The 72,089-nt window shown below is 41.0% G+C and overlaps 5 protein-coding genes across 5 annotated transcripts in view; all 5 read right to left on the bottom strand.

The window, feature by feature from the left end:
• The window catches only part of LOC121684571 (putative gustatory receptor clone PTE03), a 1,431-nt gene extending 467 nt beyond the window's left edge, over positions 1–964 (bottom strand). Inside the window, exons 1-2 of the mRNA XM_042064632.1 lie at positions 775–964; positions 1–639 (exon numbers count right to left, since the gene is read on the bottom strand). The exon at positions 1–639 is cut by the window's left edge and continues 467 nt beyond it. Of these exons, the coding sequence (XP_041920566.1) occupies positions 1–639; positions 775–778 (643 nt within the window). The 5' untranslated portion in view covers positions 779–964. The remainder of the gene's footprint in view (positions 640–774) is intronic.
• Positions 965–21,340: 20,376 nt separating this feature from the next.
• On the bottom strand, positions 21,341–24,317 carry LOC121683718. Its single transcript, XM_042063476.1, has 2 exons — positions 24,175–24,317; positions 21,341–23,248 (listed from the first exon to the last, which is right to left on the bottom strand). The coding sequence occupies exon 2, from the start codon at positions 22,994–22,996 to the stop codon at positions 21,377–21,379; it is 1,620 nt and encodes a 539-aa protein (XP_041919410.1). The 5' UTR covers positions 22,997–23,248; positions 24,175–24,317; the 3' UTR covers positions 21,341–21,376.
• Positions 24,318–34,808: 10,491 nt separating this feature from the next.
• On the bottom strand, positions 34,809–35,741 carry LOC121683721 (olfactory receptor 52N2-like). Its single transcript, XM_042063478.1, has one exon. It carries the CDS (start codon positions 35,739–35,741, stop codon positions 34,809–34,811), a length of 933 nt encoding a protein of 310 aa, XP_041919412.1.
• A 7,567-nt stretch (positions 35,742–43,308) lies between these two features.
• On the bottom strand, positions 43,309–44,241 carry LOC121683723 (putative gustatory receptor clone PTE03). The gene has a single exon (XM_042063480.1). The coding sequence runs from the start codon at positions 44,239–44,241 to the stop codon at positions 43,309–43,311; it is 933 nt and encodes a 310-aa protein (XP_041919414.1).
• Positions 44,242–56,907: 12,666 nt separating this feature from the next.
• On the bottom strand, positions 56,908–57,837 carry LOC121684606 (olfactory receptor 52N2-like). The gene has a single exon (XM_042064665.1). The coding sequence runs from the start codon at positions 57,835–57,837 to the stop codon at positions 56,908–56,910; it is 930 nt and encodes a 309-aa protein (XP_041920599.1).
• Positions 57,838–72,089: the final 14,252 nt, after the last annotated feature.

The raw sequence follows: 72,089 nt of genomic DNA, 5'->3' as shown, positions 1-72,089 counted from the left end.
AGGAGGAAAATAACACCACAGTGTAAAACAGTCCATAGATATTATTAATAGACACATCTTCACAAGATAACTTGAACAAGGAGGCATTGTCACAATAAAAATTTGGAATAAGTGATCTACAGCGAGACAGCCTGGTTGTGAGACCCACTAATACACCGACTAATACAATGACAAAACTCCAGGCAGACACAGTCAAGACTGCAACTGCCTTAGCTGTCATTATTGAATTGTATCGCAATGGATTGCATATAGCCACATACCTATCAATAGCCATTATGATCAGTATGGTGTGTGATGCTGAGGCAAAAGTATGAGTAAAAAATATCTGTGAAACACACGCATTATAAGAAATTAACCTGTTTTTAGCAACCATGTCAAATAACAGTTGAGGTAGTATAACAGTGTTACCAAGGATATCATTAACTGTTAGGTTGCAAAATAGCAGGTACATGGGTTGGTGTAAGCTTTTCTCTCTAATGATGATAACAAGAACGCCAAAATTGGTTATCAGCAGTGCAATATAAGCAAATAGCAGTGTGTAAAATACAGCATCTGCAAATGATTCATAGTGTCCTAATTCTTCCAGCACAAGAATGTCACTGACGTAGGACCTGTTTTCCATCCTTGTTCCCTGACCAACTGTGGATACAGAATCAGATCCAGACATTGATCTCTTTCTCTTTCTCAGTTATTTTTATGTGCACAGATTTATATGATATGCTGAAAATGTTATTTCATTTGGATAGCATTAGGAGTGGGAAACTCATATCTTACCCATAGCGACAATAGATGGCAATCCCAACTTCTCTCACCTGTGTTGCCAAACTATTTATACCCTATTTTCTTTGTCAGCCCCCCAACACACACACACATACACACAAAACAAAGATCCACTGAGAGATTGCAGGAGGAGGAGGAGGCAAGACAAACACAAGTCTCAAGCTGTCTTTGTAGGCCAGCATCATGCACTGATAGTTAAAAATTAAAAAGCAAAAAATTAGGTGTTTTCACCACAATATCTCTGGCTGACATGGTCAAAACTGCACGAAATTGAAAGTGTAGGATCATTATGACACCCTCCGAATGCATGCCAAGTTTTGTGAACTTTCGTTCATGGGGGGCCTTGCAATAAAATAATTTATGTGTACATTTAGTGACCGTACACCAACAAGGATTCCCGGGACACTGAAAGACCGGGGTACACGAAACTTGGTGGGCATGTAACCCCACATGGATAGCCTCCAGGGGTCATGTTAACCCATTCCATGTGCACACATGTGCATAAACAGATACACACGTACACACATTTACAGTAATCATACGTATGACACATACTCACACAGTAGACATATGTACGCATGCATGCACATGCACAAACACACATACGCAGGTAAACACACAAGCACGCACATACACACACACACACACACCCACACACATAAACATAAACTTGTACACGCACACAATTCAAGAATTTTTCCCGTCATCTACTTCCTGAATTTTTGGTCAACGATACCTGGGACACCGAACCACCGGGGCACATGAAATTTGGTGGGTATGTAGCCCCACTAGACTTTTACGGAAAAATGTCGTTTCGTCCCCGGGGGCCACCACCATACACCATGCCCGCCCCCCCGTGCTGGGCCCCCCGAACCGCAAAAAAAAACAGTTTTTCCTAAATAACTACCTGAACCGTGGCACTGAGGATGAAGAATCTTTTATGGTATGTTGGTCTCAAGGGCCCCCCCCGGTAAAAAATGAAAATGCAATATTATTCTGCTTTAATCGCCCCTATCTTCAGTTAAGATGTTCAGAACTGCACCAAATTTTATGTGTATGATTGACCTGGCATTCTCTGGGGGTATGCCAAGTTTCGTAGAATTTCATCCATGGGGGGGTCTAAAAAAATTAGGTTATGTGTACATTTAGTGACTGTACACTCATTGGCCTGTAGATGGCGGTGCACACATATACACATGCACACACACACAGGCACCCACATACTATCTGTATTAGAACGGCCGATGCATAATTACAAATTCAGTAGGATTAAAAGAAAGCCAAAATAAATATTCATCTTCATCATCATGGCTGCATTTTCAGTATTGGCGATAAGTAGTCGTTTGTCCACTAGATGGCGCATCGTTGCAGTGAGACGTAATTTTGTTGGAAGTTAAAAGTGGGTTGGAAAAACAATGGACGCTTCCTACAAGGACTGTAACTACAAAATCATTCTGTGCAATGGAAGATTTACCAACGTTACACCGGTCTGATTCAGTTTTGCCTATACATGCGTGAGACTGAGATGCCTGTTTATTTTGTTTTAAGTGCGTGCAGGGTGTGAGAGGGGAATCGATGTGCTTTGATTCCAGCTTGGTAGTTGTAGTCTGTGAAATTAAAAAGCACGTGTGTGTGAAGTATCCAAACAATGACACCTTCATTTCATTATGGCTGCTTTAGCAACACACCTTAAGCTACTGTGTAGTGGGTCCCATTTAGAAATGGCAACTTCATTCGCGCTTTCCTTGACTCATGGAGCTGCGTGAATGTTATTACAACTTTTTGCCACGATATGGCAGTTTAAGTCCGCTTGATACTGTAAGGCGTAAGCCATTGGTTTCCAAAGGAGATTTTATTTGTGTCGCCAGCATAGCCTATTGACAATTTATGTTGTAAATAGGCCTACCTTATAATCCTACCTGTAGCTTAGGAAAGCTAACAGCTTTCTATTAGGATCTAGTTTGTTAGTTACAGTTTTGTCATAACTCCCTGATGCATTTTTGCATTTAGAATAGCCAGAGCGTGTATATCTCAATCAGAAAATTAAACAATATCGGGTGCCTATGGACTAGGATGGGTGAACCCAGCCTGATCTGCCCGCTATTTTTATTTTTTGATTTCTTAAAAGATTGAGCTTGGTCTGATGAAAGCCAGACTAGCCATGGACCTCAGTTACACAATGCAAGGGAACATGAATCAGCCTATATTTGCACGAACAATAATGGACAAAAGCTCTTCAACTTTGGCCTGTTAAAATGTGTATGAACAGTCTAGCGACGCATTTCATCAAGGCCCATTTGGACATGTCAGTTATTTGCACCACTGGTTAGATGTAAAACAGCATTTCGTTTCTGTTACTTAATTTGTGCATTAACAATAACGTTTCAGACTATATTTGTGCATTGACAATAAAGTATTACATGAACTAAAGATGACTAAAATCTTATGTAGAAGAAGAAACATTCACAAAAAATCCATCCATCCAAAAATGACCTTTGTTTTTGATAGCTGTTGAAAACGGCATGGAACTGACAGAGATGTTTTTGTTTATAAATACATAAAAATAAATAAATAAATAAATAAATAACATTATGCTGATACCTTTTGCTTTTCCCAAATACAATGTAGCCTACAGGTGTAAGTGACCTTTCATCAATCCAGTTGCAATGGATGAACTGTGATGAACTGCCCTACTTGTGATTGTTTAGAGATTTTAAAGGTTTTATAACAATGCTACATCTTCTTTGGCTATTCTACAATCTATTCACCTTTTCAGCACCAGTAGGCTACTTCCTGTGCAGCCGCACACACACACTCAGGCATGCCAAACAAGCATACACAAAAGTTTCAAGAGTGGGGGATGGAGTAAAATATGGAGACAAATTGAAGTGTGATTTATTTTCGCGGAACGGATGTACAGGACTGAGCGGCGGTTATATTTTGTATGCGGTACATCTAGTTACTGACAATTTACAGGCCTCCAAAACATTCAGCTAAAGTTTTTCTTGAAGAGCTAGGTGAACTGCTATCAGTTGTTTGCATAGAGTTTGACTGTCTTATTATATCAGGGGATCTAAACTTGCATGTGGATAATCCTGAAAACAATGATGCCAAGGAATTCATTGCACTAATCGATACATTCTCCCTAACACAGCATGTACAGGGGCCAACACACTCTCTCGGCCATACCATCGACCTTGTTATTACAAAGGGTCTCGATGTCTCTACAGCTGTTAAAGACCTGGCCTTATCTGATAATTTCTGCGTGTTCTTTGATGTGTCTATGTCCCCACACACTCAAAACACAGCTATGATGGTAAAAAGGAGAATCATAAATGATCAGACAAGTGCTCTCTTTGAGCAAGCACTTTCACTAAAGTCAAGTCAACTGTCAGACTCTGAAGACTTATTTGATCACTTTAATGCAAAAATGGCAAACATTATGGATGACATTGCTCCATTACAATTCAAGAAAGTTAAGGACAAACAGAAAGCACCATGGAGGCAAAATCCAGCAGTTAAACTTCTAAAAAGAGAGTGTAGGAAGACTGAAAGAAAATGGCGTAAATACAAACTTCAGATCCACTATGAAATCCATAAAGAGATGCTCCACACATATAACTCTGAAATATGCAAAGCAAGACAGTCTTTCTTTTCTAACATTATCAATAGAAGTTCAAATAACACTCATATTCTATTTTCAACTGTTGATAAGTTAACAAATCCCCCCTCACAATTAGCGCCTGAACTTCTCTCAACTAATAAATGCAATGAGTTTTCATCTTTTTTTAAAGGTAAAATTGACAAAATCAGACTCAACATATCTGCTTACAAATAATTACAAATTCAACAACCTGAACTTCCAGCAACAAACAGAGGGAAACTAAACTTGATGTCAGAGTTCAGCTTGATAGACTACGAAACACTTGAAAAAACGGTACAGAATCTCAGCTCTTCCACATGTGTCTTAGACACTCTGCCTACCAATTTCTTCAAAACTGTTTTTCACCTCATAGCGGCGGATGTCCTTCAAATTGTAAATGTATCACTGCTGTCTGGCACTTTTCCTAAGTCACTGAAAACAGCTGTTGTAAAGCCACTTCTCAAGAAAAATAACCTGGATGCCTCCATGCTAAACAATTACAGGCCCATATCCAATCTACCTTTTATTGGCAAAATTATTGAAAAAGTAGTCTTTAATCAATTAACCACCTTCCTAACATCAAATGGGTATTTTGATTACTTTCAGTCTGGTTTTCGGGCAAATCACAGCAATGAAACAGCTCTCATTAAAGTTTCCAATGACATACGCCTCAACACAGATTCAGGTAAAACATCAGTCCTAGTGCTACTGGACCTTAGTGCAGCATTTGACACTGTTGATCACAATATTTTACTACACAGACTAGAACACTGGGTTGGATTTACAGGCATAGTTATCAGCTGGCTAAAATCATATCTACAAGAAAGGAGCTTCTTTGTTGCTATCGGAAACTGTACCTCAACACCAACGTCCTTGACCTGTGGTGTTCCCCAGGGGTCGATCTTGGGGCCTCTATTATTCAACCTCTATACAGTGTTGGCCAAAAGTATTGGCACCCATGCTAAAGTTGACTGAAAAGAGGAATATAAAATCATCTTTTGGAAATTGATCCTAATGCCTTAAGTGAAAAATGAGGAAATATCTAACCTTTAAGGACACCAATTTTCTCAGTGAATGAATAATGTATCATAAATAAATAAATGTTCTTCCTTAAAATACAGGGGTCATAAGTATTGGCACCTCTATGTTAAATTCCCATAGAGACAGGCAGATTTGTATTTTTAAAGGCCAGTTATTTCATGGATCCAGAATACTGTGCATCCTGATAAAGTTACCCTGGCCTTTGGAATTAAAATAGCCCCACATCATCACATACCCTTCACCATACCTAGAGATTGGCAAGGGTGTTATTTCAGTTAGCCTATTAGCTGGTTTGATTTGCATTGAGCTGAATGAGCATCAAACCAGCTAATAGGCTAACTGAATATGGGAATTTAACATAGGGGTGCCAATACTTATGACCCCTGTATTTTAAGGAAGAACATTTATTTATTTATGATACATTATTCATTCACTAAGAAAAGTGGTGTCCTTAAAGGTTAGATATTTCCTCATTTTTCACTTAAGGCATTAAGATCAATTTCCAAAAGATGATTTTATATTCCTCTTTTCAGTCAACTTTAGCATGGGTGCCTTGGACAAATCATTCAAAATAATTTGATTTCATATCATAGCTATGCAGATGACACACAAATGTACTTAGCTCTATCACCAAACGACTATGGTCCTCTTGAATCTATGTGTCAGTGTATAGAACAAATCAACACCTGGATGTCTCAAAATTTTCTTCAGCTGAACAAAGAAAAAACTGAAGTAATTAGATTTGGTAAAAAGGAGGAAAGACTTAGGGTTGCCACTCTCCTTGACACAAAAGGGTTGAAGGCAAAGGATACTGTTAAAAATCTTGGTGTATTAATTGACAGTGATCTAAATTTCAACAGCCACATGAAAGCGATAACTAAATCAGCTTTTTAAAGACTATTAAACAGCTTCAGGTGATACAAAATGCAGCAGCTAGGATTCTAACAAAAACTAAAAGAACTGACCACATTACTCCAATTCTTAAGTCCTTGCACTGGCTTCCAGTAAGTCACAGAATTGACTTTAAAGCACTATTGCTTGTTTATAAATCAGTAAATGGAGCAGGACCTAAATACTTTCAGTATTTCAGTATAGACATGCTTCAGCAGTACACACCTTCTCGACCTCTCAGGTCCCAGGTGAAAAACCTGCAAGTAAAACCTACAATTAGAACTAAACATGGTGAAGCAGCTTTTAGCTGATGCGGCTCAGCTGTGGAACCAACTTTCGGATGACATCAAAAAGGCCCCAACTGTAGCCAGTTTTAAATCTAGACTTAAGACCAAACTGTTCTCAGATGCTTTCTGCTAACTGTGCCGAGTTACAAATTCTGAATCTGCCTTGATAATTATTCTACCTTGTCTTTTATTACTTTTTTTACTACTTTTGCCTTTGTTTTTGCTTACAAATTATTCTTTATTTTTAAATGATTTTACCTTGTGTTTTATGTTTTCTTTTTATTATGATCTTTACCTTTTAACTATTCTTTGACTATATTGCCCTTCTATGCTTTTATTTGTTATTATTGTTTGGTTTTGTTTATGTAAAGCACATTGAATGACCTCTGTGTATGAAATACGCAATATAAATAAACTTGACTTGACTTGACTTGACTTGATATTCCATCCACTTCCAGGAAAACAAAACAATGTTCTTTTGAGCAGGAGTCAGCTGAAGCTCTTCCTGACTGCTATATTACACAATGGAAAAGTCCTCAAATGACCATACACCAAAGAGTAATTCCTGATGGTGAGAGGGCTCTTTAAGATGCTACCATGAAGCATTTCCTGTGGGTCTTGATCCGTACAGCATGCAGCAAATCAAATCAACAATTTCCAGGATGGACAGGTTTGATCACAATGACATGATGAACTCCTGAAAGTCTGACAACAATTGATTATTACCCTGTTATTCCAAGCCCAATTACAGACTACAAGACAGTAAAAGAATGCCTTCGATATGCTGAGGAGGCCACAGCGGAAGTCCAACAACAGCATGAAAGCATATCCACTAATTTGGAATGATCAATCTAGGTATGACAAACATCATATTGATTGGTACATTTCATCTGGTTTGTGCATATCTGAAGATGGTTGGCAAGAAAATGGATGGATCAGGTCTCTCCGATATCTTGTTGGAAGCTGGGCTGATTGCATCAGGTTCTCTTCAAGGTGTCCTTACTGGTAAACATTATGACAGATCACTCCACTGTCATAAGACTGTATTGGAATGTCTTGAGAGACTTCTCCTATCACAATACCTCACAAGTAATCGAGAGAAAGAAGTATTCTCTCAATTACCAGAGGGATCAAAGGGCATACTAGATGAACTGCTGAAAGCCCCTTCTAAAGAAGCCTTAGATGCAACAAGGAATGATGCTCCACTGCAGAAGTACATTGAGGGATATCAACCGTTTCGAGAGAGTGTAAAAGCTGGACATCTAGGGAAGACAGGACAGCTGTGGACATCTTACATGGACCACATCTGGTTGGTACTCTCTCTCATCCATGCAGTGAAACATAATGATTTTCTCCTTTATGCTCAGTGTTTGTACCTTATGGCAGACCTGTTTTTCAGCTTTGGAGGTCAGAATTATACCAGATATCTCTCCTACTTCTCCATCTTCATTGCGAACATTGAAGTGTCACATCCTGGAGCCACAGAGTTGTTGAAAAGAGGGGCTATAAGCGTTGCACGTTCCTTCATTCCAGGTAACCGATGCACCGATAAAACTATGGAGGAGACCTTCATGCAACATGCTAAATCTCATGGGGGTGCTGGTGGAAATGCTTTTAGTGTGTCAGGAATTCTGACAAATTATGATGCTTACCAACGTTGGGTACGAACAACCCATGCTAGATGGGAAGCACTGACAACTTGTTTATTCTTTCTTCTGGTGCTGCAGTATCTGCTGAAGTCCAAAGAGATGTTTTGAGAGATGAACAGGCAGGTAAGGTTGCCAAGAATGTTTTTATTGCAACACGCCTGGAAAAAGGGTGTGACTTCTTTGAGCCTATCAAGCGCCTTGGCCTTAAAACCTTCGCAAACATGAACAAAGTTACAACAACCACAAACAAAGTAATACAGTATCAGCATCAAGGGAACATTGCTTTCCAGTTGTTCATGAAGTCCCAGCAGCAAGGTCTACAATTGGACATGAGGGAACTCCTCACGTACCCCTCGACTCCTGTGCCGTACAGTTAGGGTTGCCAACCGTTCCGTATAATATGGATTCGTCCCGTATCCGAAGCTTGAAAGAGGTGTTCCGTATTGAACTCTTACGGAACGCACTTTGTTCCATATTTATGAGAAACTGCTCACTGCGCACACACACTACTATGAAAAACACACACAAAAAACTAAAAACCTCTACCATAAACGACACTTTACTGTTTCTCAAAGCAGTCAGTGGCCAGCAGGTCCCTGTTAGTCTGTGTCAAGATCACTCGCACATCGCACCCAAAGGTTCTAGAATGCCGCTGTTCCGCATTGTAATAGGTTGTTTCATGAATTGTTTATCATGTATTGTGGCAACGCTGTCAAAAACAGGCGCGAGATTTACGAGAAAAATGTAACAATGGCCACGTCCAAAACTCCGGTAACCAAAAGGCGTATGCAGCGATATCGTATCGAATGGGAAACGGAATTCCCTTGGGCAGAAGGCATGAGGGAGAATGAGTACAAGGCAAATTGCACCATCTGCCGTCGGCTCTTCTCTATTTCACATGGTGGCGTGTGTGACCTGAAACAACACGCAGCAGGTAACAATCACCAGAAGAGCGAGAGGCAGAGGAGGGCACAGGGGGATGGAGCTCTGTCAAGGTTCCTTATCCGCCCTACCTCACCAGAGGCTGACTTGGTATGTGCAATACAATTATAATTTTCAGTTAGATTAAGTAAGAGTATGCCATAGGCCTAGAAGTTTTGTCATCATTAGTTAATTTTACTTCTACATAAAAACTAATACCTACTAAGGACACAATGGTATTTATTTGTCACATACACAAAGATACACATCTGTAAGCATGTAGTGAAATTATGTTGGTTGCACAACTTTACTGTGCATTGCTGGATATGGGGAGAATGATTATGACTATGAGGCAGAATAATTATATTAAGAAATAAATATAATGGGGAGGGGGTTTATGTACATGGGCTATTTAAAGTCCAGTAATATCTGTTAAGTTCATGTGTGCGAGTTCAGTGAGTATAGTGAATAAATAGATACAAACAGTGGCATTGTTTTTTTTTACATGACACATATATGATAATAAATATGGTGTGAATAAATAGTAAATAAATAAATACACACAGTGACATTTAGTCTTTTTTCTTAACAGGTGACTGCTGCAGAACTAACTCATGTGTATCACACTGTGAAACACAACCTGAGTTATAACAGCTCGGACTGCGCTCTCAAGTTGACCCAACAGACATTATGTGATTCCAACATAGCAAAGAAAATGTCCTGTGGGAGGACAAAAGCAGAGGCCTTAGTAACTGACGTCCTTTTCCCTAAGGCAATTGAGGAGGTCATCTGCAAATTAAGTGCTCCATGTCCATGCTATTTCTCACTGCAAACAGATGCATCAAACAAGGGGAACCGGAAAATGTTTCCTCTGGCTGTGCAGTATTTCTCTCCTGAGAGCGGGGTCACAAATAAATTAATTGATTTTCTTGAAAACCTGCAAATATGATGATGGAGGAAAAATGCTTTTTCCCCAGGACAAGGTCCCCCTGACCAGGCCCATAGTTGTTGCCAGCTTGGTGAAGGCCTCTTTCAGTGGCCCGAAGAGGGACACATCGAGGGGCTGAAGGGCATGGGTCGTGTGGCTTGGCAGGCACACCACCTCCACACCATTGCCCCGACAGAGGTCCACCACATTTGGGTCTCGTGCTGATCACAAGTGAGCAGGAGTGGACGATCTGCCGGAGCATGCTGCAGGAAATGGCCGATCCATCTCACAAACAGGGGCCCATCCATGTACCTCTCTCGGTGATGGCGTACAGGGCGTTGGGGGGGCCATCTAGTGCGTAGCTGTTGCTAGGCAGGCATTGGGCATACATAATTAGTGGGGGGATGCTCACGCCTGCCGCGCTAGCACAGCAGTGTACGCTGATGTGCTCCCTTGTTGTCACCGTTTGTCTCCAGACATGCTTCTGTCCCCTCTGCGCATACACCTTCTCCCTACTTTTCTGTTTGTCCCCAAAACCTGTTTCATCGCAGTTGAATACCAGATGGGGACGATCAAGCCAGCTATTGGCTGCGATCATGGGCTCCAGGATGTTAAAGAGTGCCTCCACCCGAGGCACCATCACTCCAAAGACCCTCTGCCGGTCTAGGGAGTCGGGGGTCCTGGCCGACAGCTCCGGGTGGCGCTCCCGGAAACGGCACCCCCACATGCGGCTCAGCCCATGTTCAAAGTTGACTCTTGTCTGGCGTCCCGAGGCCTTGACAATCCCAGTGGCCATCATCGTTGCCACGGCCCTGGTCACCGGGGAAGCCGTGCCTGCCCATCCTAATGATGTAGGCTACTAATGAAGCCTCTTCCTCCGGAAGGAGGACACGGCTGGGGTGGGGCTGGTAGGCGTAGCGGCCTCGCCGATGGTCCTGGAGAGTGTTGTGGGGGATGCTGTAGCGGGCCCCCACCGTTCTCAGGCTCCCCCCTTCCTCCAGGGCCGCCTTCATGTCCTTCGGACCATTTTTATATGATTTGTTTTGTTTTGGCATTTTCTGAAAACACACACACACACACAAAATACTTTGAGTTTTCTGTTTTGTATGATTTTTAAAGAATAAATGGTTCATTCATTCACCTGTTTCATTAGTTCTTTGAGATCACTGGGTTGAAGCAAAATGTTTACATTTTTCTTGCATGGCTTACATTATAACTATTAATAAAATGTGTTCATTAGCTAGTTCCTTGAGATCACTGGGTTGAAGCCAAATGTTTACATTGGTCCTGGGTGGCTTACAATAATGTAGGGGGCGGGGGGAGGCTATTAAAAAGTGTCTGGCCTTCCAGTAGTCTATATTTACTTAATGATATAAAGGCCTTAGTCCTGGATCAGTCTAAAAGAAGAATATTCATTTTGATTACTTATTGGGTAAGGCTATTTGCACCCCTGGTACAATTAGCAGTGTATGCTATTCGTACCCTGGTGCAATAAGAAGTGAATTCTATTCGTACCCCGGTGCACACAGCAATGTGTCCTATTAGTACCCCGTCTGGTACTAATATCAATGTATGCTATTCGTACCCTGGTGCAGCACACAGCAATGTGTGCTATTAGTACCCTGTCTGGTACAAATATCAATGTATGCTATTCGTACCCCGGTGCACACAGCAATGTGTTCTATTAGTACCTTGTCTGGTACAAATATCAGTGTATGCTATTTGCACCCCACATTTAATCTTGCATATTGATCACACAATGTAATAATATATATATATATATATATATTTTTTTTTTTTAAAAACAAGCAACATGTTTTTTTGTTGTTACATAACAGAGTGTGAATAACAGAGTGCTCAGCTGTGTAATAGACACTCTGAATAAGGTATGCTGTTTGCATCAATGTACAGTTAGAAGTGGATGCTATTTGTACCCTGGTGTTTATAGTACTGCATGCTATTTACACCCTGGTGCATGAACTAGCTAATTGTTGCAATCAAAACTTCCGTTTGAGAACCGATTTCTTGTTCAAATTGCGCGCCTTTTCTCCAGAGACATTGGTACACATGCACACTCACTCTGCCAAAACACATCACACAGGATCCGAACCCCGGTCTCCCGCATGCCAGCTCTTGCCTGTGACCACTGCACTATCTGCTTCCACAAAGAGTGGAGGTTTGCAGGTAAAATTATAGTTTATAGGCCTGAACGTCATATTCACGAAATTTCTGTTAGCCAACAAACTGACATTTGTATGTGTTCACTGAACAAAGATTATGAAAATAAAACACAACTTTTCCATCTCAAGTTTAATTTGAACAGATATTAGTGCTGAAACCGTTCAGAATTCTTCACTTTCTGCTGATGAAAAAACGAATGTCGGCCATGTTTTTTGGGCACGTGAGCAACATGTTTTTGTTGTTATGTAACAGGGTGTGAATAGCCCAGTTGTGTGGCCAAGGCTATTCGTACCAGGGGTACGAATAGACACTCCGTTACTTATTTTGCAAAGAAATGCATACTTTTATTTTGGAAGAATGAATTATCCCCATCTTTTACGAATTTTGTGGACCAATTATCTTCTTTCTTGCCTTTAGAGAAAATGACTTTGGAGAAATATAACAAAGGCTATCTTTTTGATGATCTCTGGCGCCCTATAATTTCAGGTTTGATCAATTTGAACAGGTAGATTTTAAGCCTTGACATGACATCGGTATTCACTTTTTTTTTTTGTTGGTTATTAAATATATGTACATATTGAGATTTTTTTTTTTTCATGAACTAGCCCTATTTTTTATTTTCTTAATGTGTATGTATGTATGTATGTGTGTGCACGTGTATATATGCGCACACACACACACACACATATATATATATATATATATATATGTGTGTGTGTGTATATGTGTGTGTGTGTATGTATGTGTGTAGGTATGTGTGTATGTATAGATATATGAATATATTTTCTGTTCTACATCATTTCTTTTTTTTATATTTAGTATTATTAGTAGTATTATTTCTAATTCTAAATGTATAGGAGCATCCCTGTGAGGGAGGGGGAGGGGGGGGGGGTGGTTGGAGGTATGCGGGAAAAATCTTCGAAAAGGACTTGTAAGCTACATGAACAAAAGATAAAAAAATATATGTTTGCATGTTTGAATGTTCTGTGAAATAAAAAGATAAAAAGAAAAAAAAAACTGTCTGGCGCTGTTCATTCAAGTGTTCAAAAACATTCTAGCGCATGCCAAAGTGTAGTTTCTTCTGCTTAAGCTGCTACCTTACTTACCTCGTTTATTGACACCCTGCCTCATCGTGCATCTTCATGCCAACATTTGTGCATCTCTTGTGGACCATCAATATGCTCTTGATTGTGAGCCGCATTCCGTTTTGGCATGGTGGTGGTTTACGCCCAGATCTGAAGAGAGGGGTATAATTTTTATATGCATTTATATAATACGTTTATCAAGAAATGCTATTAGCAAATGTCAGGTTAGTGTGTGCTTCACCTGTTTGTTTGTTTATTTCATTTACTGAAGCTTGGTTGTTCACTTGACATATGTCAAAATAATAATGTAATCCGGCCCTTGAGGCTATTTTTAATTGCGACAAACAACGATACTGATTAAAATAGACGATAGATCCAAGTACGGTGACAAATCTCATTTGTACTCTGCTCCACTATTTGCTAGACATACAGAGCTTGATTCAAACCCAAAATCGCTCCGCAAAGTTTTCAGGAAATACTTGTATTACACACGAGAAACACAAAGACGTGCATTTGTAATGACGCGGAAGCGATGCAGGCCATAGTTTTGCACAAATTGAAGCAGAAATAGGCCTACACCAAATGTTGAAAAACGTTCACATGTGATGAAGTCTTAGGTAGGCCATGTTATTCACCTATTCTGATTCTGAAGGAGAATATTTGCCTTTTGGAGATTATGATCGATCGTCTATTGACAGTGATAGTCACGGTGCGTCTGTGAATGGAGGTGCGTCTTTGCGTGTATACGACGGTGTCCACTAAGCATACCATGCTTGTTTCGACCCTCTGCCCAACATAGCTTGGAGGTTGCAGTGGTAATCGTGATGATAGTGTCCGTAATGGACGTGGTACAGACAGCAGGGCTAGTAGAAATAGGGCTCTAAAGAACTACAGTCACCCGCAATATGATGCGAACTTCTGGGTACTCAGATTACCCGCGATAGGAACTGATTTGACCAGGATACTTTATTGTAGGCCTTGTGGTTTAGTAATAGTTTACTATTGTTGGTATACATCTTAGGTGTTAGTTTACTATTATTGGTATACATCTTAGCTGTTTTCCTGTTGATTTGTTATGTGGGTAATATGACAAAAAAGAAAGTAAACCTGCTCAAATATGTTCATCCAGTATTTACTGAAAGGTGCATCATTTGAGGTGCTTGCCATCCAGTGGCAAATTAGATGGGTGAATTTACCCCCTTCATAAACTTTTGTTTATACTCAAAGATTTTTACATTTACAGTAGGACTTTATCTCTGACCACTTTCAAGCCATGGCCTTTTGGAATTTTGATATAAAAATCCATTGGTGTTGCTTTCTTAACCCCGACGCCTAGTTTGCCAGGTTTAAAAAGTTATGAGAGGAAAATATTTTTATTTAGTGTGAAGACACACATGTGCCTACCTGTTTTTATGCTTTTTTGTTTGTTTTTTATAATTTGTATTAATATTTATTTTAACATTATTTTATTTATAAGCTAAGGTTGCTAGCACAGGTGTCTGAAAATAGATAACAAGACTTGCACTTTCTGTTTGTAGTTTTGTGTTTGAAAATACGGTATTTAAAAAAAAAACATTGCATTTTAGGAAATAGCCGTTCTTTTTTTGAATTATTCTTTAACACTGACGTGGCCCTCCAAACAGACGACATTGGCAGAAGTGGCCCCCAGCTCATTTGAGTTTGAGACCCCTGACTTAGCCTTTTCTTATTGACTGACCTGAACTGCCAGCCTGCCACCCAGCTTTAGTCGGGGTTCACCCTTTATTACGACATCCCGTTATTACGACAACCCTCTATTACGATAAAGGTTGGATAAACTCAATTTACTACACAATAATGTAGGTGTTACAGGTCCCAAATATGGGACTGTAGTAACAAAGATAAATATCCCATTAATGACCTGAAAGACAGGTGAAATAAAAGGAGATTTAGACACAGCAGCTTTCCATGTTTTCTCCCAAATCGCATCTGATTTATTTATTCAGAATAAATCACAAAATATCTGTGCATTAATTGTTTTGTTCAAGTTCCAGTGTGGTGTACAATATATAAAGCATATAATAGTAGATAGCAATCTTATCCCCAATGCATAACAATTCATACAAAACATTGCCATATTGCCATCTCCCAAAATAACAGAATATCACATATCATATACTCTATATTTACATTCCAACATATCAGTTATCCAAGGCCACTGTGGCTTCATAGCATACTTTAACATGGCTACATTGTAATTAAAGTTGTAGCTGCATATAGCTGCCTAGCGAATACTGGACTAAAACATTCAAACTGCATTTGATTACTGACAAAGGCTACAAGACATAAGAATCACTTTAAATCACTTAAACTAAACAGCAATGACCATTTACACAACCATTTGTAAACCCTGTGTGTGTGGACTAATTCATACTTGTTCAAGTTGGCAAAATAACCGTTTCTAAAACCAGTGTGTATACTTATTCATTTTCACCCGTGTGTATTTGCTAAATCATACTCATTAAACGTGTCAACATAACCGCTTCTAACAAGCAGAGTGTCGGAGCTCAAAATGCTATGTTACATGAACATGGACCAAGAGATGGCAGCTAGCCGTCTGCAGTACCGTTATTCTAGTTTGCCGCCACAGCTTGTTCGCGAGACGGTAGCTACTAGCTAACTGTTTACAGTAGCCTACCTCAGCTAGCTGCCTTGATCAACGGCAAACTTTCTATTTATACTTTTATTGTTAGATTATAAACAACACTACAATCAGTTATCAAACAGACATTAAGAAAAAGGGTGATACCCCAACAAGTAAAGATGGACAGTTTACCCATTACTGACCTGAAAGACAGGTGAAATAAAAGGAGATTTAGACACAGCAGCTTTCCATGTTTTCTCCCAAATCGCATCTGAGAGCGAGCGGAGGTCCGTTCCCATAGCAACCGGAACGCAACTGCTTGTGCCACTCCTTAAAGCGACAGTGTAAATATATATATAGAGAGATCATATTCATTTACTGATAAACATATGACCAATGTGGTCACCTGTTTTGGGTGCGCCACACGCTCCCCAACTTCAAAAGTGGCTCCCGACACTTGCTACTATCAGCAACTAAACCTAAGAATCACTAGTGAGAATGTCTGTGTAACTCAAGGTAAGTATGTGTGTGTGTTTGTGTGTGTGTGTGAGCATGTGTGTGTGCGCGTGCGTGTACGTATGTGTATCTGTCTGTTGCTCAACAATGCAGGCAAGTCCCGGGTAAGTATGTAGGTGTGTGTGTGCATGTGTGTGAGTGTATGTATGCGGGTCAATCAGTACACCAGTACCCTACACATAGGGTATACTATGAATGGGAATAGGGTATGGAAGTGGTGTCTGGAAGTAACTGGGGTATGCATGCACTCCCCATGGTGGCATTGACAGTGTCCCATAGGCCCCTACTGTATTGCAGCTGGCTGGGGGTTGGGAAGAGGGCTGTCCTAAGGAGCTGTACGTGAGCATCTGGGCAGGCCTCCTTTCACGCGTGGACCTCCGCATCTGTAGTGGGCTGGACTGTTCATTGTTGGACTGTTCACTGACTGCTTCAGGGATTACTGGCCTCTCCTGCATGGCCCCTTCCTGTCCATATACTGCAGGCATTGGATTGACGGGTAAGTATTCCTCTTGGTGTGCTCTGTGCTCACTCTGTCTGCTTTCCCCCACAGGCATGCTCTCTCTCCTTGGAAGCACACTTTCAGTCCACTGGTCTTCCCTTTCAGGCAGGATTGGCTCAGGTAAGTTGAATCTCTGAGGGGTGGTTACTGGACTGTAAGTCCTCTGAAACTCTTGAAGAGGCTGGGTTTGGTTGTTCTCATACTCCATTCTTGATGGTATCCTCAACCAGTATAAGGGCTCATCCTCATTGTCGGAGGAGTCACTACTCGGGCGCCACTCGCTCTGTCTCTCTGTGTGGCGTGAAGAGCTGTTTCTTGTTCTCTGTCGTGGCTGGTCTGTTGATGGAGCAGGTAGGTGTCTCGGTGAGCCTCTGTCTCTAACAGGTGGTCTCTGTGATGACTGGGGTAAATCCACAGGTAAGTCGTTGACCACGTGAAGCAGGTTGCGGTGTAGAGTTCGTACTCGACCTCCACCTGTTTCTGGAGACACTTTATACACCGGCCCATCTGCGATCCTCTCCCTCACAACATGAACTGTGCCTTCCCAGTATGGCTTTAGCTTTCCAGGACCCCCTCTTTCCCTCATGTTCCGCACCAAGACGCGGTCACCCTGCTCCAGGACAACACCCTTCAAATGTTGGTCGTAGTACCTCTTTCCCCGAGAGCTGGATTGTTGACTGTTCTCTGAGGCGAGTCTGTATGCTTCCTGCATCCGAGAGGCCCATCTCTCTGCATAGCCTCTTGGAGAAGTGGCTTCTTCCTCAGACAGCAAGCCAAAGATCATATCCACAGGCAGACGTGGGTGACGGCCATACATCAGGTAAAAGGGTGAAAATCCAGTTGCCTCATGCCGGGTACAGTTATAAGCGTGGAGGATTTGGGGTAGGTGTTCTCTCCATCTTTCCTTTTCCTTCTCCTCCAGGGTCCTGAGCATCTGAAGCAATGTGCGGTTAAATCTTTCTGCAGGATTTCCTTGGGGGTGGTAGGGAGTGGTCCTTGAGTGACCCACTCCACTCAACTGTTGCAGGGTCTTGAAAAGGTCATTCTCAAATTCCCTCCCTTGGTCATGATGTAGTTTCCATGGGTAGCCGAACCGTGGAATGAAATCATCGAAGAGTTTCTCTGCAGCTGCCTTCCCGGACTTGTTTCTGGTGGCATAGGCTTGGGCAAATCTGGTAAAGTGGTCTACAACAACCAGGATATACTCAAAGCCTCCCTTGCTAGGTTCTAGATGCAGGTAATCAATGGACACAAGTTCTAGGGGTGAGCTGGTGGTAATGCTCCCCATTGGTGCTCTGATGTGGGAGACCGGTTTCTTCTGCTTGATACAGGGACACTTCCTTGTCACATAAGCTTCAACATCCTGTTTCATGTAGGGCCAGTAAAACCGGTCTCTAGCGAGGCCCAGGACTCTCTCCATACCCATGTGACCCATGTCGTCATGGAGGTGTTTAAGGACCAAGGATCGGTACTGAGAGGGCAGGACAAGTTGACTCCTCTGACTGGTTTCCCTGTACAGCAGACCATCCTTCAGCTGTAGTCTTCCCCACTCATGCAGTAGTTTCCTCGCCAGGCCACTTACTCCTCTTCTCATGTCACTAGTCAGTATGTTGGTGTTCTCTTTCAGTCTGATGACTTGACTGATCACAGGATCATCTTGCTGAGATTTCATGAGTTCGGCACGGCTTATGGCAGGGAGCAATTCTGGTGACTGAGATGCTGGGCTTTGTGAGAGGTTCAGAACAGCCACATAAGCAACGTCTTGTTGCTTTGCAGCCCTACTGCCCTCCCACATTGCCAGAATGGTGTCTCTTGACAGCTCTTCTGTGCAGGAGTCGACATAGCTGTTGATGTCCACCGGCAACCTTGACAGTGTGTCTGCATCCACGTTTGCTTTTCCCGGTCGGTATCTCACCTCGAACCTGAAGTCAGCGAGCTCACCCACCCAACGGTGACCGACAGCATTCAGCTTAGCAGTGCTCATCACGTATGTCAATGGGTTGTTATCCGTGTACACAGTGAAGTGGGGTGCATAGAAGAGGTAGTCCCTGAATTTTTCACATATTGCCCACTTCAGTGCCAGAAATTCAAGCTTGCCTGAGTGAAGGTGGTAATTGCGCTCAGCAGGCGTGAGTGTTCTGGATCCATAGGCGATTACTCTGAGTTTTCCTCCCTGCCGTTGGTACAGCACAGCACCAAGTCCTTTTTCTGACGCATCTGTGTGCAAGACAAAAGGGAGGTTAAAGTCAGGATAGGCAAGCACTGGTGGGTTTGACAGGACATGGATGAGCTGGTCCAAGGCCCTTTGATGTTCCTCCCTCCACTGGACAGGAGTCCTGGATGACAGCTGTGCTCCTTTCCCCTTGTTTGTTCTGGGTGGAGGCGTACCAGTGGCAGGGCGTTTTGCTTGCAAGAGCTCATACATTGGCTTGGCAATTCTTGAGAAGTCTTGGATGTATGTCCGGTAATAGCTGAGGAACCCTAGCAGCTTACGGACTTCTCCCACGGTGGTCGGGGCCTTGGTTCTCAACGCCTGGATGGCTTCCAGATCCTTGGGGTCAAGTCTTACTCCCTCAGCGGACACCAGCTTTCCCACATAGCGGACTTCCTTCTTGAAGAGCTCGCACTTTGTTGGTCTGAGCTTCACACCGTGGCGCTGGAGGGCCTTCAAAACATGTCTCAGCACCTCCACATGAGCTCCAAACGTCTTGGCATAGCAGAGGACATCATCTAAGTAGGGGATGCAGCATTCGTCCCGCAAGGAGCTGAGCATCTCCTCCATGCTCCTCTGGAATGCTGCTGGGGCGTTGGAAAGGCCAAAAGGGATACGTACCCACTCATACAAGCCCCATGGGGTGATGAATGCAGTCATGTGCCGTGACCCCTCTGCAATGAAACCTTGATGGTAGGCTTTTCCTTGATCCAGGATTGAGAACCAGCTGTACCCACCCAGCGTGTCGATAAGATCTTGGATACGGGGCAGGGGGTGTCTGTCTGGAACGGTCTTTTGGTTTAGCAGCCGATAATCAATGCAAAGCCTCAAGGTTCCATCCTTCTTGCGGACACAAACGACAGGAGCGGCATAAGGGGATTTTGATTTTACGATCCACTTCTTAGCCAGCAAGTCCTGGATATACTCCTTGACTTCTTTGTAGAGGGGTTTGGGGACAGCCGCATAGGATCGCTGCACTGGGATATCATCCTTCAGTGTTAAACTCATCTGAAGACTTGGGACACATCCAATGTCGTTGTCATCCCGTGTAAAGGCGCTGGACTCCTCATACAGCATTCCTCTCACTGTTGCTTGTTGTTCATCTGTTAGATGGCTTATATCAACAGGAGGGTGCCACAGCTGGGACATAGGCTCTGCTCGGTCTTTGTCATCCTCCCTAACAGGAATAAGCTCAGGTGAGTTAACACTGTTGACCTCGAAGCTGTGCCTCTGGTCTGTCTCTACAACCTTGTCAATTGACTGGATACTGCCTAGTACTGTAAAATGGTTGAGTGAGATGCTGTGCTGAGTATGGTTGAATACAGGGATCTCAACAAAAGGCCATCTGGTGTGGTGGACCTCAACCAGGCCATCGCCCAGGTCTAGCTGTTCCAGTCTTGGGTCTGCCTGGCTGACCTCAAACAGCGCCACTGGTGAGATGAACTCAACAGGCACCTTGCATCTGATGCGAGCAACTCGGCCAGGGTGGATGACAAAATCCCGCCGGCCAACTCTCACCAGTGCTTGGTCCTGGGTGTGTTCCTGGGTCTGCACAAAGTGCACAATGGCCTCAGCTGTGTCCTCTTCAATCTGCATGGCCTTCTGCAGCAATTGAGCAATGATGGTGACAACTTCAACTCCGCCCTCCCGTCCTTGGATTAGCTCCTGGATCACATTAAAGCCTACGATGGGTCTTGTGAGGCTCACACGGCTGACCAGAAAGGGTACTCTGATGGAGAGCCTTGGATCTTCATTTCCAGGCAAGTTAAAGGTAAGTTCAACCCATCCATCATATGGTATTGGCTCACCATTAGCAGCTGTAAGGTCAAGGCCTCTGTCACCCATAAGCTCACTGAGAGGGTGCAGTTGTTGTTGAGGTAAGTGCTTTTCTTTCCAGGCATGGCTGATGATGCTGACCTGAGCACCCGAGTCAAGAAGGACAGTCACGGCATGTCCACTGAGATTGCATTTCAGTGTGCATTTCTCTCCAATAAGCTTGGCCACTCGCTCTGCTGTTGACTTTGCACCAGTCAGTGGCTGAGGAGGGATGGCACGGCTGTAATTAACCCGTGCTGGGCCTGGCATATCAGCACCTTGATGGGACTGGACGTTATAGCCGATCACAGGTAGTCCCCTTGCCGTGACCGGGGTGCATTTCCCGACGGCTTGGTCCTCTTCAGGCATCCCACAGCACGGTGCCCGTTTTCCCCACAAGAGAAGCAGTGGTTGCAGTCAGGACGGCTATTAGCAATACAACTGGGGCAGCCACGGGGTCTCTCTGTTCTCAGTGGTCTACTCTGCCTATTGGGGCAGCCACAGTTACACTGTGGCTGAAGCTCGGAGGTTGCTGGCTTCACTGCTGAGGCACTGGACCGAAGGGTGTTCACTACCTGGGTCAGGGCCTGTACTTGAGCACTCAACTCATGAATCTGCTCGTCCTTGCGGTCAGCGGTACACTTCCCTGCACTCTCGTCCCTGCTGCTGGCTTCAGTACTTTGAGCATGAGCGGTTCTCGGACGGGTGCTGCGCCCCAAGCGTCGCTTTCTCTCACTCTCCTCACTTGTTGTTTTAGTGACCTGCCTCAAGAGTGCCTCATCAGTGACTGTAGGGTCGGAGAGGAGGAGTTTTAACTCACGACGGACGTCGTCATGCTTTTCGCTTAAGCCCTGATAGATGGTGTGGAGGAACACATTCTGTGCTGTTAGTGCCTCATACTTGATGTCTGCATCCGCCCACTTGGATGTGAATATCACTCTCTGTTTCAGCCCCATCATCCTGTACAGGAACTGCTGCGGTGTTTCATGCTCGTGCTGCTTGGCCGTCATGAGTTCCTGGAAGAGCTCAGTGCTGCTTTTCTCTCCTAGGTGTGACTGAAGAAAGCTCTTGAGTTCACCTACCGTCATGTCCTCTTTACTAGCAAGCATGTCTTTGAAGTTGCCAGGCTTTATGACACGTAGCACGGCGCGGGTGATCTCACCTTCAGTGTGATTTTCTCTGAGGCCTTCATCAATCTGCCTAGTGATGTTGTTGTAACTGATCTCTGAAGTGTTATCACCAATTTGCCCACCATGTATCTTGAACTCTTTCCTTTGTAGGAGGGGAAGGTCTTTAAGGGCAATCATGCTTTCTGTGCTATGGGTGGTGTGTGAGGTGTTTGAGTGCAGTTGCAGTGTGTCATGTGGACTGCGAGACTGGCTACAGTCACGAGCAGTGGGTAGATTGTCTACCATGTGCGTGGTGGGTGGAGCACTACTCTGTTTTAGCTTGAGTTCATTGTACACAGCGAACAATTTACTAATCTGTGTTTCAAGATCTTTGGTCTGAGAAGCTAAATCTGTTGTCGCAGTGTGTGTACTGGTACCCTGGGTGTTCATGTGTGCAACCTCAGATGTCACCGGTGACACTTTCACATCAGATACCACCTTCATATCAGACACATTAGAATCTCCACTACCCCCACGACCCACACTCTGACTATGGCTGTTAATCATTTCGTCAACCTGGTCTTTTAGCAGAAGTAACTGCGACATGCCCTCATCCTCCAATTCCAGTAAAGCTACACTGTCCATGTATGAGCACAAATACTCAATACCACTCTCGTCATCATGTTGGTGCAACTTAGCTGGGTCCTGGTCGGGTGTCGGCGTGATGTCAGTTGCAAGCTGGAACAGTTCATCAACAGACAGATGGAACAGTCCCTTCTTGATGGACCACACCAGCTTCTTTCTCTCGTGGCTCATGGTGGATGGTTGTCAGATGTCTGTGGTCCTCGAACTCCCTCGCTCTGGCAGCAGTCAGACGCCCTGGATTCGGACAGACCCTCTTCACTCTGATGACACGTCACCGTCTGGTCCACAGGTTCATGGATCACTGGACTGGCGTCCTCCAACAGCTGTCAGCGGTGGCGCCAATCCCGGACTCGAGCCCCCAAAATTTGTTACAGGTCCCAAATATGGGACTGTAGTAACAAAGATAAATATCCCATTAATGACCTGAAAGACAGGTGAAATAAAAGGAGATTTAGACACAGCAGCTTTCCATGTTTTCTCCCAAATCGCATCTGATTTATTTATTCAGAATAAATCACAAAATATCTGTGCATTAATTGTTTTGTTCAAGTTCCAGTGTGGTGTACAATATATAAAGCATATAATAGTAGATAGCAATCTTATCCCCAATGCATAACAATTCATACAAAACATTGCCATATTGCCATCTCCCAAAATAACAGAATATCACATATCATATACTCTATATTTACATTCCAACATATCAGTTATCCAAGGCCACTGTGGCTTCATAGCGTACTTTAACATGGCTACATTGTAATTAAAGTTGTAGCTGCATATAGCTGCCTAGCGAATACTGGACTAAAACATTCAAACTGCATTTGATTACTGACAAAGGCTACAAGACATAAGAATCACTTTAAATCACTTAAACTAAACAGCAATGACCATTTACACAACCATTTGTAAACCCTGTGTGTGTGGACTAATTCATACTTGTTCAAGTTGGCAAAATAACCGTTTCTAAAACCAGTGTGTATACTTATTCATTTTCACCCGTGTGTATTTGCTAAATCATACTCATTAAACGTGTCAACATAACCGCTTCTAACAAGCAGAGTGTCGGAGCTCAAAATGCTATGTTACATGAACATGGACCAAGAGACGGCAGCTAGCCGTCTGCAGTACCGTTATTCTAGTTTGCCGCCACAGCTTGTTCGCGAGACGGTAGCTACTAGCTAACTGTTTACAGTAGCCTACCTCAGCTAGCTGCCTTGATCAACGGCAAACTTTCTATTTATACTTTTATTGTTAGATTATAAACAACACTACAATCAGTTATCAAACAGACATTAAGAAAAAGGGTGATACCCCAACAAGTAAAGATGGACAGTTTACCCATTACTGACCTGAAAGACAGGTGAAATAAAAGGAGATTTAGACACAGCAGCTTTCCATGTTTTCTCCCAAATCGCATCTGAGAGCGAGCGGAGGTCCGTTCCCATAGCAACCGGAACGCAACTGCTTGTGCCACTCCTTAAAGCGACAGTGTAAATATATATATAGAGAGATCATATTAATTTACTGATAAACATATGACCAATGTGGTCACCTGTTTTGGGTGCGCCACACAGGCTAGGAATATATCTTTTATATGTCATGCGTGCAGTTGTTGAATTGCACGTAACATGTCTGCATATTTATTTAGTCTTCTTTCTCTCGACTCTAGGCTAGCGCATGCATTATCATGGCCCTATAATTGTGCAAAAACAGGCGGGATAGCCAACGCTTCTTTTACAGTAAACCACTTCACAACGAACGTTCAAATAACCCCCAGAGTTCAGTGTCCATCAGTCCCAACATTTAGAAACATAATCGAAAAGTCCAAGCGTGAATTGGGTGTGTTTGTTTCTTGAAGGCTATCCTTACCTCCAGATATCCACATCTAATGAGGGTCGGCGACTATCCAATACCCAATAGTATTTGCAATACCCTCAATATACATATTGTTGGAAAGCTTAGTTTATAGCCGTTCGTGTGAGTAGGCCTACAATAACTTAATTTTGTAAATTTTACCAAAACGACTGGTTTCGCCTTGCAGGGTTACATTTCATTTGTTGTCTTATCTTTTTTTATTCAAAACAATTCGTAGGTATCCATACTCAAGTCTAATTACCACCAGACACAAATAATCATCACCTAGGTTAAATCCTCTCTCTCTCTCCAAAATCTCTTCCTCTGAGATGCACGTGCTATAGGCTATAATTTAGACTACCCGAAAACTACCCGAAGACTACCCGAAATTTCAAATGTGACTCTCTAATCAACTTTTTTAGCTCTTAAACACGAAAAATGCACTGTTCAACGGAGCTGGTGTGTGTGAGGCGCACTCTTGGACTCCTTGAGACGCGACTAACCTTTCGGTTGAAGTTATTGTACGTAGGCTATTATAGAATCCAATCCTGTTGCCCCTGCTATCAATGTAGCCTTTTATTGTTTTTTGCCATGAATCATCTGAGCTGTGGCTGTGATGAAATCGTGTGTTGTTTAAAGTTGGGATTACTGTAGGCCTAGGCTATACTGCCCATATTGGAATAAAAAAATAAAGTCCCACCCTAGGCCTATTTTGCAAAAGTCCACTCCGTTGAAAAATCCTGGCTACGCCACTGTTAATGACCTCGTGTCGGAATGGCAGGATGTTTGAAAAAAAAGGTCAAGTGTCGCTACTCCGACAATGGAAAAAAAATTGTCGCAGTAGTGGGACGCTTGAAAATTAATGTTAATGCTGCCACTTCGACAATTAGACGCCAATGTCTAAGTAGCTGCATGTAACCGCTTCAGTCAACAAGGAAGTTCTCCTTCTCCTGGCTTCCTGTACCAAGGGGTCATCTCCAGAGGTTTGAATCCTTGGCAGACCTAATAAAGAAGGTCTGAAACTTCCCAGAACTGCCCAGAAACTGGAAGACTGCAAGCAGGGTAGTTGTATAGGTATGGGTAGGTGTGTCGTAGTTAGTAGGTAGGTTGTAGTTAGTATGCTTTTTAAACATGAACACAAAGAAAATGTATCAGTAATTGTACAACACAACTCACTTTTTCAAGGAAACATTCCTCAAAATGCAGTTCACACACCACATATCTAGCCTGGTCATTACCATCCTACGTACTTCCGCCCTAAATTTGATTTAGGTCTCGCACGTAGTCTGGCCCAACCCACATTATATGATGTTTTCTAAACAAAGTTCGGGTGGAGCTTCGGGATGATTGACAGCAATTAACTCACCCACTGCCGCCGCAGGGTAGGCCTATTTAAGCCGACCTCCTTTTCCATACGTCACACGCTCCGACGTTCGCGAAATCATCCCCCCTCCTCCCCCTACTCCTCCATTTCACCAATTGCCCTGTTACTCATCCCCCTTACACAGGGGGGTGCAAGCGGTCATCGCTCTATCGCGATATCAGCTCCAGGCACTCCAGGACCACGGACAGCTACCTTGCCAAACACGCACTTCTCCCATACATTCTAGTCTAGCTGAAGCAATCATATAGAAGGGCGAACTAGTGAAACGGCTCGCGTGTAGCTTGTAGTTCAACAGCATAGCAACAATGGCGACGAAGGAAGAGACGCTAGAAGCTATCCGCGAAGTTGTCTCAACTCTCGAGGGCATCACACAATTAAAGCAGGAACAAGAGGCTTGTCTTGTCAATTTTATAAATGGCAAGGACGTCGTTTAACTCTCCTTCCAACTGGCTTTGGGAAAAGTTTGATTTATCAGATGGTGATAACTAAACCTAAACGCACAAGTGTACTACATGCATCACTACTTATCATGTTGTTGAAGTCACCGGGCTGCGTAGAACAATCGCCTGAAAAGCTGCGAGAAGAGATAAGAGGAAAACTGGCGTGTGACAAGAACTGATATAATCTCGGTGACGTGACGCTTTTGGTATACAACTCTCGGTCTGTGGCTGGCGCAACAGAGATCTATCCACTACAAAGAGACTGCCCTGACAGTCAGGTAGCCTACAAACTAGCCAGCGGTCTGTTTACTACTGAGAGCAGAAGTGGGAAGCGTAAGAGCCTGAACTCCGGTGCACAGCATACGTCATTACCAAACGTTGCTGATTGGTTAAGGGAACTCCAATGATTTTAAACCTCAAACTAAGCATCCACCCATTACGGAGACAGATTACATTGTTCCAGACTGTATGACGCAGAGAAACGTAGTCACAGGCGGTAAGGACCAGGCTACCACATATCCTTCCCGCATTAACTCCTTATGTGACATGGTTTGTCTGATATTGTAATTGTTCATGTAATGTAATTGTAGTGTAGAAAAGGTTCATATTGTTCCACTGCACCATCACACTCTGCCGGGGCTGCAAGAGGTCTTGGGACTGTGTGGCCTGGGGATAAGGTCCTGCTGCAGCTGCTGTGGAAGGTAAGTTAAGTTATGCAATCAAGCAGTATCTAAAAGCTAATGTTAGAATACTGTTTGGATGTCAAGTTTAGCATGCTTACTTACAGCTGCTTGTCAATTTCATTAGTCATGCAGGGCTCATTTTATTGACTCTGACACAGAATGTTTGCAAAATCCCAATGTAAATGGAAAAGCGTTTTCCAAGACTCAAAAGTGCTTGTCCCAAGGAGAAGTATGAACCGTTATTTGAACTAACTACGTTATGAATTGCATTCACATCAGCAGCCTTTTAACTGTGTGCAATTGTGTTACAATTGCAAGGGTTCCCTCACGAACATCTTAAAGTGACAGGCACTCAATTAGACCTATACACTACTGAACTTTATTGAATGCTACCTCTGACTAAGAATGCATTACTTATTATTAAGAGCAATAAACATATATTGCAATATTAAGGAATTCATGTTTTTTCATTCAGATATGTAAATCAACATGTATAAATTGCTATTAGTCAATTAATGGGAGATAATCGATAATAGAATCGAACGGAAAAAATGAATAGTTAGATTAATCGTTTAAAAAATAATCGTTTATCCCAGCCCTAGTCACCAACCTCAGCACCAACCACCGCCTCCCCATGGGTGTCAGAGATATTTTGATGGTCATCCTCAGATGTTCCAGTCTAGATGGTGGTAGTCAGGGAAGGAAATGCAAGACAGAGTATAGCGTTGTTTAATTTTATGCTGACGCTTGAATGGAAACAAGAAAAGGATAAAAAGAATATGTTCTAAACAGCACACACATTTAGTTACCATAACACCTGGAATGATTGTCACCAAACTCAGCGCCAACCACCGCCTCCCCTTGGGTGTCGCAGATTTCTGGTTCAGGTTTCTGTTGTAATTGTAGTAAGGGAAGAAAATCCAGACAGAACCCAGATAGCAACTGATGTTATGCGAACATTTGAGGAATGTCAAAAATCAAAGAATAAATGTAAGTTTGCAGGTGACTAAATAGGGTTCAATATGTGAAGATAAACAACAGAATGGCACAGTACAACTCAATTATAGCCTCCCTTAATGGGGGTGTGCCTACAAAACAGTGCGGCCAGATCATTTGAGAACTTCTAATATTACTGTGTATAATCAAAGTGCCTTAATAAGCTTCAGCATGACAATGAGATACACAAACCAACGGCACAACACAATACACAAACGCACTAACATTGTAGCGGTGTGTGGTGTAAACTTTAACTAGATGTACCGCATAGCGGTACAAAATATGACCGCCGCTCAGTCCTGTACATCCGTTCCGCGAAAATAAATCACACTTCAATTTGTCTCCATATTTTACTCCATCCCCCACTCTTGAAACTTTCGTGTATGCTTGTTTGGCATGCCTGAGTGTGTGTGTGCGGCTGCACAGAAAGTAGCCTACTGGTGCTGAAAAGGTGAATAGATTGTAGAATAGCCAAAGAAGATGTAGCATTGTTATAATACCTTTAAAATCTCTAAACAATCACAAGTAGGGCAGTTCATCACAGTTCATCCATTGCAACTGGATTGATGAAAGGTCATTTACACCTGTAGGCTACATTGTATTTGGGAAAAGCAAAAGGTATCAGCATAATGTTGTTTATTTATTTATTTATTTTTTATGTATTTATAAACAAAAACATATCTGTCAGTTCCATGCCGTTTTCAACAGCTATCAAAAACAAAGGTCATTTTTGGATGGATGGATGTTTTGTGAATGTTTCTTCTTCTACATAAGATTTTAGTCATCTTTAGTTCATGTAATACTTTATTGTCAATGCACAAATTAAGTAACAGTAGTCTGAAACGTTATTGTTAATGCACAAATTAAGTAACAGTAGTCTGAAACGAAATGCTGTTTTACATCTAACCAGTGATGCAAATAACTGACATGTCCAAATGGGCCATGATGAAATGCGTCGCTAGACTGTTCATACACATTTTAACGGGCCAAAGTTGAAGAGCTTTTGTCCGTTATTGTTCGTGCAAATATAGGCTGATTCATGTTCCCTTGCATTGTGTAACTGATGTCCATGGCTAGTCTGGCTTTCATCAGACCAAGCTCAATATTTTAAGAAATCAAAAAATAAATAGTGGGCAGATCAGGCTGGGTTCACCCAGCCTAGTCCATAGGCACCCGATATTGTTTAATTTTCCGATTGAGATATATACACGCTCTGGCTATTCTAAATGCAAAAATGCATCAGGGAGTTATGACAAAACGGTAACTAACAAACTAGATCCTAATAGAAAGCTACAGGTAAACTAGATCCTACTTCCCTAAGCTACAGGTAGGATTATAAGGTAGGCCTATTTACAACATAAATTGTCAATAGGCTATGCTGGCGACACAAATCAAATCTCCTTTGGAAAACAATGGCTTACGCCTTACAGTATCAAGCGGACTTAAACTGCCATATCGTGGCGAAAAGTTGTAATAACATTCACGCAGCTCCATGAGTCAAGGAAAGCGCGAATGAAGTAGCCACTACTAAATGGGACCCACTACACAGTAGCTTAAGGTGTGTTGCTAAAGCAGCCATAATGAAATGAAGGTGTCATTGTTTGGATACTTCACACACACGTGCTTTTTAATTTCACAGACTACAACTACCAAGCTGGAATCAAAGCACATCGATTCCCCTCTCACACCCTGCACGCACTTAAAACAAAATAAACAGGCGTCTCAGTCTCACGCATGTATAGCAAAACTGTATCAGACCGGTGTAACGTTGGTAAATCTTCCATTGCACAGAATGATTTTGTAGCACGTGCAATAAATGACAGTCGAAAGATACAAACAGTGCTGCTATCAATTTGCTTGGTATAACCGCATTTATAGTTTTCTACAAATGCAATCAATCAAATGGGCCTCCATCACTCAACCAACGCTAACGGTAACATTACCTAGGTCCTTATTGATATTACAAGATTAACGTACCTGCAGTAAAAACCAAGCATGTCCGATAAACATCCTCAGATTTATTTCGGCTTCAAGAAGAAATGGGAATTACACTTCATGTGAACATCGTCCTATCCTTATTAGATGTTCGCTGCGGTAAATTACAGTCCTTGTAGGAAGCGTCCATCGTTTTTCCAAACCACTTTTAACTTCCAACAAAATTACGTCTCACTGCAACGATGCGCCATCTAGTGGACAAACGACTACTTATCGCCAATACTGAAAATGCAGCCATGATGATGATGATGATGAATATTTATTTTGGCTTTCTTTTAATCCTACTGAATTTGAAATTATGTATCGGCCGTTCTAATACCGATAGTATGTGGGTGCCTGTGTGTGTGCATGTGTATATGTGTTCACCGCCATTTACAGGCCAATGAGTGTACAGTCACTAAATGTACACATAACCTAATTTTTTTAGACCCCCCCCTATGGATGAAACTTGGCATACCCCCAGAGAATGCCAGGTCAATCATACACATAAAAATTGGTGCAGTTCTGAACATCTTAACTGAAGATAGGGGTGATTAAAGCAGAATAATATTGCATTTTCATTTTTTACCGGAGGGGGGGGGGTGCAAATCACAAATGAGTGATTATGAGCCAGGTTGATGTGGGCCCTTGAGACCAACATACCATCAAAGATTCTTCATCCTCAGTGCCACGGTTCAGGTAGTTATTTAGGAAAAACTGTTTTTTTTTGCGGTTCGGGGGGCCCAGATTTTTCCGTAAAAGTCTAGTGGGGCTACATACCCACCAAATTTCATGTACCCCGGTGGTTCGGTGTCCCGGGTATCAATGACCAAAAATTCAGGAAGTAGATGACGGGAAAAATTCTTGAATTGTGTGCATGTGTGCGTGTACAAGTTTATGTTTATGTGTGTGGGTGTGTGTGTGTGTGTGTGCGTGCTTGTGTGTTTGCCTGCGTATGTGTGTTTGTGCATGTGCATGCATGCGTACATATGTCTACTGTGTGAGTATGTGTCATACTTATGATTACTGTAAATGTATGTGTGTGCGTGTGTATCTGTTTATGCACATGTGTGCACATTGAATGGGTTAACATGACCCCTGGAGGCAAACATACGGAAAAAAAATTGTCATCCTTGGCCCTACAGTTCTCAAGATATTCACAGAGAACTGTGTCTGCCCTACCCTCCTTTCGGGGGGTCCAGTCCAGCGGGGGGGCTACAGATCAAAACGAAAAATGACGGTTCCATGCTATCCATGTGGGGGTACATGCCCACCAAGTTTTGTGTACCCCGGTCTTTCAGTGTCCCGGGAATCCTTGTTGGTGTACATCACTAAATGTACACATAAATTATTTTATTGTAAGGCCCCCCATGAACGAAAGTACACAAAACTTGGCATGCATTCGGAGGGTGTCATAATGATCCTACACTTTTAATTTTGTGCAGTTTTGACCTTGTCAGCCAGAGATATTGTGATGAAAACACCTAATTTTTGGCTTTTTAATTTTTAACTAGATGGCACTATACATGAAATAAGTGGTAATGGGATGGGTTGACATGCCCCCTTAAGACCAACATACATAAAAAAGGTGGACCTCCTAGGCCCTACGGTTCTCGAGATATTCACAGAAAACTGTCTCCGGCCACCTACAGGCCAGTTGGTGTATAGAAACATAAATTAATTTATTGTGTGGCCCCCCATGAACGGAATTCCACAAAACTTGGCGTGCATACAGAGGGTGTCATAATGATCCTACACTTCCAATTTCGTGCAGTTTTGACTATGTTAGGTCACAGATACCTTCAATTACAACACCTATTTTTTACTTTTTTGTGTTTAACTAGGTGGCGCTATACATGAAATGAGTGGTTATGGAATGGGTTGACATGGCCCCTTGAGATCAACATACAAAAAAAAATGGTCCTCCTAAACCCTACGGTTTTCGAGATATTCACAGAAAACTGTGTCTGCCCTACCCTCCTTTCGGGGGTCCAGTCCAGCGGGGGGGCTACAGATCAAAACGAAAAACGATGGTTCCATGCTATCCATGTGGGGTTACATGCCCACCAAGTTTCGTGTACCCCGGTCTTTCAGTGTCCCGGGAATCATTGACGGAAATTTGGGCATGCGAAAAAGAACAAAAAAAAAAAAAAAAAAGAACAAAAAAAAAAAAATCTGACTAAACCTATATGACCGCCGCTTCGCTGCGCGGTGGTCATAATTACATGCTCTCTTTCAATACCCTGCTCTCACCAGTTTAGGTGGTATGTTCCACCTGGGGCGGGGAGTTCAACCCCTGTAAAAGAGGGGTGCTTGTCAGTTTGAGGAAGGCCAGCGGGGTGAGCAGACACACATGTATAGTGTGAGGCCTCAATTATCTCAGTAAAGTGAGATCCTTAAAGCTTACTTTTGTTGTTGCTTTTGCTATTGCTTTTCTTATTATTTTGCTACTTAAGTTATTATTTGTGTTTTTGTCTTTTCCTTCCAAATTGTTTATTTTCCTTTTTGTATCAGTTTATTACACTGTAAATACTTTTACACAGGTTCTGTTAGATGATTAGCTTGGAGTAAATAACAAATATTTTACATAATCCGCTGCGTAATCCATGCTCACATACGCTGAGTGTTTCTAGCCAAAGAGTATACTTTTCTTTTCATGTGACAATAGACCATGATTCCAGACAAAGTAATTTTAGCATTCAGTAACTCCTGCATTTACATTTTTCATTAAATGACAGGAAAGGTTTACCTGACATGCCCACTAAATAATCTACTACCACTGAGGTCATTTTTGAAGATTTTTTGTGGAGACTTGGTGACCCCAGTGTTTTTCAACCTTTTTTGTGCCACGGCACACTTTTGACACTTAAAATGTCCCACGGCACACTAACATCCTGTGTGAAGAAAAAATAAACATACCATAGCCTAAAATTTCAAATAATACACAGATATGGCCTTATTATGGCTTCTATGCAAGACCTGCCCTCTGTTTCATTTGTAGGTGACTATATCTAATTTAATTGTTGTTATGAACTGGATATGTGATGATTCTGTGAATACTGGATATGGGGCCCCCGTTGTACAATGCCTGCATACCACAAATAGTGCAATCATACAATCAATGAGAGCATGTGGTTATAAATTATTTGATGCAACAGTTGCTTTTCTGGACCAGTGAGTGACATTTGGATAATTTTCTGCGGCACACCTGATGATCTCTCACGGCACACTAGTGTGCCCCGGCACAGTGGTTGAAAAACACTGCCCTAGATGATACTTTTTTCTGTAACACTCCAACAGATTCTTATGTTTTTTTTGCCTGTTGCCATCCTCCTCACTGCGCCTGGGGCCAGATAAACATGGATCTTTGTTCTCATTTCCAGTTGATTAGAACCTTTTAATTATTGTTTTCACTGTAAATATGGCCATTTTCAACCAAATAACTTTTTTTAAGCCATTCACTGACTTACAGTGTTGTGTTGTAATTGTATTAGCACATTCTCTTGTCTTGAATAGGGGATTTGACCTCTGTCACTTTATTTTCATACTTTACTGAAAAAGAAAGTCATGAACTACTGCTACTCTACTGCACTCTAATTAACTTAAAGATGTTGAATGGAAAAATGGTTCTGTTACATTTTCTATATATGATCTACCAGGGGTGCCAACAATTGTGGCACATGTGTTTTTGTTAAACATGTATTTCTTAATGAGATCTCATTAAGAAATAAATGAATAAATTTGCTTCCCTTCAAGGTTGGATTTTTCCTCATAGTTGTCATTGTGAGATTACCGTAAATCACTAAATAAATGATTTTATACCTGTTTTCAGTAATCATCACCTGGGGTGCCAATAATTCTGGCGGGCACTGTATGTATTGCACTTGTACATGTATGTACTGTCCACAATTATTTTTTTTCGATTCTAAATAAATAATAATAAAAAAACTCAAGGATCCAGTGCTTACATAGTGACTGTGACAACCATACTGCCAGAAGAACAGGCTGGCAGGAAAATTTGATTTTTTTTGTCCCCTGATGGCCCTCTAACTTAAGACAGGAGGCCTTTCTCAAACCTGCCCATCTCACTCTGTTATAGTGTACCTCTGTGTGTAGTCATAATTGTGGCTGATGAGGGACGGCACTCTAAATGAAGGTTAATAAGTTTAATGGAGCAACAATCTTTGCAGTACAGCTTGGTGGTTTTAATATCGTCACTAATATTGTAATATTAATATTCAATTAATTTATTTGAAGATTACAAGCCTAGTATAGATAATTATTGGTCAGAAAGATAAATCTGACTGATTGAAGTAGATTCAAATCTGCTCTTTCAATTTGATTAAAAAGAGTGGTATTTACTCATTTAAAATCATCAAAGAAAAACATTAAAATATTGCATCTTTACTCAATTATCTCAGAAAGAAAGGTTCACACATCCAGTATAATAGTCATCACAAGATCTGCACTATCCAGTGTATTAACTGGGTTTGTGAATCTGCAACTTTGTATTTCTTATGTCAAATAATTTCACCATTTGCAATCACAACATTCTGTAACATTTACATTACATGTCAGCTGTTTCAATGGTTGCCAACTCAATGCTCCTCAAATGTGTGAAATATTTAACAGTCACAATGTGAGATACTGTCTTAACTGTGAGTTATTTTCCTTTGAAATAGTTGCAAAATTTTCAGTTTTAAATGTTTAGTCTGTAGGCCATAAATAATTGGATTCAAATGGGCAGGTATAAGAAGACAAAGAATAGCCATGAGTTTTCTTAAAAAGCGATCTTCTGGAAACCGATGCATGATAACAATAATGAATCCAGACAGCAACAATATCAGATACAAGACTAAATGACTTGTACATGTTTGGATGGCTTTGCTATTGAGTTCTGCATTTTTCTTAGTCCAGCATTTGACACCAATTCTAATGTATGTGACAGCAACAGTACCCATTGAGGAGGACAATAACACCACAGTGTAAAACAGTCCATAGATGTTATTAATAGACACATCTTCACAAGATAACTTGAACAAGGAGGCATTGTCACAATAAAAATTTGGAATAAGTGATCTACAGCGAGACAGCCTGATTGTGAGGCCCACTAATACACTGACTAATACAATGACGAAACTCCAGGCAGACACAGACAAGACTGCAACTGCCTTAGCTGTCATTATTGAATTGTATCGCAATGGATTGCATATAGCCACATACCTATCAATAGCCATTATTATCAGTATGGTGTGTGATGCTGAGGCAAATGTATGGTTAAAAAATATCTGTGAAGCACATGCATTATAAGAAATTAACCTGTTTTTAGCAACCATGTCAAACAACAGTTGAGGTAGTATAACAGTGTTACCAAGGATATCATTGACTGACAGGTTACAAAATAGCAGGTACATAGGTTGGTGTAAGCTTTTCTCTCTAGTGATGATAACAAGAACGCCAAAATTGGTTATCAGCAGTGCAATATAAGCAAATAGCAGTGTGTAAAATACAGCATCTGCAAATGATTCAGGGTGTCCTAGTTCTTCCAGCACAAGAATGTCACTGACGTAGGACCTGTTTTCCATCCTTGTTCCCTGACCAACTGTGGATACAGAATCAGATCCAGACATTGATCTCTTTCTTCATACAGTTATTTTTTGAGCACAGATTTATATTATATGCCAATTATATTTTGATTTGATTTGGATAGCATTAGGAATGGGAATCTCGTAGCATTCATAGACAATCCCAACTTCTCACCTGTCTTGCAGAACTACTTATATCCTATTGTTGGCAATCTCAACAACCCCAAATTCTCTGACAACCCCCCCCCCCCTCCTCCCAAAGCACACACAAAAAAACAAAGGTCCGCTGAGAGATTGCTGGAGAAGGAGGAAAGACAAACACAAGTCTCAGGCAGTCTTTGTAGGCCAACAGAATGTAGTTAAAGTGAGAACCTAAGAGACCAACATATAACAACAATGATCTAACTTAAAGGGTGACCGCTGTACCCTACTGCATCCCACAGGTCAGTGTTTCCAAAATGTGAATGCTCTTTTTGTCTATTTTATTAATTTATTCACCTGGCATTTTAATCCAAAGAGACTCAAGGTTAAATTATAGTTCAGGCCACAAGTGTCACTCGACAAAAACAAACTGTTGCCGACAGATGTCACAGAGCTGTAGGCTTTCATAGTCTAGCACAGTGGTCCCCAAACTTTTTCTTCCGAGGGCCAGCTCACTACGCCTGGCTCTAAGAGAGGGCCAGAGACTCGGAGTATATCAGTAACCATAAATAGCTTAGCGCTGTGAACAAAGGCAGTCTACCATAGTTGAATATTCCATTACATTTAATCTATAGGCTATTGCAATTTAATACCATTGTTATCTGTGTTTATATTGCCATCATGCCATATCAGTGTAAAATGTAGCTCAAATGAAATAATAATAATAGCATTCTCAAAACTATAAGCAGGGAGTCCCAAAAGTATATTTTGAATTCTGAACTTTGCATAGGCTACACAGCTCAAGTTGTGAACAAGCAATATCCTACAAATAATTTGAAGTTCTCAAACTGAGTTTTATGAAGTGGTGGCAGAAACATCTGAAATGACCACCATTCTAACTTTCACTCACCTGATGAGAACTTTGTGAACTCTGTATGAACATTTGAACGAGTGAATAAAAAATATAAATAATTATACCAGAAAGTTCCAGATTTATGACTTGAATAGAAGTTAGTTTGTTATTAACAATTAATTGATACATTTTTAGAATACTTTGAGCACTGATGCAGTCATCAGAGGCCTCTTACATTGTTTACAAGTAGGCCTACTATACATTTCATTCCGTTTTCGATGGCAAACGCGAAACAGCGCCAAAACAACCACCAGTGGACAAAAAGAGTATTACATGTGCACTGTTAAGACCCGCCATAGAGAATGAATGGGGGAAATTACGGAGGTTATAGTTTGACGATGTCGTACTCCTGTGCGGGCCGGATCCTATATACCACAGACATGTTTTGGGGGGCCACCTAAAATGAGGTGGCGGGCCATATCCGGCCCGCGGGCCGTAGTTTGGGGACCACTGGTCTAGCACCAGCAACAACTTGTTGAATAGAATGTCAACTGCTTTCTAAAAACCCTTGGACATTAACATTACTTATACCATGGTCTAGGTTGAAAAGGGCGTTGTTTAAAAAGTGATATACTACACCTATAAAAAGACGTTCCGGTCGAATTGCCTGATGACAGTTCTAAATCACTGCGCTGGCTCAAACGCTAGTTGGTAACCAAGGCAACGGAGACTAAATACGTTACAACTTATTTATTACAACGGCAAGAAAGACAGACAAAAAGAAAACATGAGTGATTTTGTAACTTCTTTTAACATATTTGGCGAGTATGGTCTGTCGCGGGTTTACACCAACCACAACTTCCGGAGCACAGCTGTCGGTCGTCACTCTCAGCTCTCAGCGTCACTCTCACTCCAGCTGGGCTGGAAACTCGCCAGATCATGTCGGTGACGGGGCATCGTTGTGAGAGCAGTCTTCAGGCTTACTGGGCTCCGTCAGTACAGGAAAGACGACAATGGAGCAACATTTTGTCATCTCCCAATATCTCAAGCAGTGGTCAGGGTAGTAGCGAGCCACAAGCTTTAAATATCCGTCCTGCAACGATGATGGACATGGCAGTATCTCTTTCAAAATTTACAATCAATGGAAATGTAGCATTTAAGTTTAAATAGTTTGATGATCAGAGTGCTGAATACAGCACATTTGCTGTAGCCTAATAAAAACGATTGATGATCTGTGGACTTTCTTTGAAACAAAATTTCGCATCATCCTCTGGACACGGTAAGCTAGTGCGCTGGCCTTCTGAAATGATAGCCTAGCCTACTTTGTATCATGTAACGTTGCTTGACAATGCCTGAGTTAGTCCGCTCAGCTGTGACTTATCAACATTCCACAGCGTTGCGATAAACAGCTGAAAAAACTAACGATTTTAGCTCTAAAACTCATTTAGTATTAATAATTGATTTCATATTTATTCATTTCGTAAGTGACCATGGTATAAATGGGATAATGCCCTTCGATGCGTCCATTATCAGAAATAAATGGACTTCGCGGAAGCGACGGGTCACGCCTCCGCGTCGTCCATTTATTTCTGATAATGGACACCTCCGGCATTATCCCTTACTTATCACCCAGAGAGAAGTAATCTCTTTTCTGATTGGCTGGTGGGGTGGCTTTTAATTCTGAATAACAGGACACCTATGAAGTAGATCTGGTAAAAAAAAGTTTAATTGCCATTCCATATCAATGTTTATGAATGGTAACTATAACAACCATAGTAGGACTACGGTTGAGCCTGGAGGCAGGCTTCACAACAATTGAATCAACTGTAAACAAGCTAACTGTCCATGCTATTGCTGTTATAGGGCCAACGAAAGTTGTAGCCTACAACAAGCTGAACTAGTGGGCTTCTTTTTAAACGGAACCGCGTGTTTCCTTTGCGTGCTATAAAGGCATGGCTTTACAGTGGCAACCGGGTGATAAGCGGGATGTGTCCAGTTATACGGAATTAATGGACTTGGGCGGAGGCAACTCCCCTCCGCTGCGCGTTATGGGTTCTTTGCCCCTCGCCCTCGTCCATTAATTCCGTATAACAGGACACCTCGGCTGCCGTTATCCCTTACATCTCACTGCAAAACAAAAGTAAACAGACCTACACTGTAACCATGGCAACCCACATCAGAACTCAAACTCCAGTACAGCGACAATGTCTGCCATTTCAAATTTTGTGATGTACGCAAAAAGCTTCGCGACACCCTAGCAGACAATATTTTTTGTCACATCATCTTTTGTCAAAGCGAAACTTGTTGCTTGAACCATCAATTGACCTTTACAGATTGGAGCAACTCAGAGTTACGTACTTAGATCAAGGGCACAGCAGTGGAAGCGATAAATCAAATCCACAATGTTATAGCTACAGTGTGCATTTGTGTTTGTGCGTGTGTTTGATAAAGGGAGACGGGAAGTGTGTGTGATGAGTTTTTTGATGTATTGTAATTTTACATGAATTAGTTTACTAGTTAAAATGTCCACGACTTAACATCATATCGACTCATATCAACATTAAGCTACAGCCGCTACAAACACAGTACGTTCTAACTAGCTGAGGGACTATTTTCTCAGCAGCGGCGGAATTTTACTTTGCTCCGGTTAGTAGTACTGCGCTGAAAAGTAAACAGACAAACTTGTGCACTTCAGTCGGGACACCTGCTGCAGCACTGTAGTAGTAGCCTAGTACAGTGGTATTGACGTATTAGATTGGAACCTAAGGACTAGGCAACATGGTGATTCAGTGTGCATTTACAAACTGTAAAAATAAACGCTACAGATGGGCACCACAAAGTTTCCACAAATTTCCATTGCTTTGTGTTGTGGTGGATTTCTATGACTTAACGGATGCATGTATGGTTTTTATAAACTTTGATATTCCTGCAATTACTATGAGACTTCAAGGCCTGTACACATCTTAAACAGACCAGACCAGCAGTCAAGGAGTGGGGTGAAGGAGTTCACAGTGACACCTGGCTAGACGGTCGAGGGGGTGAAGGAGTTCACAGTGACACTAGCTAGACGGTCAAGAGCGAGAGGATGATGTAATGGTGGTTACAGCAAGGTGGCAAGATAAGAAGCCCTGTTACAACTGGAAAAAAAAAACAGAATCTGGGAAAAACCCAGAAGAAGACAGTTTTGAATATAATTTTATGCATGATGAGACAATGGGTTCCACCAATAGTCGTAACCTTGGTGGATGCTGATAGGCCAACAGGTATCTTTCGAGGGTGGCGAGAGGGCCCAACCCCAAGGTTAAGGAGTATAAAACATAGACCGCAGCCACCTGTTAGTCAGATCTCATCGGGGACGCCAGCTGATGACATCTCACATCACCCTATTGCTTGACACCTAGTCTGGACATCATTTATGCTGGACTATCACTGCAATACTGTGAATAAAGATCAACAGTCTTCAGAGATCTCCTGTCTGCATTGTCTCCATTGTCTCCAGGACTAACCATCAAAATGTCGGTGTCCACCACTAGTTCATCCAAAACAAACCAGAAAAGGGACTCAAAGTGCTAAATACTGGAATTTTCCTTTAATTCTGAAAGTGGTGTGCGCGTCAGTAACACTGACCTAGTGTGGTAACACTGTCATGACACATGAACCCTAACTCTAACCCTAACTTGTTATTACACAAAAACAAATGTCACTTAATAATAGAAGTGTTATGTCAATTATGACTTGTTTATGACACGTTCATGACAATGTCATGTCACTCTTTGTCAATACTGTCAAGAAAAGTGTAATCCAAGATTGTTTGTAGGATGTATCATTTTTATTTTCATTTTAGTGTGATAGAGTCTGACTTTCTAGCTCATCCTCCTAAAATAAAAATGCAGAACACAATCAATCATCTAGTAAAAGACTTTTCAGACTTATTCCAAGACAAACAATTTATGTTCCTGGTACAATTTCCCTTTAATAGAGTAACTATTAATTTAATAGAGTAACTTTAATAGAGTATTACAACACACTTGATGTATTTAACATTGTCCAAAATGTATTTATTTGAATATTACAAACCAGAAACGCATACAAGTATGAGCTAATTACAGTGCATGAAAATGCACTGTACTGTTCTTCCTAGGCATTTTATTCTTATTCTTCCGCTAACGCATTTAATGCAGCTTCAACCGTTTAACGTAGAAACTTCATTCAAACTATGTTACGTAGGTCTTACTTAGGACATGGGGGTTTTGTGTTTTTCATCTTTGTAACTTTTATACTTTTTAAACTATTAATTAAAAACTATTCAAAATTTCCCCATAGACTTAACATGGGCTGATGACATCATAATAGAGCACTTAAGCAATTAGAATCCTAGGCCAGGTGTTCCGGCCACCTGCATCAACTGTCAGTTTCTCAGGCTTTAAGCCAAAGATTCTAGAATCTTTGCTTTACGCATACAGTCTCATTCTCTTAATAAGACTACACATCTTGTTCAACTGTTTCCTCTGTCCACAACATAATTTAACCATTTGAACTATCCACCTATTTAACTGTTCAGTCATTCCAACTATATTAAACCTCATTTACCTAGCAAATCATTTAACCATTTAAACCATCCACCTATTTAACTGTTCAGTCATTCCAACTATATTAAACCTCATCTACCTAGTTCAGTCATTCCAACTAAGCTATATTAAACCTCATCTACCTAGCAAATAATTTAACCTTTTAAACCATCCATCTATTTAACTTTTCAGTCATTCCAACTATATTAAACCTCATCTACCTAGTTCAGTCATTCCAACTATATTAAACATCATCTACCTAGCAAATAATTTAACCTTTTAAACTATCCACTAACTGTTCAGTCATTCCAACTATATTAAATCTCATCTACCTAGTTCAGTCATTCCAACTACATTAAACCTCATCTACCTAGAAAATAATTTAACCATTTAAACTATCCACCTATTTAACTGTCCAGTCATTCCAACTATATTAAACATCATCTACCTAGCAAATAATTTAACCTTTTAAACTATCCACTAACTGTTCAGTCATTCCAACTATATTAACCCTTAAAGGAGTACCGTCACACTGGTGTTGTTGAGAAATGAACGTTCTACAGAATATCTGGGTTCATTGAATTCAACATAGAATTTTAGAACCTTCAATTGTTGCGGAACTTAGAACGTTCAAAAACCTACACCTTTAAGGGTTAAAGGAACCGTATGTAAGATTGTGACCAAAACTGGTACTGCAATCACTTTCAAATTACTGTAGAGTGGTGTATCCCCCCCCCCCCCTGACTGGCAGAGCTGGTAACCCGGATGCCGAAACACTACTGACTTCGTGATTAGTAGATAGGTGGAGGGTGGCACGTCAGGCCAAAACACATGACAACATCAACATCAGTTGAGGGCTGCAACTTCACTTTTTAAATGACAATATCCTGGCCGGACTACTGTTGTCAGTGATATAAGTATTTGAAATGATTTCTTAATGTCTAGTGACATATCAGGTCCATTTTATGATTAATTGAAATACATTTCTTACATACGGTTCCTTTAAATCTCATCTACCTAGTTCAGTCATTCCAACTATATTAAACATCATCTACCTAGTTCAGTCAATCCAACTACATTAAACCTCATCTAGCTAGAAAATAATGTAACCATTTAAACTATCCACCAATTTAACTGTCCAGTCATTCCAACTATATTAAACCTCATCTACCTAGCAAATAATTAAACCTTTTAAACTATCCATCTATTTAACTGTTCAGTCATTCCAACTTTATTAAACCTCATCTACCTAGTTCAGTCATTCCAACTATATTAAACATCATCTACCTAGTTCAGTCATTCCAACTACATTAAACCTTATCTACCTAGCAAATAATTAAACCTTTTAAACTATCCACCTATTTAACTGTTCAGTCATTCCAACTATATTAAACCTCATCTACCTAGTTCAGTCATTCCGACTATATTAAACCTCATCATGTTGCACATCATCTGTTTTAACAATATATTTCACACCATATGTTTTGCATTTTCATGCACTGGTAATTCCCTGGAATTGCGTTTTCTAGTTAAAATCTGCTCTTCCAACTTTATTACAAAGCGTGTTGCTGACAAGTCACAAAATCATGTAATGCAATGAAAAATATTACAAATATTCCATTTTTACTTATTTACCTCAACAAGAAAAGAAAGGTTCACACATATAGTCTAAAGGGCCGTTCACACCAGGAACGATAACTAAAGATAACTATAATTATAAGATTTTACATGATCAATAATGAGTAAAGTCTCTCTCTTGTTGGTGAATGTGATGACTGAAGGTTTGATGGATTCTGATTAGCTGTCAAGGGGACTTCACATTGCATGCAGCATGCACTTTGTCTGCCGCCAGGTTGCTCTTGGTTGAGGTAATAACCCAAAAATTTTTGCTGTGGTTGCCACCGGGCTCAGCACATAAGATCTATGATGCCGTGGTCAAAGTTCAACATGGTTGAACTTCAACCACGGCACACGCAGGAGCGGCAAAATGCTAGGAGTTATTATTCTAACTGTGAGTTATTTTCCTTTTAAAAAGTTGCAAAATTTTCAGTTTTAAATGTTTAGTCTGTAGGCCATAAATAACTGGATTTAAATGGGCAGGTACAACATGAAAAAGAATAGCCATGAATTTTCTTAAAAAGCGGTCTTTTGGAAACCGATGCATGATTATGACAATATATCCAGATAGTAACATTATCAGATACAAGACTAAATGACTTGCACATGTTTGGATGGCTTTGCTATTGAGTTCTGCATTTTTCTTAGTCCAGCATGTGACTCCAATTCTAATGTATGTGACAACAACAGTACCCATTGAGGAGGAAAATAGCACCACAGTGTAAAACAGTCCATAGATATTATTAATAGACACATCTTCACAAGATAACTTGAACAAGGAGGCATTGTCACAATAAAAATTTGGAATAAGTGATCTACAGCGAGACAGCCTGATTGTGAGGCCCACTAATACACTGACTAATACAATGACAAAACTCCAGGCAGACACAGTCAAGACTGCAACTGCCTTAGCTGTCATTATTGAATTGTATCGCAATGGATGACATATAGCCACATACCTATCAATAGCCATTATGATTAGTATGGTGTGTGCTGCTGAGGCAAATGTATGAGTAAAAAATATCTGTGAAACACATGCATTATAAGAAATTAACCTGTTTTTAGTAACCATGTCAAACAACAGTTGAGGTAGTATAACAGTGTTACCAAGGATATCATTGACTGATAAGTTGCAAAATAGCAAGTACATGGGTTGGTGTAAGCTTTTCTCTCTAATGATGATACAAAGAACACCAAAATTGGTTATCAGCAGTGCAATATAAACAAAGAGCAGTGTGTAAAATACAACATTTGCAAATGATTCAGGGTGTCCTAATTCTTCCAGCACAAGAATGTCACTGACGTAGGACAGGTTCTCCATCCTTGTTTCCTGACCAACTGTGGATACAGAATCAGATAGGCTACAGACATTACTCTTTCTCTTCATACAGTTATTGTTTGAGCACAGATTTATATTATGTGTGGATAAAATAAAATTTTGATTAGATTAGATTGGATAGCATTTGGAATGAGAAATTAATAGCTTACCCTCAGTGAGAATCGATGGAAATCCCAACTTCTCTCACCTGTCTTGCAGAACTACTTATATCCTATTGATGGCAATCCCAACAATCTCACATTCTCTGACAGCCAACCCCATCACACACACACACAAACATGCAAAAAAACTAAGATCCACTAAGAGATTGCAGGAGGAGGAGACAAGCAGGCCTCCGAACCGGTTCAAGGAACGAAAACGAAAACCAAAAACGAAAGGAATTTTACAGAATTTTACGAGGAGCGGAAACGGAAACGAAAACAAAATGGTCTTCAACTGTTTCGGAACAGAAACGTTATTCTGAAATCCACAAAACCGGTTAATAACCTTTTTTTTTCGTTCTCTATATATTTTATAAAATTTCACAAAAGCATATCCTATGTCAGGGAGACTATTTCCGGTTGTGCGAAAAACAAGCCCGCATCTACACTGTTAATGTGAGCTAACAAGCCGCTATGTAGCCAACTACTTAATGTTAGCTGGTGTGGTTGTTACGGATTGATTTCTGCAGTTTGAAAAAACCCCCCCGAATAAATGGACCTTTGGTCCAAATGTGTATATTTTGTCTTGCTGTTGTAATGTAACCTATCCGTCTGCCACTTCGGATCTTAGGCCAGCTCGTAGCGTGGGCTACTGAAACTGATTTGGAAATTGTTTGTAGCCTATGCGTAATAGCCTATTTTGCCTGTCCACGCCTTGTCGGGATTTGAAATGTTTGGGCAATTATAGCCTATTCTATGTAGAAGAGTTAAATGGGAAATTTGAGATAGGCCTTGTCAGCAACAGACAGGTTCGTTTATAAACAGGGTTGGAATTATAGTGCAAGCCTTTGAAGATCCCCATATGGATAAAACTTAGGCTACAACCAGGTAAGGAGTTTAGCACGTATCCAGAAATATTTTTGATAAGAAATTATTTATAGGCATAGGTTAGGCCTACAGTAAGGCTGTAGGCTATGGGATGGATAGCCCATCTGAATGTTTTTGGATGCCGCCTGTGATTTATTATTTTTGGGCATAGCTACGGTATAGGCTGAATCAAGGGAAAAACGTCTATTCTAAGGTAAAGTCCACAAAAATAGACTTGATAGGCCCGCCAAACACTGCCGGAACTTTAAGAACGAACGATATTTTGCGTTCCGAACCGGTTCAGGACCGATATGTTGGTGGCGGAACGCATGCAAGAACGAAAACGTTAAACATAGGCCTACCTGAACCGTTCGGAACGGAATGTTTGAAAAATAATTTCTTTTTCAAGCCCTGGAGACAAGACAAACAAACAAAAATGAATTGTTGCCGACAGATGTCACAGAGCTTTAGGCTTTCAATGTCCACTACTTTCTAAAACAACTTGGACATTAACGTTACATCTCACTGTGAAAGGAAAGTAAACAGCCATACACTGTGACCATGACAACATATATTAGAACTCAAACTCCAGTACTTTGATGTCTAGAGTATGCAACAATGTCTGCTGTTTCAAATTTTATTCACCCTAGCAGACACAATTTTTGAACTATAAATTGGCCTTTACAGAGACCAATTGACAAATTGCCCCAACCATTGAACGCAAAATACTGATATTGCACTATCCCCATCCTTCCAACTGTATATTGCATCTTGCTTGTGTCTGTTGAGGGGTCCACGGCCATGGCACTCTTGACAGGGACAACAAGGAAGCGATCATCCTCAGCTATCAACCCCCCCCCGCCCCGGCAACTGCACTACCATACTACCCATAGTAGAGGTCTGCACTCCCGGTAGACCTGCGGGTCCTGACGCAAAAGAGTGCGGCGCGGGACAACTTTTGAAAGCTCATTGCGGGAGCGGGCGGGATGAGAGAGGTGCGTTCGCGGGTGTGGGACAAACCGATGATTCACTGCACTCCCGCAAATTAAATATGTACGTAAAATTAAATATGGAAATGATTAAAGTAGCCTAGTGTTCATAACTATAGTTCGGCTGGATGTTCTGTTAGGCAGCATTAAAAAACGGGGTTTAAGCATAACTGACGGATAGCAGGCCTATAGCCTATTGTCGTTTACGTGGGTTCAATTTGTTCCTGCTGCTCATTGTCAAAACTCGAAATCGAAAGCATGACAGAGGAAGAGGGCACCAGACTAGGCCTACTTCAGTTGTTAGCCTACATTCAGAACCAAGAAACTTAAAATCAGACATCTGGAGTCTTTCTCAGGTGTGTGTGCTCCTTTCGTGAGACAGAAAGAAAAACTGAATAGGCCATCCCTCCATCCCTCCTGCATGCGGGCTTTAGCGGGGGGGAGCGGGACATCATGTTACAGATGCGGGCGGGAGCGGGACTAAAAATGACACATTAATGCGAGAGCGGGACTAAAAATGACACATTAATGCGGGAGCGGGACAGAATATTGCGGGAGCGGGTGGGCGCGGGACTGAAAAATCAGTCCCGTGCAGACCTCTAACCCATAGTGTCTATTTAATTATTTGCAAATGTACCTTCTATATTTATTCTCATGCACAGGCATATTCTACTGCCTTCATTCTATTCTTACTGTTCTGTTTTTATTCTTTTTACTCCTTTATGTTTTTATTCTTTATCCTTATATGTTAATAACCAAATAACTTTCAGTGTCCCGCCGGCGGGACGGTTACCCCCCTCCCCCACCTCCCCCCAACATTCAAAATCAATTGTATGCACCATATTGCTATGTAGCATAGTAATGTTATACACCATTTCAAAGCTTTGGCTCTTGGGAATCCAAAAATGACAACTTTTTTCATGTAAAGTCTGTATAGTGCTTTACATTCTCAGATTAATTTTATTATGTCTCAATTAAAATTGATCCAAAATGCCCCCTCCTCCGCTTTTGGTGATACCCTGACTTCTGGCTGCAGTGTAGCTGCAGCACAATAAGTAGATGCCTCATATTGGGTACTGAAATATTCACAAGAATCCATAGAAATTGAATCTTCATGTTGTATTATCCAATATTAGTTGTACAGATGTATAGTCTATCTTATACACACTCATTGAACCAACAAAGTAAATGCAAAAATAGAGACTTTTTTGTAATTATTCCATATTTTGTGTAGTCAGTCTATATCAGAACACCTGACATACAATCTAAATAATCCACAAGAAACCTCAAAGTGTTACCTTTCATTTGAGACCAGGATTATGCTTCTACACAAAGGGGTTCATGTGCAGTAAGCATTTGATTGTCAGTATGCATTTTGGATAACAACAAGTCCTATGGGGAGTATCCATAGGCATTTTACAAAACGCATGGGCATACTTGGCAAATAATAGTCTAAAGCACTCATATTTTCATTCTATATTGATCAACTTTTGCACACAGCTTCACAAGACCTGGTGCTAGGGCTCAGTTGTGTTTCTAAGGGATATCAAATGACCTAGAGCAGTGATTCTTAAACTAGGGGTTGTGACCCCAAATGGGGTCGCCAAAAACTTCCGTGGGGTCGGCAATTATTTTCTGTATTCAGTCTGAAATTATTATTATGTCAGGTGAAACAAAGGAAAATAATATTGGGGGAATGGGCTACTGGTCCGCTGATAGAAAAAATGTAACTATCTGCTCCCACTACGCAAATTCAACTTGTTCCCGCTATTTTCAGTAAAACAAAACAAAAAGACATAAGTAGCCTACTAGCCAAAATGGACAGGTGGCTGCTTAAAAAGTCAAACCAAAGCTCGGAAGTGCCATCTACCAGTGAGTCTACACCTCCGCGATCCTCAGATGGGACAAGTCTACAGGCCGGTGAGAACAAAAAGGAAAAAAAGAGGCGTCGGCTTTATCAGAAAGAATTCCTGAAATATGGATTCACTTGTCATGTTAAAAATAATCTCGACCACCCACAATGTGTGATTTGCGGCGATGTTCTGGCGAATGAGAGCTTAAAACCTGTCAAAATGAAACGACATCTCGAAACCCGCCATCCCAAGGACGCTATGAAACCAATGACTTTCTTTCTGCGAATAGAAGCTGCCCTTCAAGGTCAGAAGACCGTAGTGCATGGGCAAGCTACCTTGCCCACCAAAGCCTTGGCAGCTTCCTACGAAGTGGCCCACCTTGTGGCAAAAGCACAAAAGCCACACACAATTGCCGAAAGCCTCATCCTCCCTGCAGCAATTGCGATGACCAACGCAATGCATGGTGAAAAGATTGCAAGTGCGCTCAAGCAAATCCCCCTCTCCAATGATACAGTGTCCAAGCGCATTAACGAGATCGCTAATGATATGAAATGTCAGAGAGTAAAAAACTGCAGGTTTTCTTTACAGTTAGATGACTCTACTGACTTGGTAAGTGTCGCGCAATTATTGGTGTTTGTTCGCTACAGTTATGAAGGAAAACTTCACGAGGACATGCTGTTCTGCTCTCCGATGGAAGGAAGGTGTACCGGCAGTGACATTTTTAATTGTCTCAATGGTTGGATGGAAGACGCAGGGCTGCATTGGGCCAACTGCCTAAGTATATGCACAGACGGTGCGGCAGCTATGTTGGGGAAAAATAAAGGGCTGAAAGCAAAGGTCCTTAGCGTTGCACCACACATCAAGTTCAATCACTGCATTATCCACAGAGAGCCCTGGCATCCAAGACACTTGAGCCCGAGCTTAACAATGTTCTCCAGACAGCGATTAAAATGGTGAATTTCATCAAATTTCGCCCACTAAATACCAGACTCTTCACTCTTCTCTGTCAGGAAATGGGGTCTACACACAAATCCCTTCTTTACCATTCTGAGGTTCGGTGGCTTTCACGGGGCAAGGTCCTAACACGGTTGTTTGAGTTGCGAAGCGAGGTGCGCACCTTCCTCTTAGACGCGAACTCCGCTTTTGCGCACCATCTCACTGACTCGGAATGGATAGCCCGTCTTGCTTATTTGTCATGCATATTCGACAAATTAAATACGCTCAACCTGTCACTACAAGGCCTCAACACTAACATCCTGACCCTCTCGGACAAAGTGAATGCTTTCACAAAGAAGTTGCAGCGTTGGGCAGTCCGTGCGGAGAGTGGGGATTTTGAGATGTTTTCGGAGCTGCATGACTTTTTGGAGGAGGATGGCGTGAATGTCAATTCATTGAAAGCCTCCATCAAAGTTCACCTCCAAAGCCTCCTTGAAAAATTCCATCAATATTTTCCGACGGAAAACGTGGAGAACTTTGATTGGATACGACAACCATTCACCAGCTGCTCTTCAAATGATCTGTCAAATGAGCTCGAAGATGCGCTGCTTGAGCTATCCACTGACCGAACCATACAGACATCGTTTGCCTCAAAAACACTGGATGAATTATGGCTGTCTGTTGCCCAGGAATACCCCGGATTGTTCAAGGCTGCCATGGACATTCTAACGCCTTTCGGTTCGACCTATCTGTGCGAGAAGACATTTTCGTCCCTGGCATATATAAAAAATAAATACAGATGTCGGCTCAGCACCGTGGAGGAAAATCTCTGTGTCGCCGTATGCAGCATTCCTCCAAGAATTAGCTTGCTATGTTCACGGAAGCAGGCCCACCCTTCCCATTGAAATTGTTAAATAAAGTAGGCTAGGCCTAAACCAGAAAAGGGAAATAAAAAAAATATCGTATTGTTATCGCCATACATATAATTAATGTAACGTTGTAGGCCTAATGGTGCATGTGTATGTGTGTGCGCGCGCGCGCTCAACGCACATAGCGTTCTGATCTGATATGGCGGCAGCTTGTTTAATCGTGATTGTTTGTTTTTCTCTGTTCCTGTTCATATGGAGTAAATAAAACGAATTACTTTGCTTTCTAGTTTTTGCTTGATTTAGTTGTTAACGTTTGAGGGGGGGGGGGGGGGGGGGAGGCGGTATTTGAGAAGGCTAAGGACTTAAAATGGGTTTTGGGAAAGTGGGGTCGCTAGACCTTTCCATACTTTTTTGTGGGGTCGCCAGACAACAAGTTTAAGAACCACTGACCTAGAGGGCTGAAATGTGGTCAGTTCAGAGATGCTTGTAATCCGGCAGAAAGAAAAAAATATATTCTAGCCTCTGTAGCTCTTTGTCAGTACATCACACAGTTATCTTGACTGCTTCCTACGAAAGCTACAGGTTCTCAGCTTTCTATAGAGGTCCAGCACTTGATGGTTGATCCCAAAAGAGGTGGGAACAATGCCCTTGTAAATAGGCACAGTGCAATTTCAGGCAAAAACTTGAAATTTTTACTGAGAACTATGTAGTTTTAAGTGAATGTTGTACTTGCGAGCAAAGTTTAACCGACGTCAAATTCCTTGTTTGTGCACGCAAACCTGGCCAATAAAGCTGATTCGGATTCTGAAATAAGCCTATAACAGTTTAGCATCAGCTGCACAAGGTCAGACAAGCACCTACCTTTTATTTGCCAGCTATTTGGAGACAAAGGGACAAATTTTGCCCAGAAACTATTCATCATGCTGTGGATGGTCATAATAAGCTTAGATTGGAGGTGAGAGAGAGGTTACAGATCAATAGACAAAAGGGAGAAGCCTCATCTCTTGGTCATCTTGCTAGCACCACAGGGAGTGAAAAGTGAAGCGCTGTCATCACTCAGGCAAAAACGTTCTAAATGACAGTTCCCAGGTTTTGTACAATGAATATTCACAAATGCCCTCAGGGAGAAGGTAAAGGTTATCCTTATGCAAACACAACTGGTTTTAACATTCCTTTGTCCCATTGTCAGTCAAAGTTCATTAATGAGCAAATGTAGGGAGGTTTTGTAAGCACCAGGGGCCGGTTCCCCGATAACGTTCACTCTTAGCGCGCTAAGAAGACTCGAAAGATATATCTTACCAAAGTTGTTTATGTTCCTAAGTGTGTTCCCCGAAGTGTCCCTTAGGAAGCTTCTTAACACGCTGCCTCTTACGTTCGACGTTACAAAGGTGCTGTCCCAAGTGAAGGTGCTGAATTAGTTGGCATCGATTGCTCAGAAATCGATTTTCCACTTCACGCGAAGGTGCATGACGGCGTTAAGAAAGACAACACGTTCTATGCAAATAAAACATTCCTCAAATTATTCCAGTAACATTTATTTTAACATAGTTTAAGTTATCAGTAAAATATAGACTATTAATTAAATTATCAAATTGTCAGTATTAAGTTCACATGATATGTTGTGCCGGGTAGACGAACCTGGTAGGCCTATTCCTCGCTAATCATCCACCCTCCTTCCTCCCATTGTGCTACTTGTGCCGCTTTTTGACATGGGTTTAACGACTTCTAAAAATTATGTAATACACTTTTATATTAATGGTAAGGTACTTTACAATCAGAATTGAATGGCAAGCAGCTACAGTTACTTCTGTTTAATGCGGTATTTATTTAACCTGACCCTAGCCAGATGAATTTCGTTCTGCTTAGCTCCGCCTAGCTTCACTCACATCCATCTGGGACCTCTTCCATTGAGAGTGATTTCTGCAACCGATTTTATGGTATAGCCAATCAGGACGCAGGGCGGGAGTTTCATAGATGTGACATAGCGTAGAAGCGACTGTGAGACTGTTATTAGCGTCACGGGTTGGCTTTGATGTGAGTGGTTGAAGTAGCACGTCAATAGATGACGGACAAGTGGCTTATTCAATCATATGCAAGCATTTTTTGATTAGGCCCAGCCTTCTGAAGCAACACTTCAATGGATCGGTTCCAGATGGATGAGTGGAGCTAGGCAGGCGAAATTCATCTGGCTAGGGTCAGGTTAGTATTTATTGCCATTGGTTAATGTTTTCAATAAAAAGCAACCTATCTACAATGAAGAGAGAGAGAGTTAGATAGCCAACACAATATGGTGGGGTTTTCCAGCTTTCGGAATAACTTGTGCAACAACAACAAAAAAGAGCTATGGAGAGACATGGACTAAACGGCTCTGCGGCCGACACTGTCTTTGACACGTTGGATCGCTGCCATAGTTGGTCACTTACTGGACACCACCATGCTTACTCATTTATAGATAGCCATTTAGAGGCAAATTCTGTGCCAGCTTTTAATTGTCAAAAGTGATTGCCAATTTGAACGCTTTAATGACATTACGAAATAGTCTACGAACTAGCGTCTTGAGCTCAAACAACGCTAAGAAAGAGCTTACGAATGGTCCAGACCAACCTTACGAACGCGTGACTTACAGAAGATATACTTAGCGTACGAACGTGTCGGGAATCGTGTCATAACGTTAAGAGATAGGTTAAGGAATAGGTTAAGAACTACTTAGCGATAAGAACGTTTTGGGGAACCGGCCCCAGAACTGTACCAGCACTTAATCTGTACCAGCACTTTTAATATGTACTAGCACTTTAATATACACCAGCACTTTATTGTGCATTGCATCTTAATGTGTACTAGAACTGTACTTTTAATCTAATCTGTACCAGTGTTTTTAATATGTACCAGCACTTTTTTGTGCACTGTATTTAAATGTGTACTAGAACTGTACTTTCATGATGCTACCACTGCACGAGCACACACACAACACACGCAACCAAAACTGCTTGTGTGGCCTGTGCACAGAGGGGAGGGGCGTGTCGAGTGCGAGGCTTAATAAAGCAACGTGAATCAGTGTGCTGTACTGTAAGTTCAAATTGTATGCATTTTCAAAACCCTATTTCTTAACGGAATGTGGCAAAATAATTGTTTGGGTAAGGCTATTTGCACCCCTGGTACAATTAGCAGTGTATGCTATTCGTACCATTGTGCAATTAGAAGTGAATTATATTCGTACCCCGGTGCACACAGCAATGTGTCCTATTAGTAGCCCGTCTGGTACAAATATCAATGTATGCTATTCGTACTCCGGTGCACACAGCAATGTGTTCTATTAATACCCCGTCTGGTACAAATATCAGTGTATGCTATTTGCACCCCTGTGCATTTATTCTGCCATATTGATCACACAATAATAATAATAATAAAAAAAACAAGCAACATGTTTTTTTGTTTTTTGTCACGTAACAGGGTGTGAATAGCTCAGCTGTGTAATAGACACTCTGAATAAGGTATGCTGTTTGCATCAATGTATAGTTAGAAGTGGATGCTATTCATACCCTGGTGTATATAGTACTGTAAGCTTTATTTTGAGTAAGAGACGGACTCCCCTACTTGGCTCATTCTGGCTATTTATGTTAATTTGAGTATTGCCTTGCATTTTGATAAGCTAGTATTATAATCTTCACAGACTCTTAAAATCAGCACAGTAATAAATGGTGTAGTGGCTAAAGCAGGTGACTTGTTATCCCAGTGTTGTAGGGTAGATTTTCTTATGATGTGAGATTTGCTTCTTGCTACCTGCAGGTGAACTAGTGTGAAACGTAGATTCAATTGTTTTTGACTGATGTCTTGTATCTATGGTCTGTTGATGTAGAGTAACTATATACATAAATATGTATGGTCAAAACCTATTGTTGTGTCTCGTAGGCCTACTCTTACTCAGAGGTGAAAAGAAGAGATAGGACGCGAACTCCGGCCGTTATACCACGAGACAATTAAAAAGATATGCGATACCCAGACATTCGTCCAGGCTATATATTTTTTCCAACATAAATATTTAACACAAATAATGACACATAGTGGTCGGCTTCAGTAAAATGTGTTATATACTTGCAATAGGTTTAGGTTTTTGCAGATGACGATGACAATGCCAGCATTAATCAATCGGTTTAAATTATAAAAATGTCGACTTAGGCCGTGGCAGAGAATTTTCTAGGGGGTGGGGTATTACACGTTGCTACTGTTTCCACCATGATAGGTATCGCTGCATCATCAACAACGTTGTTGGAACTATGGTGTTCGAACGCCGGAGGTAGCAAATTGCGACACAGGTACGATGCTTTCTGGAAACAGGTGTAACAATGTCGTTGTTTGGCCGCAAGTTGCGTCATACCACGGTGGTTGAGCAACGTTGTTGCTAACTTTTCTAGAAACGACCCCCAGGAAATTCAGGGGAGATAAGTTCTCATTGGCTGCTGAAGTCCAATTCTCATTGGCTGCTGAAGTTCAGGATGTTAGCAGTCAGGATTGCTAAATAGGAATGTATAATGTGACCAGGAGGGGCGTTGTGCGACCACCACAACCTACTACCCTGAGGAGCAGACCATCCACCAATAAGGTTCAGTGGCCCACAGAATAGTTTAAAACAAAGAATTTATTGAAGTCGAACAATTAAGTATAAGTATATATACTCTTTTGATCCTGTGAGGGAAATTTGGTCTCTGCATTTATCCCAATCCGTGAATTAGTGAAACACAAACAGCACACAGTGAACACAGTGAGGTGAAGCACACACTAACCCGGAGCAATGAGCTGCCTGCTACGGCGCCTTCGGGGAGTAGTGAAAGTAATTATGGGTGGATATAATTACTTGACAAAAACACAGCAGACTTCGGCAGGATTCCAGATATCCAAGATTCAGGCTTTACTTTACAATAACGCGCGTCAAGGGAGACTACAGCTTTCAGCTCGGAAGCATCGACTACAATTCTAAAGACTACCGGAAGAGACTGGCCTTTTATGCTCAATTTGCAAAGGTGTGGTTCAAGTGGTGGTCATAGGTACAACGTCCTGTGATTGGCTTTCTCTTCCCGCCGTTACAGTCAGCCACACCCAGACACACCTACACACACCTACTTGCTATTAACATATTAGGCAGGCTCCTCAGGTAGAAATGTTATACAAGATGTTCTAAACATTCTTACACTTAAATCATTGTACTCCTTGTACTGAGACTATAAAAATGATACCAAACATGAATACAGTTAATAACACAAACATATAATTCAGCTAAAGTTTAACCTAGGGTCTTTGTCTAACCAAAGACAGAACAAAGGAGTTGTGGAACAGATGGTGGTACAAATGGTGCCCAGCCAGTGGGGAGCATTTCACACCTACATCTGCATTGAATAGATCAAAGGAAGAGCGAGAGAATACATGGTCAATGTAAATGTGGCTAAGCCTCCATCTAGTCTGGGGCAAGAAAAGGTCATATAAAATTATTTCCATCAGTAGTGAGGGGTTAGGTGCATAAGTAGGTGTTAATCACGCAACACCTGACATCTCGAGATATAACTTTAAGTTGGCGTGTTCGGTTCAGCAATTTTCCTTCTTTCCCACTGACAGTAAATGATCTCCCCTGATTTTTCTTATTGGTTGACAATTGTGGCACAAACGTATCATTTCCTGCTCAAAACATTTTTCTGCACTCAAGTTGTTCTACTGCTCGCTTCTAAAAGAGGCACTAATGTAACTCCATAATATTCTTGCCTCTAATTTCATCTAGTTTCGTTATCTTGAAATAACGTGATGATTTCATGTGATAACGTGATAAATATCTTATAACAATATCTTTTTCATGTTTTAATAACAAGAAACCTCACGTAATTACGTGATACTGAGCCTTTTGTTGTTTGGTGTGGCAGCAATACGCTACCGTACAAAAGTAATTTAATTACTTTACCAATTTCTAAATAAAAGTTATTACTTATGAGGGAAAGTAACTTTTTAGTTACTTTTATGTATGCTTTTAAAATGTCAATATGAACAGTCAAACACAATAAACATAATGTTTAGTCCTATTTATTGTAGCCTCAACAGGCCAGGGAAAATAACTTTTAAGTTACATTTATGTCTGGTTTCAAAATGTCAATATAAACAGTCAAATACAATAAACATAATTTTTAGCCCTATTTATGTAGCCTCAACATACCTGCATATCAAGCAAATCAGTTTTAAAGCAGCACTAAAGAAGATTTGCTCTCGGGGTACCCTTAAAGTGGAAAAGAGCAATAATAAACAAACTAAATATGCATATTTTGTAACAAAGCCATGCTAGGGCTCGGACCCGTAACATATACTGTAGCACCTCAGATTGTGAGGCAAGCATGCGAGCAAGGGAGATAAAACACATGGATGCCAGAATCCTTTACTAACAAGTCACTTAGGCGTCAGGAAGGAGGTTTTACCTAACGTATGTAGGCTACTGCACAGCTATCATTGTACATACAAATCAGAAAAGAGAGTTCTGACTGATTAAAGTAGTTGTTAGAATAACATTCAACTCTGCTCCCCTACTTTTTAACTTTTTTACAGAATGTGGTGTTTACTGCCATTCATAATATCATGTAATGGAATGAACAAATAAAATTTTTGCATCTTTACTTTACTTACTGCAACAAGAAAGTAAAGTTTCACACCACCTGTCCAACACAGTCAACACAAGGTTTGCATTACCCAGTGCCTTAACTGGGTTTAAGAATTTAGTATTTCGTATTGCTTATGTCAAGCAACTTCACCATATGTAATCATGACAAGTTCAATGAAATCAAATAATAATCATGTGTAGTAACTGTGAAGGACACTTGTGTGCCCTTCAATGTTTCATTGTTTCTATTTACTTGATTCTCATCATGTACATAGAAATGGATTTCTCATACTTGTGGATATATTTTCCATAAACAATGTCAAAAAGTTTACTTATAGATGTATCGAAATTTTTAAAAAATGTTCTCTAATGAAGCGTTATTGTCCTTTGAAATATTTTCACAATTTTCTGCCTTAAATGTTTAGTCTTTAGGCCATAAATAATTGGATTTAAATGGGCAGGTACAACATGGAAACCAATAGCAATGAGTTTTCTTAAAAATCTGTGTTCTGGAAACCGATGCATGATGATCACAATGTATCCTGTCAGTAACATTATCAGATACAAGACTAAATGACTTGCACATGTTTGGATGGCTTTGTTGTTAAGTTCTGCATTTTTCTTAGTCACGCATACAACAGCAATTCTAATGTAAGTGACAGCGACAGTACCCATTGAGGAGGAAAATAGCACCACAGTGTAGAACAGTCCATAGATATTATTAATAGACACATCTTCACAAGATAACTTGAACAAGGAGGCATTGTCACAATAAAAATTCGGAATAACTGACCTACAACGGGACAACCTGAGAGTGAGGCTCACTAACACACCGACTAATACAACTGAAACACCCCAGGCAGACACAGACAAGAGTGCAACTGACTTAACTGTCATTATTGCATTGTATCGCAATGGATTGCATATAGCCACATACCTATCAATAGCCATTATGATTAGTATGGTGTGTGATGCTGAGCCATAAGTATGGCTGAAAAATACCTGTGAAACACATGCATTATAAGAGATTAACCTGTTTTCAGAAATCATGTCAAATAACAAATGAGGTAATATGATTGTATTACCAAGGACATCATTCACTGACAAATTGCAAAATAGCAAGTACATCGGTTGGTGTAAGCTATTCTCTCTAATGATGAGAACAAGAACACCAAAATTGGTTATTAGCAGTGTAATATAAACAAAGAGCAGAGTGTAAAATACAACATCTGTGAATGATTCAGAGTGTCCTAGTTCTTCCAGTATAAGGTCACTGATATAAGACATGTTCTTCATCCTTGTTCCTTGACCAACTGTGGAAATAGAATCAGATCCAGATATTATCATTTCTCTTTATATTGCTTGTTTTTGTTGTGTGTACGGATTTATATAATGTGTTGTAGCCAGTGGCGTCATGCAAATTGAAGTTAAGGGGGCACGTGCCCCCTCAGGTTTTTCCTCCCTGATATTTTTTTTATCACAACTTTGTTCCTATTTGTTCTTTGTTCCTTTGCTTCATAATAATCCAGAGCATATAACGACTCAAATGTATTCTTATGGATGTGTAATAAACCGTACCAAAATAGCTGAAGACCGGTCAGCATCAGCCCTTTTCCTAAAATTGGTGTCAGTGTATGTTCCTGTAGCGACTCACACGCACATTGAGCTTGACCAATGGTTTGGTTGTGTTGAACTGTTACGGTTAACAGTTGAACTGTTACAGTTACAGTTTGAACAGTTACAGTCAATGGTGTTGAAGTGATAAGTTGTTTGTATCAGTAGAGTCAATTGTATCAGTGTAATGTTAGCTAGCCTAGTCTAACGGGATCATCCCTATGTTCCCTGGGTCCTATGTTCCCCACTCGGGCTCGGGGTTATGGGGTTTTATAAAAGGGTCCTATGTTCCCCGGTCCCATACAAAGAGGGGAATATAGGAACCGGGGAACATAGACGCTCCCAGTAACCATAAACAAATATTTGGCTATAACGTTACTGCCATACAAAGCTAAACCACAGTAGGCTAATGTTATCTAATGGGCTTTGATTCATAGAAACGAGGGTGTTGCATTAACTTCAAAATCCAACTTAATAACGTTACCAAGGCATCACATTGGAAGTTTCTCCATTACTTGTTCTCTTCACGTATCAGGCACAGGGGCGGAGCTACCATTGGTCAAAGCTTGCCCCCCCCCCCCAAGCTCCGTTCAGTGAAAAGTAAAAAAAAAAAAAAAAAAAAAAAAAAGCCGTTTTCGACGGCACTTTGCCAACACTTTGCAAAGCAGGGACTGAACCAATTACTGCACTCTATCTACGACCATTGGCCCAGTCAGGAAGTGTAGCCCACGGTTGTGATCAAATCGTGAGTAGGCTATAAGGTAGACTGACAGTAGACTACTACTTAACCTCAGTAACAACAGGTGAGTTGATGATGAGTTGGAACATTAATGCTAATAAGATGTTAGAATGTGTCACGAATCATAGCCAAGTGAGCTGCGTTGGGCTGTCCTTGTTAGGTTTGTGGGGCTGATCAGAAATAATCGGATGCCCGCGGTAACGCTGTTATAAAAATATTTCGATAAAATTTGGGTGAAATGCAAGCATATTAGGCCCATATCTCCGGATGGCTCCAATAAAAGTAGGCTAATAGGGCCTAGCCTAGGCTACTTTATAAAAAACATAATTTGCTGACTGCGTGGTTCTTGCCATAGCTGGTCAGGCAGAGGCAGGCTGCTGCTTTGCCTGAGTTCTTTGTTACATTGCTCCAGAACTGTTCATCGCAGCGAGATGAAACCTTAATTGCGTGACAGAGCAGAAGTGGGGGTTTCCAACGAGACTAAACACTTGCCTGTGCGATCAAGTATGAAAAATAAATAAATAATTAAATCAAATTGATTCATATTTACAGTTCACCTGCGCACCCATTACTCGCGTTTGAATTACTCGCGAACCCGTGATCGCATAGATATGGCAAGCATATCAGAAGAAAGAGGAGACACAGGGCTATCTATTGGTACCAAGTATCGATGCTTCCTGGCTATAAAAACAGACAACGTGACTGCAAAATAACATCATGTACAAAAACCAACGCTGCACACATTACTCTCGTTTGAATTAGGCCCTATCACGAACCCGTGATACGATCGGATAGATAGGCCTATGCCACGCATGTCAGATGAAAGAGGAGACACAGCGCTATCATTTGATACCAAGTACATAATTCTGGGTTAAAAAACAGACGAAATGACATCAAAATAATAACTTAATATAGCTCGACTTACCCCACGTTTTTGTACGTTTTTGTAAGCATGTTCATAATCCAACGTTATCATGTGTGTCTCTATGGCAAAGTATGTTCATAATCCGGTTTTGAGATCCCAGCAAATTTCTGCATGGCATCTAATTCGAGACTCACATTGCATCCCAATTTATTCGACAAAGAAACACCTTTTTGCCTTAACTTTGTTCATGACAATGCAGTAAAAAGTTGTTTTAGAATCATCATTAGTGTACACACAGAACACGCAAACTCGGGTTCAGTCAGGTAAGATCAGTTCGTGTCACAGATATGGAGCGCAGAAAGGTAATTTTTCATTACTAAATAAAAAAAATGTCATTTATTTATGTAAGGCGCACACCACATGTCTGTAAATTGTCATCCACAAAGCCCCCCTCCACCATGGTTCTTATATTGCCAGTTTCAGGTCTGCCCTAAACATACATGAAAGTCATGTCCAGCTGACAGAGATAGGCTACATTTCAAAATAAGAATGGTATAATACACTTTTTGTCTTTGTATTATTTAAAAATCAAAACCAAATCAATGCAAGTATTAATATGAATTGGTGGCAGATCTGGGTAGTCTAAACTGTTCTGAAAAAATATAGCATGTGTAAATGGCACTTAGAATGACCAGGATAAATGCTTATAACTAAAGGTAGTGAGAATGGCCAAAAATAGAGTAGGGCTCATAGGGCTAAAATAAAAAGGCATTTATTTCCGTAAGGCACACACCACATATTTTTCACATTTGCTCAGCCCCAGAGAATCCCTCCACCATGGCAATGATATTGCCAGATTCAGGACAGTCTGCCCTACACACACATGTGCCAGCTGACAGTTTGCAGTGGTGAGATACATGTCAAAATATAAGAATTTTTATAATACACTTTTTGTATTTTTATTATTTAAAAATCAAAATGAAATCAATGCATGTATTAATACATGAAATTGTGGCAGGTCTGGGTAGCCTAGACTCTGCTGAAAAAAACAATGTATAGCATGTGTGTATGGCACTTACATTGACCAGAATAAATGCTTCTAACTAAAGGTAGTGAAAAAGCCCTTAAAACAGTCTAGGGTTCTAAGGGTTAATTTCTTATTTCAGAGCCATGTTACTTACTGTACAGCCAAGTACTTGGAGTGGATATCAGAAAGAAATATAGTTTGGCCATCAGTATAAGATTAAATATCTGCATACAATATTTGTATTAGTTGGGGGCCAAGCAGCGAAGCTGCGAGGACCTCATTGTGTTTCTACGTTTTCCTATTATTATTATTATATGCAATGGAAGTCAATGGCAGCCCATAGAACCGTCAGGTAAAAAGTTGGGAAATTTGGCACACTAATTGGGGACGGTCCCATGATTCATGTCACCAAGTTTCATGTCGGCAACTCGAACCCTCTAGCGCCACCAACAGACCAAAGTTGGAAGTGTGTTCACTCACGTAACTTTTGACCCGTAGGTCCGATTTTCAAAAGTCAGGTATTTTCCGCCATGATGGATTTTCCGCCATTTTGGATTTCATCAAAAACACTTAAAATGTATCAGGGGTCACATACTTTCTCTGATTCCCACCAAATTTTACACAGATCATCTTCAGACCAAGCCTCACAAAAGTTATCACTTTTCGTCTTCGGAAGTATTACCGTTCGCCCGTAACAGCCAATCAAAATTTGCGAAACAGGAAGTGAGCTCATATCTCAGATACCCTTGCATTTATCAAAGCCAAAATTGGTGCATGGACTCAGGACCCAATCAGGGGGACGCTCAAGGAATTTGGTGACCTTTGACCTCTAGGGGGCTCTGTAATTGGCAAAAATGTATTTTGGCCTGTAGTTGCTGCATTATTCTGCAATGGAGGTCAATGGCAGCCCATAGAACCGTCTGGTTCATCCTGATGATGCACAAATAATTTGGTGACCTTTGACCTCAATGGGGGCATTGAAATCACAGCAAGCATGATCATATCTCAATCGATCTTTTATTTTTGATGTGAAACTGATACAGCGAGTTCCATTCAATTAATTCTAATGCGTGCGTGCAAGAGTGGGGCAGGGTGGGACGGGCAGGGGCGATTGCGGCGGTGAGTTGGCTGGTTGAGGGGGCGGCGACACTCAGCCCTGGTTCAGCCACACAAAATCAGTTATGTTTTGATGTGAAACTTGATCTTGTAACTCAGCCAATCTTGGGTTGTTTTGCATTGAACTTTCTGTGACTGCTTAATTCTATATGCCTGATGCCACAGCATTGAGTTGCATGGCAAATCTGGCCTGCTGAAATGCCTGCTTGGCCCCCACATTGCTGCTTGCAGCTATATTTTAGTATTGTTCTTTAACATCATTTGAATAAGACTGATTAAGTAAGGTGCATTATCATAATGTACTTTTTTATAGCATTGGCCTATTTATGGAAAATGTGTTGGAGTGGACAACAAACTGACCTGTGTATCAGTGTTGGCTTTACACAATTTATTGCCATTATTAAAATAGGCTATCCTAATCTTCAAAACTGTTTGAGTAGTTTTCAAATAGTTTTGATTCCCAAGTGCCACCCCAATAAAAAGTCTGGACCCAGCTGGCCCCCCCTATAAAATAATCCTGGCTACGCCCCTGATCAGGCAGCTAATCCAAATGTAGTGAAAAAGGATACCCGTACAAAAGCAACATAAAAACGGCAATGGTACTGTTTTTAAAATCATGTTTAGAGCTAAGTGTAAGTGTTTGTGTGTAAACATTAGGGGTGTGAATCTCTCATGTAAAAGACGATCCGATTCACATCCAGATACATGGGCACGATTCGATACAAGAAAAGATACATGTTCATAAAAAACGATTCAGTACGATTCGATGCAATTCGATGCAGTTCAAGAATGGAAAGCATTCTGAAAGATTTATCATTTGCTCAAGGTGCACATTAATTTTATGTTATCAATTATCATGGTCATGGTTGTCAATTAGACAAAAAATTGACTATCTTTATCAATTGAATATGATTATCTAAACTGAGGTTTGTATCATATACTGTATTGAAATTAAAAAAAATAATAGTCTACATTTCAGTCAAACACAGCAGCCAAATACAACACATTTTTATAGACATTATAGATTGTATAGAGTTATATCTGATTGTTTTCAAGGAGCTGTAGACTATTGTTAAGGTAAGACAATACCGAAATAAAATAAAACAGTGCTTAAGACACTGTTGGCATTTTCTCATAGCCTACAAGAATAAAATAGGCCTACATGTACATATCAATGAACTCTCTGGGCTTATTTTGTTCCAACGGTAGACCTAATATGCAGAAACCAGAAACTCAGTGCCACAAGTCAAGAGTGAATATGAACAAAATAATAATAATTTGTGCATCATTTTAGCAGCAAGGGCCAAATTATTCTTTAACATTAAGGAAATCCCTTCAACAAAAAACGTAAGGCTACTCAGACTATCGTTTTCGTGCTGGATTTTGAAAAACCAAAGAGTAAAAACGACCGAGTGCGAGTTGTCACGTGCTTAAGTTGCAGTAGATGTATGGGTAATGAGGTCCTTTGACAACTTTGGGCAATGAATGTAGCCCAAAACAAACTGCATTACCCACAAATCCGTGCCACGTGTAGTTTCAAAACCGGAAGTGGGATGAACGCGCTGCCTGCAACGTAAATGAGAGTCTGAGCGAGGAGAAAAGGTCGTGAACCGATTCGTAACAAGTAAATCGATATAACGACCGGTTCGTTTCAGTTTTATTTCCGATACGGGGTTTCACGTATCGATGTAACCGTATCTTACACGTTAAAAACGGATACCGATACGTATCGGTTAATCTTTACACCCCTAGTAAACATGCTTTAATGAAGCAGACTTCAAAATCTTTTGAATTTGAGCTTACAGTTCTTTCATCAATCTATGTGTTTGACATTAACCTGCAAAATAGATACTTTAGCTTAGTCCTCAGATAGAGTAGGGTTGCTTGCTCTGTTAAGGTATTTTTGTCACTCCCAGACTGCACTGAAATGGTTACATTACATGAATGACGCTTTTTAGCCAAAGCGACTTAAAACATGGTAAACAGTTTAAAGTTTTTAAAAAACAATTATCCCAACAATTCTACAACAATTTAAAAGGTAGAGTACAATAAGTGAGTGCTGTTTTTGAACACGTTAAGTGTCAGTTCTAGTCAGGTGATAAGCCTAAGTGTTAGAAGGCTAGTTGTATGTAGTGCTATGAGAGGAGATATTCTGAAAAGCAGGGTCTTCAGGAGTGCTTTGAAGATGACAGATGTCCCTGCTCTAGTAGGAACTGGTAGCACATTCCTTCAAATGGTATGTTTAGCAGCCAGAATTTCAAAATTTTCAGGGGGAGAAACCCCCTGACCCACTCTAACATGATCCACACCCCTCGTCAGAAAAAAATTGCAACGTCCCTGATTGTGCTTGCATGACTTGTCTGGTTGTAGCATTAGGAATGGGAAACATGTAGTGTACCCTCAGTAACAATAGATCGCAGTCCCAACTTCTCTCACCTGTCTTGCAGTAGTACTTATATCCTATTGTTGCCAGTCCTAGCAGTCCCAGATTCTCTAACATCCCACCCCCACTAAAAATAAGATCCTCTTGGAGTTTGCAGGGGGGTTGGCAGAACACACTTGAGACTCAGGCTTGAGAACCAAAGAGGCCAACTATGTGACACAGGAGTATATTGGTGTGCAGGGCCATTACATAAACCAGTAAGGCTGGGCGATATGGACCAAAACTGATATCCCGATATTTTGGGGCTGATTGGAGATATACAATATATATCGATATTTTAAACAGAAAGAGAGTGTTTCATATTCATTCAACACAACAATTATGACAAGACAACCAGTTTTAATTACTGTAGACTGATTTCAGACTGCTCGACCAGAGCTGTGCAAAAAAGTGTAAACAATAACATATACCCATAGCCTGCAGGCATACAGCTGCTCTGATAGAGCTGTGCAAAAAAACAATAGGTCGACCCTGACAGGCCTACATTGTACTGCACAATGCAATATTTTGGACACAAAAATATTGCAGTAGCACACTGCAGAAAAAAACTGCAGTTTTCCTGTCACACAATGCAGTTTTTTTGTAAGGGTCTGATAGGTCCTTGATGACAAGCAAATTTATGATGGCCTAGACATCTGTGACTTGCTATCGATAACAATTAAATAGTTATAAACAATTAAGCTACTTAAACACCTATTTTCACCCTTGCATGTATGTGTCACTTAATATTAATTTCTATACAAACCAAGACAGCGTATTCCTAAAGACACGCTACCACCCACCCCATACACTCTAAAAAATAATACACTGGCTCAACTTAAAAAAATTGAGGTAACAATTTGCGTGGAATTTTTTTAAGTAATTTCAACTCAAGCCGTTTTTTTGGTAAATATTGTGAGACTTATATAGTTAGAACAACTGAATTATATTATATGATCAAATTAATATAATTAAGTTGGTTCAACTTAATTAAGATTTTAGAGGACAAATCAGGTTGATTGTGCTAAACTAATTGAGTTCTTCTAACTATAAAAGTCTCACAATATTTACTCAAAAAAACGCTTGAGTTGAAATGACTTAAAAAATTAAGGCTACGTTTATAAGGTGACGATGAAAAGAGAAGACGCAGAAGTGGCGTCTCGTCTTCATTTTTTTATTTGCGTTTAGACGAGCATTCTCAGGGGGAAATCTTTGTTTATATGAAGACGCAAGAGTATGTGATATTCGATTGGATATGCATTCCAGACCGCTGGGTAGTGGTGTGATAGAACCCCGGTACGTCACGCGCAGACATTCTAATTTGACAGTTTAGCCAGAGAGGTAATCAAGGATCTTTGGTTTAGACGTTTAGACGGAGACAAAACCCGGGTCGTCTTCAAAACTCTACACTCTGGAAGGAGTCTTCAGATTTTTGCGTCTTCAAGCCCCGATGGCGGGGTCGCCGTGTAAACGAAAGGCACTTATGATAAAATATTTTGTCGTCTTCCTTCGCAATCGTCCTCGTATAAACGGCCCCTAAGATAACAATTTGCATGGATCTTTTTAAGTTATAGTAACTTACCTCACTTCTGTCTGAATAAAAGCAAACAGCAATTTAAATTTTCTGATAGCATTGTTTATTTTTAAAGCAATTTTTAAAGTAAAAAATAAATAAATGTTGGCCTAACCTATTATGTCCAGGTTTAGCTAAGAATGTCAAATGGCCCACAAACCTTCATAAATAGTGACAATGTTAACTAGGATGACCAAATATTATCCTCAAACACGTGCAGTGTTAGAGCTAGCAATACTAAAATGTTAAGTGCTGAGCTGAATACAGCTGCCACGGTGAAACAAAACGTAACAGAAGTTTGACACCAGACAGCTAAAAGTTACCTTTACTAACTCCAAATTTTCAAAGGGTAGGCTGCAGGTAACTTGGAAGACACCAGCTACCAAAGTAATCTTTTCAAATGGTTAAATTACCAGGCAAGCAACAGCTAACTTGGAAGCCACAATAGCTACTGTCTGTAGATAGCTAGCTAAAATTCATCTTTTCAAATGTTCAAATTAGCAAAAGGGCAAGCTGTAACGCTAATTTCCTATATAGTTTCACGTGACAATGATTTTGATGCACTGTGTGCCGTTGTTTGATAGCTGTTGCTTGTAAGACAAACACAAAAATAATAGACTACTTTGCACATACCTTTGATGTTCGATGTACAGGATCCTGTTCCATCACTTCTGTTACTTCTCGGGCGTGGTCTGGAAGGTTCTGAACGTTCAGTCCTATTATCAGCTTTATAAGTTTGGTCACGAGATTTACAAGTTTCACTAACTTAATACTTATCTATTGTTAGGTGAAAGCAAGACTGGTTGAAAATCCATATATTAATAAGTTGAGACAGCTTTCTTTCTTTTTCAGTATGACAAACTCCTTAAAATAAGTTGTCAACTCACCTGTACAAGTAGCAAAATGTTCTTAATTTTTAAGTTTTATCTACTAACCTCATGAATAGTTTTTTAACAGTGTACGTGAATTTAAGTCTAGATTTAAAACTGGCTACAGTTGGGGCCTTTTTAATGTCATCCGAAAGTTGGTTCCAGAGCTGAGCTGCACAGCTAAAAGCTGCTTCACCATGTTTAGTTCTAACAGCAGGTTTTACTAACAGGTTTTTTTCCTGAGACCTTCATTTTGAACCTTGGGTCCATTACTGTTGCCTATTCCAAGAAGATCTGCACTTCTTCATCCTTGAATTTAGAAAGAAAGATTCATGTTCAGTTCAACAGAGACAGATGTGAAATTCCCGTCCACATCAGTATATCATTTTTCTTGAGCAGTGAACATTTGTCCTCCACGTTTGTCGTCCAAGCGACCAACGACCAGCAACCAATCGAATAGACGGCCTTTAAATAAAGTATTAAGATAGAACATGATCGGACGTAAAATGCTGTCACGTCAGAGCGGCCAAAGCGTCCCTGTACTTTTTTGACAAGCGTCCTTGACAGGGCGACCAGAGCTTCTTTGGAAGCTCAAGTCGGCGGCGGTGTGTACGTACAGTAACTTTTCCTTATCTGATTGTTTCCTCAATCTGGGGTCCATAACTGCGGCCTGTATTGCGGGGAATTGTTCATAGAACCTTTTGATCATTAGATAGGAAGAATTCTACATTGTCTACACATCCAAAATCATCATATGCTGAGGCAGGTCTGATAGAAAGGAACATATAAGTATAAGTATATATACTCTTTTGATCCCATGAGGGAAATTTGGTCTCTGTGAAATTAGTGAAACACACTCAGCACACAGTGAACACACAGTGAGGTGAAGCACACAGTAATCCCGGCGCAGTGAGCTGTCTGCAACAACAGCGGCGCTCAGGGAGCAGTGAGAGGTTAGGTGCCTTGCTCAAGGGCACTTCAGCCGTGCCTACTGGTCGGTGTTCAAACCGGCAACCCTCTGGTTACAAGTCCGAAGCGCTAACAGTAGGCCACGGCTTCCCCCCAGATATATTGTCAGCACATCACCTAATCCACATTATAAAATCATCAATTTGTTTGTTGCATATATTTAGCTATATATCTCACCAAAATGTTATATTAGCATGCAATGGAAATATAAAAATTCGTACTCAGGAGTTTCTGCTTCTCTTTGAGGACGACCTTTGCCATGCTCACGCTCTTCATCCACACAATGACACTCCACACTCTTGCTGCCCAGTTGGAGATGCTTTGGCATTTTATTATCTTCTGAGCAGCTACATTCAGAGTATGGGCGAAGCAGCCTATTCTTACAATAGCTAGGGTCCTCAGAGCGACAGCCATGTTGGCAGCATTGTCAACCGTTGCTGCCACCACGTTATCCATAACCCTGTATTCTTGTATTTCTTCAATCTCCTCAGCCACATTCATTCCTGTCTGTGCCTGATAAACTGCCTCAGCACAAAGCACTTTGCCTTCAATTTTTCCCTGCCTGACATAGTGCAAAGTGACTGTCAGGTAGTGGTCCTGGTACAGGTACAGGTACACCTGACATAGGAATGGCAGGAAGGCTGCTGTAGATTTGCACTTCCAAATGGTCCGGTGGACCATTTAATAATTTTATAATTAATAATGACATTAAACATAGCATATCCTAAAAGAAACGTTAAGCCTACATGACATATCACGCTTATAATTTAGTCCTCTGTTTTGTAGGCTAAATCAGCATATTACCCTGGATCATATTGGAAACGTACAGTAGCCTACTGTACCATAACGTATAGGATTATGCTGTAGGCCTAGAGGTCTTTCCTTCATAAGGTAGGCCTACCCAATTTTTTTTCTACAAAGTAGGCCTAAACATACTAAATGTTGATTATTCACATTACTGCAAGCAAAAGGAATGAAAGCGAGCCGAGGACATGGATGCATACGATCTCTTTCTAGAAAGCTTTGCTGGAAAAAACATAATTAGTTAAGCTATTCGAACTGACGCATATAGGCTAGTTAACATCAGATGGCATAGGCTAGGCCTATACTAATGTTTTTAATATATAATTTTACATAGGCTACAGCTTTTAGGCCATTGATTTCATTAAAACATATGCTAATGATATTGATGAGGGGGTGTTTCCAAGGCGGAGACCTAAAACCATCCTGCTGCGCACAAGTTGACGTTCATTTGTGATTTATAATGGGCACATCTGGAAGGGTGGCGTACGCATGTTTTTTTGTGCGTACGTTCGTTTTCTCTGAATCACACGTACGATCATTTCAGAAATGATCTAAGATCAAATGAAGGATGGTTTCTACGCAACACTTTTATAAATGAGGCCCCTGACGTGGAGATAAGAACTTTTCCACGTCAAAGACGTTTTTTATAAATCTGAGCGTTGGCATGGATTTGAGCGTACGCACGGTCTAAGATCAAATCTGTGTGTAAGAACGCTTTATAAATGAGGCCCTGTGCTTGGATGGTATAGTCAGTGTTTCTCCAACTTCTTTAAAATTGGCAGAATTTGAGCACATGTTGGTCTTCTTTCGCTTAAGATGCAGAGGGTAGATGTGTATAGCACACCCATCAGATGAAGGAACTCCTCTGCCCTCCTCAGGCCTTCAGTCTGTAAATTCTCCACCAATCTATCACTAAGGAGTGCTGTTACGGTACCGATTCACTTGCACGACACTTCATTTTGTCGTGTCGCATTCCACTCTAGTCCTATAGAGTGGTGAAGTCCCGCCCCTTCCGTTTGCCTCCATGGGACCTACAGTATCTTTCAAAATAATTTGAACGGCAGTCTATGGCGAAAAATAAATTATTTTCTGGTCCCGGTTGACTTGTGCCTTGAATTACCCATATGATGTTTGTCAATTTTAAAGACAATTTTTCATGTAAAGACATTTGCAGTTTGTTTCGTAACTATTGAATTACAACATTGTGAAAGATCGTAATTCCAACGACTACAAACCCATCAGTTGCGCTAGTGACGTTAGCTCATTCACAGCCACACTAGATTGTACAAGCATACCAGCAACAGGTCTTAATTGGCCTTTCCTTGCTGAAGAAAATACCATGAGTCAGAGGATTAAACACATCAGGTAAGTTGTATTCGTCCATAGACTGTACATTACATACTGTTAACCCAGTAAACAAAATAAAGTCCTGGCGACGTCCCCTAAAGGTCCCCTGGCGAACGTCACCTCCTCGACATTGTGTAGGGTTCCCTTTACGTCCCGCGGACCTCTGTTCGGGAGGTCTAAAAGACGTCCACGACACTTTAAGAGGACGTCCTGTAATGGTCACCGCGACGTTATGCGCGCGATGGTAAAAAAAAAAAAAAACAAGAAGTGTGATTTGGTATGGTATTACATCCTGCAAATCTCAGCGTTGCTAGGAGAGAGGTAGACGGAACATAAACACGCATTAATGACATGTTATACAACTACGCAATCAACTTTACTCACCTCATATTTTCACGCATGTATGAAATCACGTCCTCCGAATGCATTACACTGATGATGAGTAGACATGGACATTTATACCGGGCTAGGATGTGCTGCTTTCACATCTACAGTGTGATTTTCTTAATAAACTAATACGACGTTTTAATGGGCATATCCCGTAGCATATTGTTCAAAACATCATCAGAGTAGGCCTAGGCTAGCCTAAGATAAATTGTTAAAACCATATTGTTTCAAAATTTTAAAAACTAATAATAGCCAAAAATACTAAATGAATCGCAATGCATGCTGGGAAGAAAAACTCAACATGAAATAAAGTACATGAAACATAACTAGAATGCATTACGTTATATCCACTCGTTTTCTTGGACCTGCTGTGATCAAACAGGGACAGCCTATAAATGTAAGCCTTTCTTCCTGGAACATTGCAGATAAAGAAAAATGTATCGTTTTCTCTAGGCTATGAATGCTCTTTATAGCCAACTTTAAGATGAAATAAATAGATTCTGATGTTTCTATTCTATATCATTGTTTTATTAATAAACAGTAAGGATCTGGTGAGGCAGAGAGCTTCTGCTCCTCGTTAGAAATCTCATCGGATATGTGCACTCTTTGCTGTTTCCACAAGGAGCTGCTGTAACATTGGGGACAGCTAGGCCTATGCGTGACACTTTTAAACGCGAGCATTGCGACATTTAAACAAGTCATGAAGAAGCAGTATCCTTAATTCTTCTGCAATGTAGAGCTAGATCGTTTTGCTTTACAAATTAAGTAGTCACTTCTGTTGCTAGACAACCCTAAACAAATGCTACGTGGTCTGTTTTTAACATTTCTCTAGTTTTATTGCATCGTATTCAGCACCAAAAGCCGGCTCAGTCCCAATTCGGCCGTGTGTGTGTTTCTGAAAATAAAACAGATAATAAGTATGTGACTACGTTAAATAAACCACTGCCTATTTAGAGCATGTTACATGCATCACGTAATGACAGTTATCTGAAGAAAAGCGCATTGTAGGCTAAGCCAGAAGATAAGAACAGCGACTTTGCTAACGTTACACCAAGCATCACATCAGCTAACATTTTGATAAAATCCCTTCCCTAGTTTGTAACGTTAGCCTATACATTAACGTTAAACTCAAAATGTATGTGCTACATAATTCGGCATGTCTGCATGAATTATGTAGCACATACTTTTGAGTTTAACGTTAACCCTTTTCCGAGTTTATGAAGTTGTGCATCTATGCAAAGTAGACATATGGTTCTACTTTGCTCATAGACGCACAACTTCATAAACTGTATGATATGTTGCCTTAGACTACGGTAGGCTAATGCAGCTACTGCTAGAGAATAGATAGATAGGCTAGATAGATAGGCTACTTTAGTCATCCCCAGAAGTATAACGTGAAGTCGTGCATGGATGTGATGTCTCCGTCCTGCAGGCGGTAGCCAGAGCGCTCTCAACTCCGCTGCCATGTGTGAATAAACAAACGTCCCCCCCATGTCCCCGGTATAACGTTATTGTCGGGTCCTTAGGAGGTATTTGAAATGACCAAATGCAAATGTCATCCGAGGGACCTGACGGTGACGTCCCCAGAAAGTCCTGACGTCACGCAATAACCAAACGATAACTTGCTCCGGACGTCAATAAGGTCACCGGAAAGTCCACTAGAGAACATGACGTTCGGGACCAATTGGGGACGTCGTGAATGTCGGCATGAGGTCCGGGGGACGTCCCGTGTTTGTCGGGAAGTGACATAGCAGGCAGCAAGATGCAACCGTTAACTAGCAAAACAGCTCTTATCGTTTCATTACGTTGGTGACGT

Source organism: Alosa sapidissima, chromosome 15, assembly GCF_018492685.1.
Source record: "Alosa sapidissima isolate fAloSap1 chromosome 15, fAloSap1.pri, whole genome shotgun sequence".
NCBI lineage: Eukaryota > Metazoa > Chordata > Actinopteri > Clupeiformes > Clupeidae > Alosa > Alosa sapidissima.
Note: the sequence above shows the minus strand (reverse complement) of the source record. Positions and strands in the feature narration are given on the sequence as shown.

What these genes read in the sequence shown, in the direction of transcription:
- LOC121683718 (XM_042063476.1), bottom strand. Translation starts at nt 22,996, where the DNA reads ATGAGCCACGAGAGAAAGAAGCTGGTGTGGTCCATCAAGAAGGGACTG.
- LOC121683721 (XM_042063478.1), bottom strand. Translation starts at nt 35,741, where the DNA reads ATGGAAAACAGGTCCTACGTCAGTGACATTCTTGTGCTGGAAGAACTA.
- LOC121683723 (XM_042063480.1), bottom strand. Translation starts at nt 44,241, where the DNA reads ATGGAGAACCTGTCCTACGTCAGTGACATTCTTGTGCTGGAAGAATTA.
- LOC121684606 (XM_042064665.1), bottom strand. Translation starts at nt 57,837, where the DNA reads ATGAAGAACATGTCTTATATCAGTGACCTTATACTGGAAGAACTAGGA.